The following is a 60,948-nucleotide window of genomic DNA, read 5'->3' on the forward strand; positions in this document are numbered from 1 at the left end:
AAGAAAATCAGGTTGAGGTGACGGTTAGGAGTACCTTGTAAGGGAGTCTGTTTTCTGGGGGGTTACGTGTCTCCAGCACTCTCCAGAGCTGGAGATTGCAAAGTCATCAGCAAACAGACATAAAATGATCAGTACTAAAGCTGAAGGTCCAATACTTTGACCATTTGATGCAAAGAACCAACTCATTGGAAAAGACCCTGATGCTGGGAAAGAATGAGGGCAGGAGGATAAGATGGTTAGATAGCATCACCAACTCAATGGACATGAGTTTGAGCAAACTCCAGGAGATAGTGAAGGACAGGGAAGCCTGAAGTGCTGCAGTCCATGGGGTCACAAAGAGTCAGACACAGCTGAGCAACTGAACAACAAAGAAAACAAAATGGCTGATAACATTTTTAATTGAAGACGTGGGAGGGGATAAGACCACCAAGGCAGTGTGAAAAGTGGGAAAGCGTGTGGCCCTGGACTGAGTCCTGAGGGGCACCAGTTTTTAGGGCAGAGGAAGAACTTGCCCGGGAGACTGATGAGTGGGCATAGATACACAATGGAAGCAAGAGGTGGGGTGTCACCGTGTGAAGCCAAGAGGGCTAGGCTTCAAGAAGCCAGTGATCAGTGACTCAGTATTTCAGAATGATGCAACAAGATGAAAAAGTGTCCACTGGATGCAGAGGGTAGCGATGGTTGGAACCTTAGTGAAAGCAGTGTCACGGGAGAGGAAGCCTCTCTGCGTAGATGGAGGAGGATGTGAGACGTGAGAAACTGGGGGAAGTGAACAAACCTTTCTCCACTGATTCTGCTCTCAGTCACTAAAGGCCTTCCTGGGACGTTAGGCCTCCTTCTCCTTGGATATCAGCAGTATTTGAAACGCTGTCTCCCTTAACATTGTTGGCACCACCCTTCCCTGGATTTCTTTCTCTCTCTTTGGCCAGTTAAGGATGCCTTTGTTCAGCTAATGGTTCGGGCCAGAAATTTGCCCATCATCCTTGACTCTTCCCACTCCCTCATCCTCTGCCTTCAAGCTGCCATCAAGCCCTGGCCATTCTACCTGGTAAACCTCCCACAGAGCTATCCACTTCTCCCCATGTTCATTGCTGACACTCATCCAAGTCTCCATCAGAGACATACCCTGGCCTGCTGTGTCCTGAGGCCTGTCCTAAGATAACTTCCCCATCTGTGTGATCCTGTGTTTACAAAGGGGCAGCAGTGGTGATTTTCACAAGATGTAAGTCATGTTGCAGTACCCTCTCTTAGAATCTTTCATGGCTTCCATTTGTCCTCAGCATAAAGTTCAAATCATCAGTATGGCCTCTGAGCCCCTGCCCCATTTCATACCCTCTGCCTCAGCACTCTACACCTCACACACACGCCCTACCTACCCCCAGACACTGTCAGCCCTTTCTTGACAGAAGACCCTAAGCCTCCCTCTCTGTTCCTTCTTCTGAGTCTTCTCTCATTTCTCTGTTCCCCTTCTCTGCCCACCGTTGTCTAGCTAACACCTATATTAAGTAGATCCTGACTTGAATGCTGTTTCCTCGGAGAAGCACTCGCTGACTCCTGACTGTGATCAGCCCCTCCTTGCTCTCACAGCTCTCTGCACCTCTCCCTCGAGGCCCACATCACACTGCTAATTACTTGTCCAGTTCCTGGACTGTTTTCTTTATTCACTGGTATGTCCTCAGTTTCTCTACATAGCAGGTACTCAATCTCTTGTTGAATAGAGTAGAGAGGGAAGTAGAACCAAAGGGGTGTGTGTGTGTGTGTGTATGGGGGAGAGGGAAAAGGAGACAGAGAGAGAGACTTCAACATATTTAAATGTTAATAGAAGACTGGCAGAGAGGAAAAGGTTGAGGTTCAGATGATATTGCCAAGCACATGGTTATTGAGGTATTAGTCCTGAATGAGAAGAAAAATGAGAAAGAACTGGCCACATGTTTAAGTCTAGAGATGGAAAGAAGGGAATCTGAAGGCATTCAGACCTGAACAATAGGAATAAAACAATCTGCTGGGGGATGGTGGGGGGCAGGAATCAGGATGGATAGGACCTGTCAGCTAAAGGCTGTGGTGGATCCTGAGGAGTTTCCTGGGCCCAAGATGGTACGAGGTAGCATGAGGGCCCTACAGGGAGCTGAACACACTTCAGTCCTGGTGTGGCCTGGACCCCAGCCTCCCTGGACTATTGATTCCTCCCCCATCATGACTTTTTTCCTTCTGATTTTCTCCCAGGTCAGAGAGTGTGAGCTGGAGCCAGGGTCCAAGTTGGGCCTGATCCAAAACCTGAGATCAAGCTGCTCCTGGAGCCTGGCCTGGAGCTGGATCCCAAGGCACAGCTGGACTGGCCCTGCCATGCGGAAGGAGCAGGGCACTGCACCTTCGTGCCCGGGCATGCAGATCCCCAGGCCCCTCCCCCTGCTGTCATTGCTGATGCTGCTGCTCCTGGGGGCGGGGGCGCCAGGTGCCTGGGGTCAGGCTGGGAGCTTGGACCTGCAGATTGATGAGGAGCAGCCAGCGGGCACGCTGATCGGGGACATCAGTGCAGGGCTTCCAGCGGGCACAGCAGCACCTCCCATGTACTTCATCTCTGCCCAGGAGGGCAGCGGGGTGGGCACGGACCTGGCCATCGATGAACACAGTGGGGTGGTCCGTACAGCCCGTGTCTTGGACCGCGAGCGGCGGGATCGCTACCGCTTCACTGCAGTCACTCCCGACGGCGCCACTGTGGAAGTTACTGTGCGAGTGGCTGACATCAATGACCACGCTCCGGCTTTCCCACAGGCTCGGGCTGTCCTGCAGATACCTGAGCATACAGCACTTGGCACCCGCTACCCACTGGAGCCTGCTCGTGATGCCGACGCTGGCCACCTGGGAACCCAGGGCTATGCCCTGTCTGGTGATGGGGCTGGAGAGACCTTCCGGCTGGAGACACGCCCTGGTCCGGATGGGGCCCCAGTGCCTGAGCTGGTAGTTACCGGAGAGCTGGACCGAGAGAACCGCTCACACTACATGCTGCAACTGGAGGCCTATGACGGTGGTTCACCCCCTCGGAGGGCCCAGGCCCTGCTGGACGTGACACTGCTAGACATCAATGACCATGCCCCAGCTTTCAATCAGAGCCGCTACCATGCTGCAGTGTCCGAGAGCCTGGCCCCCGGCAGTCCGGTCTTGCAGGTGTATGCCTCTGATGCCGATGCAGGTGCCAATGGGGCTGTAACTTATGAGATCAACCGGAGGCAGAGCGAGGGTGACGGACCCTTCTCCATTGATGCACACACGGGGCTGCTGCGGCTGGAGCGGCCGCTGGACTTTGAGCAACGTCGGGTCCACGAACTGGTGGTACAGGCTCGGGATGGAGGGGCTCACCCTGAGCTGGGCTCGGCCTTTGTGACCGTGCATGTGCGAGACGCCAATGACAATCAGCCCTCCATGACTGTCATCTTCCTGAGTGCAGATGGCTCCCCCCGTGTATCTGAGGCTGCCCCCCCAGGCCAGCTTGTTGCTCGAATCTCTGTGTCAGACCCAGATGACGGTGACTTTGCGCATGTCAATGTGTCCCTCGAGGGTGGAGAGGGCCACTTTGCTCTCAGCACCCAGGACAGCGTCATCTACCTGGTGTGTGTGGCTCGGCGGCTGGATCGGGAGGAGCGCGATGCCTACAACTTGAGAGTTACCGCCACGGACTCAGGCTCACCCCCACTGCGGGCCGAGGCTGCCTTTGTGCTACATGTCACTGATGTCAACGACAATGCGCCTGCCTTTGACCGCCAGCTCTACCGACCCGAGCCTCTGCCTGAAGTTGCCCTGCCTGGCAGCTTCGTGGTGCGGGTGATGGCCCGGGATCCTGACCAGGGCACCAACGGTCAGGTCACCTACAGCCTGGCCCCAGGCGCCCACACCCGCTGGTTCTCCATAGACCCCACCTCAGGCATTGTCACTACGGCTGCTTTGTTGGACTATGAGTTGGAACCTCAGCCACAGCTAATCGTGGTGGCCACGGATGGGGGCTTGCCCCCTCTCTCCTCCTCCGCCACAGTGAGCGTGGTCTTGCAAGATGTGAATGATAATGAGCCGCAGTTCCAGAGGACTTTCTACAACGCCTCGCTGCCTGAGGGCACTCAGCCGGGAACCTGCTTCCTGCAGGTGGGTAAGCCCCCCAACACACAGCGGAGTGGTGCTGTGGGCGGGACTGGATCAGAGGGTCACAGGGGACCTCAGAGCAGGAACCAAGCCTTGGAGGTGCTAGCTGTTGATGGTGACATTTGCCAGAGGGTTCAGTCTTATTCAGTGAGCTGCACAGTCTGTGCAGAGGGTGAGGGTTACTGAGAAGATGAGAAAGCAGGGTGCAGGAGCTGGGCCAGGCAATCTTGGGGTTGAGAGAATTAAGATTGGATACAGAGAAATGTGTCTTGTGGTGTGAGGAAGTGAGAGGGGACTCTTAAAAGTTTCAGAGCTATTCTGCAAGGGCAGAGATGGTGATTCCGCACACCCATGTGGCTCCTGTTCCCCAGGGCAGATGCCAGCATTTACAGAGCCCTCCAATCCTAGTCCAGTGCTTGACTGTCCTGGCAGATACACCCATCCATGCCCTTGGAGTGAGCCCTAATGCGACTTGGGATCAGGCACAGGGATGAGAGATAACAGGAAGTATTCAGTGAGATCCCAATGTCCAGGAAGACCTCTCAGAGGACAAGGCAGGAACCCTGGACAGGCTGAGGGAGCCACAGACTTCCTGCAAGTCAGGCCTGGAAGAGATGGGTGGGGAGGCATGCAACTGGAAAGGCAGGCCAAAGCCAGATTGCAGAAGTCCTTGGACACCAAGCTGTGAGGAGTTAGGACTTTACCTGGAAGGCAGAGAGGGTCACTGAACTTCTTTGGTCCAGAAAAGGCAAGATCAGATGGTTTTTTCTTTGTTTAAGACTTTATGTTTGGGAGGCAGTTTTTGATTCATAGCACTATTAAGTGGAAGGTGTAGATTTTCCATATGCCCCTGCCCCGACTCACACTGTCAGCATCCCCCGCCAGAGTGATACATTTGCTGCAACAGGTGAATCTACATAACCATCATTATCACTCAAGTCCATAGCGTCCATTAGAGTTCACTCTTGGTGTTGTACCTTCTATGGGTTTGGATAAAAGTATATTGTATGTGTATAATGGACATATATAATGACATACAGTATAACACATAGAGAGTGGTTTCACTGCCCTAAAAATCCTGTTCCCCTCATCCTTCCCTCCTCACTATAGATTGTTTTTATTTTTTTTTACTTTACAATATTATATTGGTTTTGCCATACATCAACATGAATCCACCACAGGCGTACACGTGTTCCCAGTCCTGAACCCCTCTCCCACTTCCCTCCCCAAACCATCCCTCTGGGTCATCCCAGTGCACCAGCCCCAAGCATCCTGTATCCTGCATCGAACCTAGACTGGCAATTCATTTCTTATATGATATTACACATGTTTCAGTGCCATTCTCCCAAATCATCCCACCCTCTCCCTCTCCCACAGAGTCCAAAAGACTGTTCTATACATCTGTGTCTCTTTTGCTGTCTCACATACAGGGTTATCGTTACTATCTTTCTAAATTCCATATATATGTATAGTATACTGTATTGGTGTTTTTCTTTCTGGCTTACTTCACTCTGTATAATCAGCTCCAGTTTCATCCACCTCATTCGAACTGATTCAAATGTATTCTTTTTAATGGCTGAGTAATGCTCCATTGTGTATATGTACCACAGCTTTCTTATCCATTCATCTGCTGATGGACATATAGGTTGCTTCCATGTCCTAGCTATTATAAACAGTGCTGCGATGAACACTGGGGTACACGTGTCTCTTTCTATTCTGGTTTCCTCGGTGTGTAAGCCCAGCAGTGGGATTGCTGGGTCATAAGGCAGTTCTATTTCCAGTTTTTTAAGGAATCTCCATACTGTTGTCCATAGTGGCTGTACTAGTTTGCATGCCCACCAACAGTGTAAGAGGGTTCCCTTTTCTCCATACCCTCTCCAGCATTGTGTTTTTGTTTGGTTTTTTGTTTGTTTGTTTTTGTTGTTGTTGTTGGGTTTTATTTGGCTGTACCACGTGGCATGTGGGCTCTTAGTTCCCCAACCAGGGATTGAACCCATGTCCCATGCAGTGGAAGCATGGAATCTTAACCACTGACCCGCCAGGGAAATCCCATGTAACTTGCTTTAAGGGTGAAAATAGATTAGATCAATGGTAAGTAATACACTGAAAACTTAACTTAGCGCTGTAGGCCTGGCACTGTGCTGGGTCCTGAGAACAAAGAATTGTTCCCAGGCAGGTCACAGTCTAGGCAAGGAGATACACCAGTAGCTAGTGATGTATCAGGTGGCATATGAAGTGCTATGGAAGCCTAGAGGCAGACCTTTGCAAAAGCGGTGATACTTTGCCAAGGGGATAATATGGGGTGTATGGACAGGAACTCCAAGCCCACAGAAAAAGCTGCAGGGCACCATGATATGTGTTCAAGGGCAGCATTGTTCAGGTTGGCCTCAACTGTGCTGATGAGAGAGTTATGGGGAGACGAGAGTAGACAGGGGCCGGATCAGCAGCTTTGACTTTATTTTAAAAATCACAGGGAACCAACGAGAAGTTCTAGGTGAATCTGATATGTCTTCTGGAACGATTGCTTTGGCTCTCCCACAGAATTATGGATGCAGGAGAGGAGACTGGAGGCAGGGAGGTCTCTTAGGAGGACATGTTTGTGTCTCAGAAGACCCCTGATCATCTTCTAGGAGCTGCTGTTTGCCTAGACTTTCAGGCCAGTGCCTGGACCTGGCTGACCTCCCATTTGGCCAGACTCTGGGTGCTTGCCTGCCTACTGCTCTCCAGCTTCCACCCACTCTCCCATGTGTTTACTCTCCCTCTTGGCCGAAGACCAGTGGGCTGTGGCTTCTAGCTTCCCTCCTCACTAGTGCCTGAAGCAAGAGGGCATCTCTCCAGGTGGTTTCCTGGAGTTTTTACTAGTAGTAATCATAGGGAAGCAGGGGTGAAAATGACCACTGGGTGTTCATAACCTTTATAAGAAGGCTTAATATTTGACTCATTCAATATTCATTTGAATATCTGTCATTAGGGACACAGAATACAGTAATGATTGAGTAACTGCTACCTAATTCATGGAGTTTACAGTTTAGAGGGGAGATTCATATGCAAAGAAACAGTTTTACTGCGATAAAAGAAACTTCCATATGGAGATATATACGAGTTACAGATGGGCAGTGTGAATGCTTTCCCAAAGAAAAGGACTTTTGAGCTGAGACAAAGGATAAGCAGGAGCTGACGAGGGAACCAGATAAGGGCAGGGTTCCATACAGAGGTGACATGCTTGTTCAAGGGCCTACAAGTGGCTCAGCGTCTCTGGAGTGTAAGGTGTGAGATGGAAGAGTGGGAGATGAGACTGCAGGAGGCCAGACAGTAAGGAATGAAGCCAAGACAAGGACGGTGAGCATTTTTCTTTAAAGGACATTGAAGCTTTTTGAGTAGAGGAATAATTTGATCATATTTGTTCTCTCAAAAGGTGCTTTTGTTAGTGCAGAGCAGTGGTTCACAACAGCTGGGGATTTTGCCCTCTGGAGGGGACATTTGTCAACATCTAAAGACATTTTTGGTCATCACAACTGGCAAGATCGATCAGTACCTAGTGGATTGCGTGCGTGCGAGCTCAGTCGCTCAGTTGTGTCTGACTTTTTGTGACCCCATGGACTGCAACTTGCCAGGCTCCTTTGTCCATGGGATTTTCTAGGCAAGATTACTGGAGTGGGTTGCATTTCCTCCTCCAAGGGATCTTCCTGATTCAGGGATCGAACCCACGTCTCCTGCATCTCCTGCATTAACAGGCAGATTCTTTACCACTGAGCCAACTGGGAAGCCCATTTAGTAGATAGAGATGCTGCCAAGCATTCTAAAATGCACATGACAGCACCACAACAAAGAAATGTTTGGTCCAAAATGTCAGTCATGCAGAGGTTGAGAAGTCCTGGTGCAGAGGACAAGACTGGAGGGTTAGACACCTATCAAAACGGAACTATAGTAGCCCAGGGGAGAGACGACTCAGGCCTGAGTCAGAACAGCAGTAATGGTAATGGAGAGGAATAGACAAATAAGAACGATAATGAGGATTTACTTGGTCCCCAGTTGATTGATATGTCGGCAGAGGAAAAGGGAAGAACAGATTTCTGGCTCGAGCAGCTGCGTAGATGGAAGAATCATTAGAGAAAGGTTGGAATGATCATGAGTTTAGTTTAGGACAGGTTGGATTTAAGGTGCCTGTGGGACATCCAAGTGGAGATGTTGAGCAGGCATCTGGATGTACAGGTTAGGAGCACAGAGGAGTGGTCTGGGTCAAAGTACAGATCATCATCAGAGCCACAGCAGTGGAAGAGAAGGCACTCAGAGAATGTGTGGAAGAAGATGCCAAGGAAAGGTTCCAGGGAACAACAGTGTATAACAGACAGAGTAAGGCAAGGTGGAGGAAGGCTGGGCAGTGGGGAAGCAGTGGCAGGAGAAGCAGGAGAGACTCCTGGGAAGGAAGTCAGCATGGCGCAGAAGCAGTAAGTTTGTGGTCTAGAAGGAATTTTAGAGTTCACACATGAAGGTCTTTGTTTCCTCCTTGCATTATTGCATTTGATGAGAGCTGGGGGTGGGGGAGGGGGGCCGTGGAAACAAGAGGAGAGAGGTGAGGTTAGTTACAGCTTTCAGGCAGAGCTGGAGAGGGAGCTGACCAAGGTTGGACTGTGAAGAGGGGCTGAGAGCCTGCTGACAATGAAGGCTGTGCCTTTGTAGCAAAACCTCTGAGCAGAGGCTGCACAGGCCAGAAAACTCACTTCTGCCTTGGTCATTTCCAGTCACTGGCCCCTGTGCCTTTTGGGGTCACTTCCTGACAACCTCCTTGACCACTATTTATTGCTTTCTTCCTGCAGCGAGTCAGAGGGCAGAGGTCTTTAACAGCTTCTGGAGATGGTGCCGCAGCTGTGCTGCTGCCTACCAGATGGATGCGGGGGGAAGTTTGTCTCCTGGGATATCCGGGCCCACGGCCACAGTAAAGAGTTAGAGCAGGAGCTGTTTCCAGGGCTCAGCATGGCAAGGTCTTAGTGTCTCTCAGGAGGGTAAACAATGGCACAAATCACTTCTGTCAAAGGCCTGGGCAACAATCAGAAGTCCTTGGCTCGGCTTCTCTCTGAGCAACATTTTCTGGCTAAGAAAGGGGAACTCTCCAGCTTCCTTTCCATAGCATATCATGACCCTGAGGCCCTCATAGCCACAAAGAGTACTTTGTCACAGCTACAGCAGTCTGCACCAGCTAACCCACTGCTGAGGGCCTAATGTGCACCCAATTTATAAAACCTGCTTTGAAAGAAGTTTTTGTTGTAAGGCAGGGCAATCCAAATGTCTGTTTACTCAATGAACAAATTTACATAGAGTACCTACTGCGCACCTGGCCCTGTCTTAAGCTCTGAAGCTTTTGGAATGGCGTTTCCTGCTGATTTGACTCTGAAATGTTCAGAGGCTCCTGACTTTGGTGTCCAATCATAAACCTTACCTGAGCCAAACTGGGAGATGTCTGAGAAGACACCAAGAAAGGCTTTCCCTATTTCTTAGTTTGGGGGAGCCCCTGGAACTTAATGACCTGAATATTGTCCTATAGACCTGCAGTTCTCTGTCTCTCATTTCCAATGAGATTGGCTCGAGAGGTGAAGGGATGTGAAGGGTGCATAAGCCACATCCATAAATGCATAGAGCAGACCCTCATCAGCCCAGCGATCAATCAGATCCCACTTAATGACCAAACTCAATAAAGAGAAGGCCTATGACAGCAGTCTGAATAAGTCTGTAGGTCAGCCAGTTCTCTGCTTGGAGTGATTCTGAGACTTGGTGATGTTTATTAACTTGTTGTGACCCACCTGGAACTTGCTGTCACAGCCCTTAGCACTTTGCTTTCCTCATCCATTTGCAGATTCTGTATTTGTGAATTCGCCAACTGTCTAAAATTTCTCTGTAACCCCTGAATCCACACTCATGGAGTTTTCACTGTCATTCCCGGACATGTGCAGAAGGATGGAAAATTCAAGTCTCTCGATGAGCACATTCCGGCTGAGGTCGAACAAGGCAATGCCCTGCCTTCGTGTTTCAGCTCTTATGTTGTAAACAAGGGTCCTTTTCGTGGTCTATTTGGTGCCACATTTTTCACATTTTTGTGCTTTCTGTTTGGTGATTTTGCTGTTTAAAATGGTCCCCAACTGTAGTGCTGAAGTGCTGTCTGTGTTCTTAAAAGCAAGAGGGCTGTGCTGTGCCTTATAGAGAAAATACATGTCAGTTTCACTTAGATATGAATTGTGCCGTTAGCCCTGAGTTCAGTGTTAGTCAGCCAACAATATATATTAAATAAGGTGCCTTTAAACAGAAACACACATAAAACAAAGTTATATATCGATCAGTTGACAAAAATGTTGTGATCAGAGGCTCATAGGAAGCTAACGCAAGTGGTGAGATCTGAGCTGGGTTTAGAGTTTAGCCTGTAACCTACTAGTCCCTTCTGTGTATCCACCATCCAGAGACTCTGGGCACCAACTGGCCAAGGGTCTGCTCCTTCTAATTGCTACTTAACTATGGCTTTTCTGGCCAAAAAGATGGGGCATCACTCACCCCAGCCTCTCCCCAGGTGACAGCCACAGATGCGGACAGTGGCCCATTTGGCCTCCTCTCCTATTCCTTGGGTGCCGGACTTGGGACCTCAGGGTCTCCCCCATTCCGCATCGATGCCCACAGTGGCGACGTGTGCACGACCCGGACCCTGGACCGTGATCAGGGGCCCTCAAGCTTTGACTTCACAGTGACAGCTGTGGATGGGGTGAGTGGGCACACTGTGGGCAGCTTGTGGGGAGGGTACTCAGCAGGGCCAGTCAAGACCCACCTGACTTAATGGCTGCATGTCTCACTAGGGAGGCCTCAAGTCTATGGTATATGTGAAGGTGTTTGTGTCAGACGAGAATGACAACCCACCTCAGTTTTATCCACGGGAGTATGCTGCCAGTCTGAGCGCCCAGAGTGCACCAGGCACAGCTGTGCTGAGGGTACGTGCCCATGACCCTGATCAGGGACCCCATGGGCGACTCTCCTACCACATCCTGGCTGGCAACAGCCCCCCGCTCTTTGCCTTGGACGAGCACTCAGGTAAGGATCCTCCCATTCCCAGGGCCCTGCCTGCCCCCCACCCCAACCCTTCCAGTGATATTCTGTTTCCTTATGCATCTCCACTTCTGTCCCTCCTCCCAGGGCTATTGACGGTAGCCTGGCCCTTGGCCAGACGGGCCAGTTCCATGGTGCAGCTGGAGATCGGGGCTCGGGATGGAGGTGGCCTGCAGGCAGAGCCCAGTGCCCGAGTCAACATCAGCATTGTGCCTGGAACTCCTGTACCACCAGTATTTGAGCAGCTTCAGTATGTCTTTTCTGTGCCAGAGGATGTGGCACCAGGCACCAGTGTGGGCATAGTCCAGGCACACAATCCACCAGGTATCCCTTATCATTATATCCACGTGGTGCCATACCCAGACACCCCAATGTAACCCTCGGGTATCACACCACTGACAGTCCCAATACAAAACACTCTGGTTCTAGTCCCCGCCACCTCCTTGGGCATGGTGCAGGCACTCTGCTTCATCCCCAGGTACACGAATATCACCCTAGTGCCACCCAGCTTCTCTGCCAACACCTGCCTCTCCTCTAATACTTTGAAAGGCCCAGATGTGGACACTACCTAGCCCTTTTGGGGATCAGAGTCTGGGCTCCAACTTAGAAGGTGTCCCCATCTCTTTTCTGACTGCTCTCTTTTCCCTAGGTCGCTTGGGACCTGTGACCCTCGCCCTATCGGGGGGCGATCCCCGAGGACTCTTCTCCCTAGATGGAGCCACTGGGCTGTTACAGACACTTCGCCCTCTGGACCGGGAGCTGCTGGGACCAGTGCTGGAGCTGGAGGTGCGGGCAGGCAGTGGAGTGCCGCCGGCGTTCGCTGTAGCTCGAGTGCGCGTGCTGCTGGACGATGTGAACGACAACTCCCCTGCCTTCCCTGCGCCTGAAGACACAGTGCTGCTGCCATCGAGCACTGCCCCAGGGACCCTCATCTATACACTGCGGGCTCTGGACCCCGACTCAGGAGTTAACAGTCGAGTCATCTTTACCCTGCTTGCTGGCGGTGGTGGGGCCTTCACTGTGGACCCCACCACAGGCCACATACGGCTTATGGGACCTCTGGGGCCTCCAGGGGGGCCAGCCCATGAACTGGAGCTGGAAGCCCGGGATGGAGGCTCCCCACCTCGCACCAGCCACTTTCGACTACGGGTGGTGGTACAGGACTTGGGGACCCGTGGGCTGGCTCCCCACTTCGACAGCCCTACCTACCGTGTAGACCTGCCCTCAGGCACCACCCCTGGAACTCAAGTCCTACAAGTGCAGGCTCGAGCACCAGATGGGGGCCCTGTCACCTACCACCTTGCAGCAGATGGGCCAGGCAGCCCCTTTGGCCTGGAACCACAGAGTGGATGGCTGTGGGTGCGGGCAGCACTGGACCATGAGGCCCAGGAGTTGTACACACTGAAAGTAATGGCAGTGTCTGGATCCAAAGCTGAGTTGGGGCAGCAGACAGCCACGGCCACCGTGAGGGTCAGCATCCTCAACCAGAACGACCACAGTCCCCGCTTGTCTGAGGAGCCCACCTTCCTGGCTGTGGCCGAGAACCAGCCCCCAGGGACAAGCGTGGGTCGGGTCTTTGCCACTGACCGAGATTCAGGACTCAATGGACGTCTGACCTACAGCCTGCGACAGCTGTCAGAAGACAGCAAGGCCTTCCGCATCCACCCTCAGACTGGTGAGCACTGGGACCCAAAATCTGAGATCCCATAGCCTCATCCTCAGAATGGTGAACACCCAGACACAATCCCCGGAGCCTGGTCGTGGGGACCAGGACTGAGCCCGGAGTTTTCCCCGGGCATTCCTTTCCACACTCCCCCAACCCCAGCCTCTCACAGACCCCAGGCTCTTCATCTCTGGCTACCCCATACATGCTCTCTGTCTATCCTGCATTTGCAGGAGAGGTGACCACACTACAAACTCTGGACCGCGAGCGGCAAAGCAGCTACCAGCTTCTGGTGCAGGTTCAGGATGCAGGGAGCCCACCCCGCAGCACCACAGGCACCGTGCATATCGCAGTGCTTGACCTCAATGACAACAGCCCCACCTTTCTGCAGGCCTCAGGGGCTGCTGGTGGAGGCCTCCCCATACAGGTATGTGAAGCTGCAGGGCCCTGCCTCAAAGAAGGAAGAGAGAATGTGGGTGTCTGCTTAGAACTGTAGATAGAGGTAAAAGAAACTGCATCTTGGAACAGGTGTGAGAGTAGAAAGGGGGCTTTGTCTGCACAGAGGTTAGCGGAATGTATCCTGGGTTGTCTCAAGAACGGAGGGAGACAACTGTATATGAGTTGTATGTTCCCACAGGTACCAGATGGTGTGCCTCCAGGAACGTTGGTGACAACTCTGCAGGCCAAGGATCCAGATGAGGGGGAGAATGGAACCATCCTGTACATACTAACTGGTATATGGGGAGTGGAAAGAAGGGAGTTGGTGGTGGATAGCCTGTCCTCATAATATGCCCAGCTCTGGAATGGAAGCCCTCATCCTTGCTCCGCCTGTCCCCAGGTCCTGGCTCAGAGCTCTTCTCTCTGCACCCTCACTCGGGAGAGCTGCTCACGGCAGCACCCCTGATCCGAGCAGAGCGGCCACACTACGTGCTGACATTGAGCGCTCATGACCAAGGCAGCCCCCCTCGGAGCTCCAGCCTCCAGCTGCTAGTGCAGGTATGGCTGCCCTTCCTCCAGTCTATCCAGGTCTCCTTGCCACCAACGTGGGCACCCCCCGCCCCAGAGCGCCATCTTCCTAAGCCCTTGTGCCCTCTCCTGCAGATAGGCTACTCTGACTGCCCCTCCTGCTACTCAGTAGGCCAGCCCAGATTCCCTTTTACTTGGGTCCCCCTGATTCCGTCCTCCTTCCCGGGTCCACAACAGGTGCTTCCTTCCACTCGCTCGGCTGAGCCTCCGCCGGAACCCTCAGAGCCAGACCCGGTGGCGCCTGTGCCTGTCGTGCTGACCGTGTCAGCAGCCGAGGGGCTCCGGCCCGGCTCCCTGTTGGGCTCTGTGGCGCCGCCAGAGCAGGCAGGGGTGGGCGCCCTTACCTACACACTGGTGGGCGGCGCCGACCCAGAGGGCACCTTTGCGCTGGACGCGGCCACTGGGCGCTTGTACCTGGCGCGGCCCCTGGACTTTGAGGCGGGTCCGGCTTGGCGCGCGCTCACGGTGCGCGCCGAGGGGCCGGGAGGCGCGGGCGCGCGGCTGCTGCGAGTGCAGGTGCGCGTCCAGGACGAGAACGAGCACGCGCCGGCCTTCGCGCGCGACCCGCTGGCGCTGGCGCTCCCAGAGAACCCCGAGCCGGGCGCGACCTTGTACACTTTCCGCGCGTCCGACGCCGATGGCCCCGGCCCCAACAGCGATGTGCGCTACCGCCTGCTGCGCCAGGAGCCGCCTGTGCCCGCGCTTCGCCTGGACGCGCGCACCGGGGCGCTCAGCGCCCCGCGAGGCCTGGATCGGGAGACCACTCCCGCTCTGCTGCTGCTCGTGGAAGCCACTGACCGGCCCGCCAACGCCAGCCGCCGCCGCACAGCACGCGTTTCCGCGCGCGTCTTTGTCACGGATGAGAATGACAACGCTCCAGTCTTTGCCTCGCCCTCACGTGTGCGCCTCCCTGAGGATCAGCCGCCCGGGCCCACGGCGCTGCACGTGGTAGCCCGGGACCCCGACCTGGGCGAGGCCGCACGGGTGTCCTATCGCCTGGCAGCTGGCGCGGACGGCTGTTTCCGGCTACACCCCAGCACCGGTGAGTTGGACCGCTAGGAGGGATGGGGACGAGGAGGATGCTAATACAGAGCGAGTGTTTCCTTCCAACCTGCCCACCGCTCACCTAGGAGCGCTGTCCGTGGTGCGGTCTCTGGACCGCGAACAGCGAGCTGAGTACGTGCTGACTGTGGTGGCCTCTGACCACGGCTCCCCACCGCGCTCGGCCACGCAGCTTCTGACTGTCAGTGTCGCCGACGTCAACGACGAGGCACCCGCTTTCCAACAGCTGGAGTACAGCGTCCTCTTGCGGGAGAACAGCCCGCCTGGAACATCTCTGCTCACTCTGCAGGCAACCGACCCTGATCTGGGTAAGCGTAAGGAGGGGCTGAGTTGGAGGAGGGAGGGACTGGGTCAAGAAAGGGTATATTCACCCTGTGATCTTACCCCACGCTGGCTCTTCTCAGGGACCAACGGGCAAGTGACTTATGGAGGCATCTCTGGCGAAAATTTCTCCCTGGACCCAGACACTGGGGTCCTTACCACTCTTCGGGCCCTGGATCGGGAGGAGCAGGAGGAGATCAACCTGACAGGTATACACTGACAGGCTCCCCAAAGCCTGAGGTGGCATAAACACCAGTGTTACATGGGCAGGACCCCCAAAGTACCTTCAAGAAACTTCTACCTCTTACAGCACAGCTTGTATTTTTAATCCTTTGGGGGAGTTTGTCAGAGTACAAGATGAACTGACTTCTAGGCTGTCACCACTGTGATTATACTAACTCTCAAATACATAATGTCACAGCTGTGCCTTCTAGGATTCCCTCCGATTACACTGTAGCCATTTAACAGAGGCTGATATGGAGAAGGCAATGGCAACCCACTCTAGAACTCTTGCCTGGAAAATCCTATGGGCAGAGGAGCCTGGTAGGCTGCAGTCCATGGGGTCTCCAAGAGTGGGATACGGCTGAGTGACTTCACTTTCACTTTTCACTTGCATGCATTGGAGAAGGAAATGACGACCCACTCCATTGTTCTTGCCTGGGAAATCCCAGGGACGGGGGAGCCTGGTGGGCTGCCGTCTGTGGGGTTGCACAGAGTTGAACATGACTGAAGCGACTTAGCAGCAGCAGCAGCAGCATATGGATACTGAGTACCAAAGAGGTTAGCTCAGGCTAACACATCTTGGAAGTGGCAGAGCTGGGACTTGAACCCAGATCTCTTGTTATCTCATTTAGTGCCTTTCCTGTTATACCACCACATATATGTATGCGTGCCTGTGTGCTTGTGGGTGTGAAAAGGTGGACATATTCTGACTTTTGTGTGTACCTGGTGAACACATGTGGTGTGGATTCCTCCATGGGAGAGGGATAAATCTCATTGACTTTGCTTCCCAACAGTATATGCCCGGGACGGGGGCTCGCCTCCACTGTTGACCCATGTCACAGTGCGAGTGGCTGTGGAGGATGAGAATGACCATGCCCCAACATTTGGGAGTGCCCATCTCTCCCTGGAGGTGCCTGAGGGCCAGGACCCCCAGACCCTTACCACGCTGCGGGCCTCTGACCCAGATGTGGGAGCCAACGGGCAGCTGCAGTACCGCATCCTGGGTGAGAACCTTCCTGTACCTACTTGCCCAGGGCTACTTCTTGTTGGCCTGTGTCCCAGACCCAGTGTGGCTGGGTCGTTCTCTTTATGTTTCTGGGTCTCCAAGCATCTCTTTTTATGCCCCTCCAGTACTTGATCTCCCTCTTTGTCTCTTTTTATCTTCCTGTATCTTTTCTTTCTTGATTGTCTCTCCCTGTAGAGTAGTTGTTCTCAAACCTTTTCATCTCAGGAACCTTAACGTTATTTTTTTAAGCTTTTTATTTTATATTGGAGTACAGTTGATTAACTATAACAGTTGTGATAGTTTTAGGTGTACAGCAAAGTGATTCAGCTATCATATACATGTAATCTATTCTTTTTCAGATTCTTTTCCCGTTTAGGTTATTACATAATGTTGAGTAGAGCTCCTTGTGCTATACAGTTGGTCCTTGTTGGTTATCCATTTTAAATGCAGTAGCATATACATGTCAATTGCAAACTCCCTAACTATCCCTTCTCCCCACCCTTCCTCTTTAAGGTCTCTAAGTCTGTGAGTCTGTTTCTGTTTTGTAAATAAATTTGTATCATTTCTTTTTAGATTCCACATATAAGTGATATATATTTCTCTTCCCTGTCTGACTTTCTTCACTCAGTATGACAACCTCTGGATCCATCCATGTTGCTGCAAATGGCGTTATTTCATTTTTAATGGCTGAATAATATTCTATTGTATATATGCACCACATGTTCTTACCCATTCATCTGTGGATGGAAATTTAGGTTGCTTCCATGTCTTGGCTACTGTAAACAGTGCTTCAGTGAACATTGAGGGATGCGTGTATCCTTTTGGACCATATTTTTCTCCAGATATGTTCCCAGAAATAGGATTGAAGGATCATATGGTATCTCTAGTTTTTAAAGGAACCTCGATACTGTTCTCCATAGTGGCTATACCAGTTTATATTCCCACCAACAGTGTAGGATGGAGGAACCCTTATATCTTAATTTTTAAGAACTGTAAAGAACTTTGGCTTATATGATATCAGCATTTATTGATGTAATAAAATATGATATAATAATTGAACATATAAAATATATAATAAACACATACCATTATTTACCACATTTGGTATTAAAACTGAGAACATTTTTAAATATCACTGCAAAACAAGCCGATGAAGCGTACCACTTGCTGTATTTCTGGACAGGCCCAAGGAGATTTACTGTCCATTTTGTTGGACAATAATGAGGTTGCAAAGATTAAAGCAAGTATGATTGAACACAAGGTAACAAAAGCTGAGTGAATCTATGAAAACACATTTATGCTTTAAACTTTCTACCTAGAATATTCTGGAAATCACACCATTACATAAGCACACATTCCATTAACCATCCAAGTTATGACATCATCATATGTCATGTAGCATCTGGACTCCACTCTGCATTTGTGAGTTGATGAGAATGGAAAAGTCATATAATGTCTTAGTATTGCTATGAAAATAGTTCTGATCTTATGTACTCCCAAAAGGGTCTCAGGGGGATTCTTGGGGCCCCCAGACCACACTTTGAGAAAAACTACTTTGTAGTTTCTTCCTTTACCTTCTGTGTTTCTCTGCCTTTATTCCACTTTCCCTCTCCTGCCCTTCTCCCTCTCTCTCTCCCTCTCTCCCTTTCTTCTCCGTTGCCTGTAAATCACTCTCTCTCCCATGGGCTGCCACATGTATGTTTCTGTGTGCATGCCCTTCTCTGCAGATGGGGACCCCTCAGGAGCCTTTGTCCTGGACCTAGCTTCTGGGGAGTTTGGCACCATGAGGCCACTAGACCGGGAGGTGGAGCCAGCATTCCAGCTGCAGATAGAAGCCCGGGATGGAGGCCAGCCAGCTCTCAGCGCTACGCTGCTTGTGACGGTGACAGTGCTGGATGCCAATGACCATGCCCCAGCCTTCCCTGTGCCCTCCTACTCTGTGGAGGTGCCTGAGGACGCACCTGCAGGGACCCTGCTGCTGCAGCTGCAGGCTCATGATCCTGATGCTGGGGCCAATGGTCGTGTGACCTACTACCTGGGTACAGGTGCAGCAGGAGCCTTCCTGCTAGAGCCCAGCTCTGGGGAATTACGCACAGCCACCACCCTCGACAGAGAGCAGTGTCCCAGCTATGCCTTTACAGTGAATGCAGTGGACAGTGCAGCTGCTGGGCCCCTAAGCACCACAGTGCCCGTCACCATCACAGTGCGTGATGTCAATGACCATGCGCCCACCTTCCCCACCAGTCCCCTGAGGCTGCGCCTGCCCCGCCCAGGCCCTGTCCTCAGCACTCCAACTCTGCCTCTGGCCACTCTGCGAGCTGAAGACCGTGATGCTGGTGCCAATGCCTCCATCCTGTACCGGCTAGCAGGCACGCCACCTCCTGGCACCACCGTGGACTCTTACACTGGTGAAATCCGTGTGTCCCGCTCCCCTGTATCTCTGAGCCCCCGAGATCGTGTCCTCTTCATTGTGGCAACTGACCTTGGCCGTCCAGCTCGCTCTGCCACTGGTGTGGTCATTGTTGGGCTGCAAGGGGAGTCTGAGCATGGACCCCGCTTTCCCCGGACCAGTAGTGAAGCCATGCTCCGTGAGAATGCACCCCCAGGTAAGTCCCTAACCATGTCTCCCAGCTTTGTATCCCTGGATGGGCTGGGGTTGCTCACTGAAAATGCTCCCCAAACTCCCTCAGTGTAGTGCTCACACTTCAACCAAGGCCCTCCTCTCTTTAGGGACTCCCGTTGTCTCCCCCAAGGCTATCCATGCAGGGGGCTCAAGTGGACCCATCACATACAGCATTCTCAGTGGGAATGAGAAAGGGACATTCTCCATCCAGCCTAGTACAGGTAAGGGGCAGGAGCAGGGGGCTCTGGAGGACAGGTTCCTGGGGGCGCTCCTCTTTGGGCCCCAGGAGATTCGGTTGAGGAGGGGCTGTCCTGCAGTGGTAAGCCTCAGAGACAGAGGCGCTAGGGCAAGCAAGAGGTCTGTCAGTGATCCATTCTGTCTTCCCCCAGGAGCCATCACAGTCCGCTCAGCAGAGGGGCTGGATTTTGAGGCAAACCCACGGCTGCGACTGGTGCTGCAGGCGGAGAGTGGAGGAGCCTATGCCTTCTCTGTGCTTACCCTAACTCTGCAAGATGCCAATGACAATGCGCCCCGCTTCCTGCAGCCCCACTACGTGGCCTTCCTGCCAGAGTCCAGGCCCTTGGAGGGACCCCTGCTGCAGGTGTGGGGTGTGATAGGAAGATGGGGGCAGGGCTGGGCAGACTTTGTCTGCCACCAGGCCAGTGCCAGCAGCCTCCTACTCCCACCAGGTGGAAGCAGATGACCTGGACCAAGGCCCCAGTGGACAGATCTCCTACAGTCTGGCCGCATCCCAGCCAGCCCGGGGATTGTTCCATGTAGACCCAGCCACGGGCACTATCACCACCACAGCTATCCTGGACCGCGAGATATGGGCCGAAACACGGTGAAGCTTGGCTCTGTAGACCCTGAGACTCTTTCCTGGGTCCATGCAATTTCGACTCCTGCATTAAATCCCTTTCAATCCCTAGGCCACATCCTGAGTTCCCCCCTTCCCCTCTGCTACCTGTCCTGAGCCCTCCTGTCCCTGCCCAGGGTTCTTGCTTATCCCAGGCCCCACCCCCTGATTGTGCTCTGTGTTCAGGCTGGTGCTGATGGCCACAGACAGAGGAAGCCCAGCCCTGGTGGGCTCAGCTACCCTGACGGTGATGGTCATCGACACCAATGACAATCGCCCCACCATCCCCCAGCCCTGGGAGCTCCGAGTGTCAGAAGGTGAGGACTGGGTCAAGTGAGGGGTATAATGGGTGGTAGGGAAGCATTATTGCCCACCATGGGGCTCCAGGACTGTCTGCAACTGTAACAAACACACTTGTGCCATGCATTGCAGATGCACTGTTGGGCTCGGAGATCGCACAGGTAACGGGGAATGATGTGGACTCAGGACCAGTGCTGTGGTATGTTCTGAGCCCTTCTGGGCCCCAGGATCCCTTCAGTGTCGGCCGCTATGGAGGCCGCCTCTCCCTCACGGGCCCCTTGGATTTTGAGCAGCGTGACCGCTACCACCTACAGCTCCTGGCACATGACGGGCCTCACGAGGGCCGGGCCAACCTCACGGTGCTCGTGGAGGATGTCAATGACAACGCCCCTGCCTTCTCACAGACTCTCTACCAGGTGCCAGTGCCCACCCCCGCCCCGGGCCCAGGGCTGCTCATGATGGAGGGAAGTGACAATGCTAGAAGGAGCTGCGGTGGGCTGTATGTTGGAACTGACTTGGGGACAGAGCTTGGGGGATATAAAGGTCCCATCTCAAACCAGCCTTCTCAGTCCTAAGAAGTGTGTCCAGGTTCTGCATTCAGGGCCCAGAAATGGGGGAAGGGCGGCAATTTGAATATTAAGGGGTGTAAGGGCTCCAAGCTGGAACGGGTGCCGTGCAGAGCTCATGGGACCAAGCTGCAGAACAGAGGCTGAGTGAGCAGCAAGGCAGCTGAGAGGCTCAGCCGTAAACTTCTGTCTTACACCTCAGGTGATGCTGCTTGAGCACACACCCCCGGGCAGTGCCATTCTCTCCGTCTCGGCCACTGACCGGGACTCGGGCGCCAACGGTCACGTCTCCTACCACCTGGCTTCCCCTGCTGAGGGCTTCAGCATTGACCCTAACAACGGTGTGTCCTTCCTGGCATCTACCCCTTATCTTTGACTGTGCTGGGGCATATTTTGACCTCATCCCTAGAATTTCTTGCCTGAACTCCTGACACCTAGATCTCTGACCTAGGGAGGACATTTCCCCGCTTTTGTATCTTTTTTTTTTTTTTTAATTTTTGGCCGTGCTGCATCTTCACTGTTGCTCGCAGGCTTTGTGTAGTGGCAGTGGGCAGGGGCTACTTTTCATTGCAGTGCATGGGCTTCTCATTGTGGTGGCTTCCTTCATTGTGGAGCATGGGCTCCAGGCACTCAGGCTTCAGTAGTTGCATCATGCAGGATCAGTAGCTGTGGCACACAGGCTTTGGTTGCCCGCGGCATGTGGGATCTTCTTGGACCAAGGATCAAACCCTTCTGTGTCCCCTGCATTGGCAGGTGGATTCTTATCCACTGGGCCACCAGGGAAGTCCCCCTTTGTCTCTGTTTTAAGCACTGTCCTGACTGCATGTCTGGAAGCCATTCTCTGAATCCTGGAGCCGCTTCCATAATCTCCCAGCACACAGGCCACTCCCTGGAATCTGACTTCCAAGGCTAATTCCCTATCCCCGGAGGGTCATTCTGCTCACCCATGGTCTCTGCTGATGGCATATTTCTCTTCATTCTGTTTTCATCTCAGGGACCCTGTTCACAACAGTGGGGACAGTGGCCTTGGGCCATGAAGGGCCAGGCATGGTGGACGTGGTGCTGGAAGCCCGAGACCACGGAGTGCCAGGTCGGGCCGCCCGCGCCACAGTGCACGTGCAGCTGCAGGATCAGAACGACCATGCCCCGAGCTTCACGCTGCCACACTACCGCGTGGCTGTGACTGAGGATCTGCCGCCCGGCTCCACCCTGCTCACCCTGGAGGCCACAGACGCCGACGGGAGCCGCAGCCACGCCGCCGTGGACTACAGCATTGTCAGTGGCAACCGGGGCCGAGTCTTCCAGCTGGAACCCCGGCTGGCGGAGGCTGGGGAGAGTGATGGACTAGGCCCCCGGGCCCTGGGCTGCCTGGTGTTGCTTGAGCCTCTAGACTTTGAAAGCCTAACCCAGTACAACCTAACTGTGGCGGCAACTGACCGGGGGCAGCCACCTCGAAGTTCGGCTGTGCCAGTCACCGTCAGCGTGCTGGACGTCAACGACAACCCACCTGTCTTCACCCGAACGGCCTACCATGTGGCAGTGCCTGAGGACACGCCTGTGGGAGCTGAGCTGCTGCACGTGGAGGCCTCCGACGCTGATCCGGGCCCCCATGGCCTTGTGCGCTTCACCCTCAGCTCAGGCGACCCCCTGGGGCTCTTTGAGCTGGATGAGAGCTCCGGGGACTTGCGACTGGCCCGCCCCTTGGACTGTGAGACCCAGGCTCGACATCAGCTTGTAGTGCAGGCTGCCGACCCTGCCGGGGCACACTTTGCCCTGGCACCAGTGACCATTGAGGTCCAGGACGTGAATGACCACGGCCCCACCTTCCCTCTGAGCTTGCTCAGCACCAGCCTGGCTGAGAACCAGCCTCCAGGCACTCTCGTTACCACCCTGCACGCAATTGATGGGGATGCCGGGGCTTTCGGAAGGCTCCACTACAGCCTGCTGGAGGCTGGGCCGGGGCCTGAGGGCCGTGAGGCGTTTGCGCTGAATAGCTCAACTGGGGAGTTGCGGGCACGAGTGGCCTTTGACTACGAGCACACTGGCAGCTTCCAGCTGCTGGTGGGAGCTACAGATGCCGGGAACCTGTCCGCCTCAGTCACCGTGTCAGTGTTGGTGACCGGTGAGGATGAGTATGACCCAGTGTTCCTGGCTCCAGCTTTCCACTTTCAGGTGCCAGAAGGTGCACGGCGTGGCCACAGCCTGGGTCACGTGCAGGCCACAGACGAGGATGGAGGTGCTGACGGCCTGGTGCTGTACTCACTGGCTGCCTCATCCCCCTATTTTGGTATCAACCAGACTACAGGTGCCCTGTACCTGCGGGTGGACAGCCGGGCACCAGGCAGCGGAACAGGCACCTCCGGGGGTGGGGGCCGGACCCGACGTGAGGCGCCACGGGAGCTGAGGCTAGAGGTGGTGGCAAGGGGGCCTCTGCCCGGTTCTCGGAGTGCCACAGTGCCCGTGACTGTGGACATCACCCACACTGCGCTGGGCCTGGCACCTGACCTCAACCTGCTCTTGGTGGGAGCTGTGGCGGCCTCTCTGGGAGTCGTGGTGGTGCTTGCCCTGGCAGCCCTTGTCCTGGGACTGGTGCGGGCCCGGAGCCGCAAAGCTGAGGCGGCGCCTGGCCCGATGTCCCAGGCAGCACCCCTGGCTAGCGGCTCGCTGCAGAAACTGGGCCGAGAGCCACCCAGCCCGCCGCCCTCAGAGCACCTGTATCACCAGACTCTTCCCAGCTACGGTGGGCCAGGAGCTGGAGGACCCTACCCCCGCGGTGGCTCCCTGGACCCTTCACACTCAAGCGGCCGAGGCTCAGCAGAGGCTGCGGAAGATGACGAGATCCGCATGATCAACGAGTTCCCCCGAGTGGCCAGTGTGGCCTCCTCCCTGGCTGCCCGCGGCCCTGACTCCGGCATCCAGCAGGATGCAGATGGACTGAGTGACACCTCCTGTGAGCCACCTGCCCCCGACACCTGGTATAAGGGCCGTAAGGCAGGGCTGCTGCTGCCGGGTGCAGGAGCCACTCTGTACCGAGAAGACGGCCCCCCAGCCACCGCCACCACCTTCCTGGGGGGCTGTGGCCTAAGCCCCGCACCCACCGGGGACTACGGCTTTCCAGCAGATGGCAAGCCCTGTGTGGCGGGAGCGCTGACGGCCATCGTGGCCGGTGAGGAGGAGCTCCGTGGCAGCTACAACTGGGACTACCTGCTGAGCTGGTGCCCTCAGTTCCAGCCGCTGGCCAGTGTCTTCACAGAGATTGCCCGGCTCAAGGATGAAGCTCGGCCGTGTCCCCCGGCGCCCCGTATTGACCCACCGCCCCTCATCACTGCCGTGGCCCACCCAGGAGCCAAGTCCGTGCCCCCCAAACCAGCCAGCACGGCCGCAACCCGGGCCGTCTTCCCACCAGCCTCTCACCGCTCCCCCATCAGCCACGAAGGCTCCCTGTCCTCAGCGGCCATGTCCCCCAGCTTTTCACCTTCACTGTCTCCTCTGGCCGCTCGCTCACCTGTCGTCTCACCGTTCGGGGTGGCCCAGGGCCCCTCAGCCTCAGCTCTGAGTGCAGAGTCTGGCCTGGAGCCACCAGACGACACCGAGCTCCATATCTAGGTGTGGCCCGGGCCGGGCCCCGACCTGGGATGCGCACAGTGTCCCCAATGCAGGCCCCATCTGAGCCTGCCCGGGCAGCCTCGGACCATGATTGGCCACGGGGGAGGCCAGCTCCCCACCCCAGAGTCCTCCAGTAGGGGCAGGTCTCACGTCCTGCCCCAGCCCTGGCAGAGCCCCAGTACCACGAGGCCCAGTTGGGCACTGACCTATGGCCAGGTCCGACGCAGGGAGAGAGATGAGGAAGGAGGCAGCAGCCCCAGGGTTCCCCTCAGTGAGGGCCTCTTGCCCTGTGCCAGCACCCTGAGATGGAGCTGAGACTTTATTTATTGGGGGGTAGGGGAGTGGGGGCAGCCCCTGCAACTTTGTTCAGGCCCAGCTCCTTTGGGTTCCACTGACACCCCTGCCCCTGCCCAGAATCAAGTGCCAATTCTCACTCTGGAGCCTTAATAAACTGCAGTTTGTATCCAGTGTCCGGATCTGTTCTCTGGGCCCATAGGGACAGGGCAGTGATGGAAAGGCTCCTGACACCTTGTAGACACCTCAGGAGGCACAGAGTGGGATGGACATAGGGGTGTCCTAGGGTGGGGGAGTGGGGATGGCACTAGGAACCCAAGCCTACCCTGAGGCTGTCACATCACTCTGCAGTTGACCTTTCCCTCTAACATGGGCAGGAGGCCAGATGAAGGCAGACAGCAGGAGCTTGCTTGTGGCAGCAATCCAGAGAGGAATTGGCTGACTGGGGAGACCTTGGAGATGACCAGCTCTAGGCTTGAGGGTCTTCAAAGAGGTGGGGGTGGATACAAGAGCAGCCAAGTGGTTTATTTGTTTTTTTGTGGGGTCATTATATATACTATAATATATTCATATATAATAACAGCTCACATTTGTTGAGCTTCTGCCATGTGAGGCTCTCTGAGGGGTTTGTTTGCTTTATCTCTGTAAATTTTCAGTGCAATCCGCTGAGGCAGAGCACTTTTAACCTAACAGTCTCCATATTCTTCATGAAGAAACCAAGGCTGCGAGAAGCTGTGACTTTCCTGATATCATATATCTTGTAAGGACCTGGATCTCTGGGTCTATGGGCCTCCAGAGCCCCTTTCTTAAGCACCGCCTACACTGTGCTGAGCCTGGGCTCACCCAGTGTTTCACAGTCCACAGAGGGAGCATCTGAGTGGCCGCCCCACCGCTTCTTCAGCATTCAGGACCACCCATTTGAGGGCGGGGCCAGCACGTCACTAGTTCCTAGGCAGAGGTGGTTGTGGACTACAGGGTTCATGTGATCTGTCACATGACAGCAGACGAGAGGAAAGGCAGAATGGGACCTCGATCCTGGTGAGAAACGGGGGGGCTCCGGGAGAAGGGAATCACGCTGGAGGGAGTTTATGTTGGAGGGTGGGAACAGCAACAGTCCAGCTCCTGCTGAAACCCATGTGCTGTCCCTGCAGCCTCCTAGGGCTCTTTGCCCTCTTTGTCACTGGCAAGTGCAGTTACAGCCCGGAGCCTGACCAGCAGAGACGGTGAGTTGACTTAGCACTGACCGCCCCTTCCCCATGGCTTGTCCTGCACCTATTATCCTGGTTCCAGCCTCCCTCACTGGCTTACCAGCTCCTGGTAGCCCCCTCCATAGTTCCCAGGCTCAGTCTGATCATCCATCTTCTGTGATTCAAATCTGCTTCTGAATCTTTCTCCAAATCTAGGTCTAATACTGAACCTTCCCATCCCCACTTTAATAATGAAGGCTGTGTGACCCTTGACCCTGCAGGCTGCCCCCTGGCTGGGTGTCCCTGGGCCGTGCGGACCCTGAGGAAGAGCTGAGTCTTACATTTGCCCTGAGACAGCAGAACGTGAAGAGACTGTACGAGCTGGTGCAGGCTGTGTCGGATCCTGGCTCTCCTCACTACGGTGCTTGGCGGGACCGCGGGGCAGGATGTGGGATGCAGTGGAGGGACACGGGGCTGGGCTGAGCATGGGACAGTGCAGGTCATGTCAAGGGCATGCTCTTAGGGCCTGTGGAGGGGGTGATATAGGACAGATGAATGGCAGTGACCTTCACTGAAGAGTTTCTGAATAAAAAAGTGAATGGGAAGTACTGTCCAAAACTAATTCACATTCTTCCCTCCAAAACTTTCCACCTGTGTTCATCAGGCTGAAAAACAAAGTGGGTATGGTTAAGAGCACAGGCTTGGTGATCAAACCTGAATTTAAATTATGACTCTACTGCTTGCCAGCTGCCAGACAAGTGGGGAAGTGGCATCCAGTAGATGTAAATTTAGCTCACTACCTCAGATTTCACCTCCAACCCCTGCTAAATTCACTCTCATTTTCTCCTCCACTCAAACCCTAAAGCTGTCAGTTCCAGCTTTGAAACAGTCCACTCTCTCTTCGTTCCTTGTTGCCACCAACTCAGCTGATTACTCTCTCACCTGGACTGCTGCCCACCCCACCTCGCTGGTCTGCCGTCTCTTCCCCTCCAATCCACTCCCTTTAAACTTCACAGTCTCCTCCAAGAGTCGGTGCTTTGCTCCAACGGTCAAGCTGGACCGTGTGCTTCCTCCGAGGAAGCCCCTTGTGGTGGGGAAGGAGTGGGAGTGGTAAGCGTGTGAGGGGGCAATCTAAGGTTCACCCAGGAGGTGTGTGCATGATCCATGCAGAACAGTGACTCACCATGTTCAGCTTAAAATCAGTAAGTATGAAGATCTGAGCTAAATTAGATATCATCTTATAACTGGTCGTGAAAGTTTTGAAAACTTTTATTGGAAATAAACTTAAAATGAACATTTTTTAAAAAAATTCCACTGGCAGTCCAGGGGTTAGGACTCAGTGCTTTCACTGCTGTGGCCTGGATTCTATCACTGGTTGGGGAACTAAGATCCCACAAGCTGTGTGGCACGCCCCCCAACCCCCAAAAGAACATTTTAATCTATTAATCTCATTTGTTTTTCATGATCATGCGGTATTTGCAACCTACTCTCCTTTAGGATAAATCCATATTCCCCCAAGTTGAGCCTACACCTGTATGGCCTGCCTTTTTACTAGAAGCTTCCCACCCATCCCTCAAGCCCCTACTCCAGTTTCCCTAGGATGTCCCAGTGCCTCCTGGTTGAAGTCCAAAATGAGCAATTTGGAAAAGCAATGAATGAAGGCAATTCTACTGAACCCCTGCAGGCAAGTACCTGACCCTAGAGGATGTGGCTGAACTGGTCCGGCCATCACCACTGACCCTCCACACGGTCCAGAAATGGCTTTTGGCAGCTGGGGCCCGGAACTGCCACTCAGTGACCACACAGGACTTTCTGACTTGCTGGCTGAGTGTCCGGTGAGAGGAGATAATTGCCTCACAGAGGGTATTGATCACCCCATCAGGGAGATTTGTCTCCCTACCAGGGGGAGGGAGCTGAGAGTTTGCAGGTGCTGCGGGTGAAAATGCGTGGGAAGATAACAACTAACTACCCAGTGATGCTCAGGCAGCCTCTTCTGCTCTGCTTCATGCTTTCTGACCTGTGTTTTCTGAACTCTTTACCTCCAGACAGGCAGAGCTGCTGCTCCCTGGAGCTGAGTTTCATCACTATGTGGGAGGACCTGCGGAGACCCATGCTGTGAGGTCGCCACATCCCTACCGGCTCCCAAAGGCCTTGGCCCCACATGTGGACTTTGGTAACACCCCGTGGGGCTGGTGGAGGTTGGAAGGGCAGAGCCAGGGATGGGAGAAGTTTAGGTGCCACAGGGGGTGTGAGTGTGGGTGGGATCACAGTGGTAAAATGAGGGTTGGAGTCTAAAAGATCTCTTCCTCAAGCCTGACTCCTCCCCACAGTTGGGGGGCTGCATCGTTTTCCCCCTACATCAACTCTGAGGCAACGCCCTGAGCCACAGGTGCCGGGGACTGTTGGCCTCCACCTGGGAGTGACACCATCCGTGATCCGTAAGCGTTACAACTTGACGGCACAAGATGTGGGCTCTGGCACAACCAACAACAGTCAAGCCTGTGCTCAGGTGAGCCATGCAGGGAGCCTCAGCATCCTCGCAGCCTCTTCAAGGTGCCTGACCAGCCTGGGGCTGACTTTCCGACTCTAATCCTGTGATCTGGAACAGCATCCCCCGACCTGACCCTTGGGGCTGTGTTTTCTGACTCATGAATCTCCTCTGACTCCCTCTGTAGTTCCTGGAGCAGTATTTCCACGATTCAGACCTGGCTGAGTTCATGCGCCTCTTCGGTGGGGACTTTGCACACCAGGCATCGGTAGCCCGTGTGGTCGGACAACAGGGCCGAGGCCGGGCCGGGATTGAGGCCAGCCTAGATGTGGAGTACCTCATGAGTGCTGGTGCCAACATCTCTACCTGGGTCTACAGTAGCCCTGGTACTGCCTAGGGGACTGACTGGTGGGGACAGAATTGCAGGGGAGTAGTGATCTTTGCACCTTCAAGGGAATTCCATGAGATAGAAGGAGATCCTGATAACTTCCCAAATGATTGCCCTTGCGCCCTCTTCTCCAAAAAATATCCAGGCCGGCATGAGTCACAGGAGCCTTTCCTGCAGTGGCTTCTGCTGCTCAGTAACGAGTCAGCTCTGCCATACGTGCACACTGTGAGCTACGGCGATGACGAGGACTCCCTCAGCAGCACCTACATCCAGCGGGTCAACACTGAGCTCATGAAGGCGGCGGCTCGGGGTCTTACCCTGCTCTTTGCCTCAGGTGACCTCCTACTCTAAACTTGGACCCCACCACCACCCATGCCCACTCAAGATGAGAACTTTGACCCCACAGTAGCTCCTGGACCTGATCTCTAACTCATAATCTGAACTCAACCTAGACCACTTACCTGACCTCAACTCTGACCTCTTGCAGTAATAACATGTGAATTTCCTCTCTGACATCTGAACCTACATTCCAAGCTCTGACCAATGAAACTGAATGCTAAACCTGGTCTCTCTCCCAGGTGACAGTGGGGCCGGGTGTTGGTCTGTCTCTGGCAGACACCAGTTCCGTCCCAGCTTCCCTGCCTCCAGGTAAACACCCAAGCCCACCACTTACTTGTGATTTCATGGTCTAGAACCTTTGCCTTGACCCCACCAGGTGCTCCTGTGGGTCAGCACTCAGTCGTACCTGCTCTGATTGTGATCATGCAGTATTTTCAGTCTCTCCTCTGGTTCCTGCACACCGCCCCCCTTCTTCCCAAAGGTCCCAGGCCCCGAATCTCCTGAGTAGGACGGAGATCCCAGTATTCTGCTTCCTCGGTCCCCAGGCATTTTAGTGGGAGATTTGGTGGATGTTTTGTAGGGAGAAGTGTGCACAGTCACCTCAGACCATGCCTTGAGGGCCACAAACCTCTCAGTCTTCCCCGTGTACATACTTCACCAGAGTGCTTTCCCAGTCCCTCCAGCAAGACCCAGGCCACACTCACCCAGCCCTGTGCATTTTGGAGGTATCTTAGAACTGCTACATTCTGAGTGCTGTCTTCTTCCCTCAGTCCCTATGTCACCACGGTGGGAGGAACATCCTTCCAAAACCCTTTCCGAATCACAGATGAGGTTGTTGACTACATCAGTGGTGGCGGCTTCAGCAATGTGTTCCCACGGCCTTCGTACCAGGTATGTGTGTGTTTGTGTTGGTGGAGGAGAGATGGATGGAATCCTCAGTTCAGCAGATGGTACTTACTCAAGAGTGTCTTTCAGGAGGAAGCTGTAACCCGGTACCTGAGCTCCAGTCCCCACTTGCCACCATCCAGTTACTTCAATGCCAGTGGCCGCGCCTACCCAGACGTGGCTGCACTCTCTGATGGCTACTGGGTGGTCAGCAATCATGTGCCCATTCCATGGGTGTCTGGTACCTCGGTGAGAATCAGTCTGGCTCCAGACCTCCACCCAGCGAATACTCCTACCTTCCAACCCCAAGACCTTGCACCCAGAACCCCTGACTCCTCAGAGACCTCCTACCCATCCCTCCCAAAAAATCCAACCACTATGAATCCCTAACCTCTACTTGCACGCTCACCCTTGCAGGCCTCTACTCCAGTGTTTGGGGGACTCCTATCCCTGATAAATGAACACAGAATCCTCAGAGGGCTACCCCCTCTAGGTTTTCTCAACCCAAGGCTCTACCAGCAGCGTGGGGCAGGACTCTTTGATGTGAGTATGGAAGGAAGGGTTGTGGCCATTTTCATATGAAATAACAACATTCATACTCGTAAGAGTATGTTGAGTGCTGAGATGAACTTGAGGGCAATTCTGATGGGGTGGGATAGCCTCTGGAATGTGAATACAGGGTAAGGGGCTATAGTCTGTTAATATCAGCAGGTCCAGATCTGATGCCCACCCTCTCCCTAGGTAACCCGTGGCTGCCATGAGTCCTGTCTGAATGAAGAGGTGGAGGGTCAAGGTTTCTGCTCTGGCCCTGGCTGGGATCCTGTGACAGGCTGGGGAACACCCAACTTCCCAGCTCTGCTGAAGACACTAATGAACCCTTGACCCTCTCCTGCTAGAAGTGTGGGCCTGTCCTCTGCCCCACAGCAGGTGGCTGGGTCCCTTATTCTGCAGTGTTGGAGGCCCTGCTGAACCCTCAACCATTGACTGCCACAGACAGCTTATCTCCCTAACCCAGAAATGCTGTGAGCTTGACTTGACTCCCAACCCTACCTGTTCCATCATACTCAGGTCCCCCTGCCCCAGGTTCCTCAACAGGTGCCATAACCAGCACTATTTGGGAGGATCCCCTGCATACAACCACTCTCACCCCCACCCCCCAGGGCCCCCTGCTCCGTTTCTTTTCTTTTCAACCAGGCTTTTCCAACGTGTTTTCTACACTGTCTGTGTACACTATTTCACTGCGTCCTCATTCCTCAATTCATTGCCATGAGGCCTCTACGCTTACTGTTTTACTCTTTCCTTCTCCCTAAGAAATACTCCCAACCTTTGCTTTGTGAGCTCTCTGTCATAGAAGCCTACTGCCTCTTCTTTCTTAGCTTCCAGGGCTTAACTTCTTCTCTGACCACTCCCTCTTCCTCCTTCATTCCCTTTTCCCTCCTTCTCTTTCTCTGCTTCCTCATTAAACGTTGTTGTATTTTGTTGCTCTATCCTTTTGTAAAATTTTATAACTCTTGGTTTTTATTTTATCAAAGTATATGGGCACATTGTCAAATACTTCTTTAAGTCTTACTGCAAAAAAATAGCCACGCCTTGTATATCTACCCCCATTTCCTGCTACTTGAGGCAATCATTTCAACTGTTTCTGATGATTCTTTAGTGTGTGCTAAGTCGCTTCAGTCGTGTCCGACTCTTTGTGACCCCATGGACTGTAGCCTGCCAGGCTCCTTTGTCTTTGGGGTTCTCCAGGCAAGAATTCTGGAGTGGGTTGCCAGGCCCTCCTCCAGGGGATCTCCCTGACCCAGGGATGGAACCTGCATCTCTTAAATCTCCTGCATTGGCAGGCATGTTCTCCACCACTAGTTTATCTCTAAATAACATGCTTATATTGCTGTTTATTGATTTCCCCCTGCCCAGTTATAGCCATTACTGACTTCCTATTAGCTTGTGATCATTCTTCTGCCTTGTCCCAATCACTCAAAATCCACACCACCCATTCTTTTGTCCTCTGGATACAATCCTGTTTTTGTCTGAGCTGCATACAGGATTTGCATTGGTACAACTGTGTAAATGCTAATCATACCTAATCCATGTAGTATCATTGCTCTATCCTTTGTCTTTTGCTCTTCTCATTTGACTCATTATCCACTGGAACAAATCAATGACTGGCATCCACAGCCATCACCATCTCACTAAATCGGACCTTCCATCCTACAGGGATTGATACCTCAAAAGCAAGATGTGTAATTCTCAATAGTTCATCTCCGTTCTTCCCAATCCCAAACTGTTCTCTTTTGTTTCTTATTTATAAATGACACTATGCTTGACACTTCCAACTGAGCCAGAAACCTAAAGTATAATCCAAGTTTCCCATTTCCTTCACCTCCTCCCATCATCTCCTTGTCAACAAGTCCTACTGACTCTATCTCTTAAATACATCTTTATCAACCCAAAAGTTCTTCCAATTATATTTCCAAAGTGTATCTTGAATTCATCTACTTCTCTCCAGCTCCACTGCTACTACATGAGCTGTGAGCCATATTCCTGCTCCTCTGAATTGAGGCCCTTGCAAGAAGTGCCCTTACATCCTGCCTTTCCCTAAACCATCTACCAGTTGTTTATTCACTAAGTTGTGTCTGACTCTTTTGCAACCCCATGGACTATAACCCACCAGGCTCCTCTGTCCATGGGACTTCCCAGGCAAGAATACAGAGTGGATTGCCACTTCCTTCTCCAGGGTTCTTCCTGACCCAGGGATGGAACATGGGTATCTTGCATTGGCAGACATGTTCTTTACCACTGAGCCACAAGGGAAGCCCCAAAACCAACTATCAGAGCAAATCTCATGAGGTCATCTACTTAATTAAGAGCCTTCAAAGATTACTGGATATAGGTCAAGCTTTTTATCATGATTTACAAACCTATCTCACTTGCTATTTGTTTCCAAGTAACAAATTGTTTACCCTTCCCTGTCTCCCCACACTCCCCTCCATGCACTTTGATTCACTGTTGCTCAAGATATTCTTTGCCCTAACATTACCCCTGGCTTCCTGTGCCTGGCTGAGGTCCAGAATTCTTTCAAGACTCAGCTCACCTTCTCTTGTGAATCTTTTGGCTCCCTGAAGCTAGTTGATGTGGGTATGACAGAAAAATCCTAGATTCTTGGTTCTGATATAGACTAGAGAGAGCCTGGGGGAAGTAAGTTCAACTCTCGGAGACTTTTCCCTCATCTGTTAAGTGAGGATATTGATACCTGCCTCTAATATTCAGGAAATCATTAAGTGGAATAAACTTAATGGAATGCCTAACACACAGATGTAGGCAGCAACTATTAGTTCCCTTCCTCCCTTGCACTGCACACCCTATGTCTACCTCCAGTATTTTAACTCCCATATATTGGTGAAATGGCAAGTTTAACTGTTAATGCCTCCCTTTGCAAGACCACTGGTGCCCGGAGGAGAACCTTCTCCTACTTAACTCTGTATTTGCAGACCCTAGCTCAGGACTGACAAAAATAAATTTTTGCTGTGTTGAAAACCCCACTCTTTCACTAGCCGTGATTTTACATAAATTGTTTATTAAGACTGAAAGACAGCCATCCCTCTGTATCCTCGGGTTCTCCATCCACAGATTCACCCAACCGTGAACTGAAGATATATTTTTTTTTAAATTCCAATTATAAAAGACGAAACTTGAGTTTACCATGCACCACTAAACTATTTACATCGCATTGGATATTATAAGCAATCTACAGATTATATAGAGTATATGCAGTGCAAATACTATGCCATTTCATATAACGGACTTGAGCATCCACGGATTTTGGTATACATGGGTTGGGGACGGGAGTGGGGGGAGTCCCGGAACCAATCCTACCAACACTTCACCACCTATACGGACGGTGGACTGTACCTCTCTCCCCATCTGCAGCAGCACTGTGTCAGCTGTCCGGTTACCTTCACTTTGGGCAGCTGGCGGGGAAAGAGGCTATTCAACTCCACTACAAACCCTTAAAAGGCTGGATAAAGGAACTTGGAAAAGATGCAGACAGGCAGGCGACGAACAGTAGAGAGGTGTCGGGGCGATGAGCCTCAAAGCAAGGATTTTAGGCGTCAGGCTGGATGAGGGGGCCTCAAGCCCACAGAAGAGAATCCTCGACTTTGAGGGGTTCCCATCCCAGCGGATCCATACTGGAGAACCGCGGGTCCGGACGCGAAATGTCCGCGCCAGCGCAGTTCCGCAACACTTGGTCTCCGCCCTCCGGCCTTTGTCATGTAGCGGCTGGATGGGCGGGGAATAAAGGAAGGAGGCCTAAGGGAGGAGCGAACGTGGCGTGGGAGGAACGAGTCGTGGGGCGCGTGACGTCACCCCTGGTGTGTGCGTAAGGTGAACGGAAGCGGAAGCGGCTCTGTTCGCCGCCTCTCCCACCGGCCCGATGAGCTGCAGCGGCTCCGGCGCGGACCCCGAGGCGGCGCCGGCCTCCGCCGCCTCGGCCCCGGGCCCGGCGCCCGCGGTCTCGGCCCCCGCCGCGCTGCCCGCCGGCACCGCCGCGGAGAACAAGGCCAGCCCCGCGGGGACGTCAGGGGGGCCTGGGGCTGGAGCCGCGGCAGGGGGCACTGGAGCCGTGGCGGCGCGGGCCGGGGAGCCTGCCGAGCGGCGCGGGGCGGGTGAGGGCCGGGATGGGTGAGGGCGAGGGCCGCGCTTTGGGCTGGGCCCAGCGGCGGGTGAGGGCAGAGGGTAAGACACACCTAGCGGAACCCTCGAGCCTCCCACCTCCGTGTCTCAGTTTGCTGGTTTTCCTCCAGCTCCAGTGACGACGGGCGGCGCGGCGCCCCCGGAGGGGGCCATGTCTAACGGGGTTTACGTGCTGCCAAGCGCGGCCAACGGAGAGGTGAAGCCAGTGGTGTCCAGCACGCCTCTAGTGGACTTCCTGATGCAGCTGGAGGATTACACGCCTACGGTGGGCTTCCCGCCTGAACAAGGCTAATGACTCGCTGTCATGCCAACTTCTGCCACACCATCTGGATTTGCAGCATCCTCTTGTGTTTCTCTTCCTAGCTTTTGTGATTTTTCCCTTCTGCCCACCCAAACTGGGAGCTTCCTGATAGCCAGGCCTGCCCTCCATTTGCCTTACCCCGACTCTCAGCCCCGCTGTACACAGGGCTAACGCTTACAGTCGTCTAATTGATTTCTCAGATCCCTGATGCAGTGACTGGTTACTACCTGAACCGTGCTGGCTTTGAGGCCTCCGACCCACGCATGTGAGTAAACTCAGGGCAGGTTAGAGTGTTGGGTGTTTGTGTGGAGTTTGTTGTCTATGCTCTTCTCATACCATTTTTTTCTCTCCAGAATTCGGCTCATCTCCCTAGCTGCCCAGAAATTCATCTCAGATATTGCCAACGATGCCCTACAGCACTGCAAAATGAAGGGCACAGCCTCTGGCAGCTCCCGAAGCAAGAGCAAGGTGTGAGGGGAGGCTCATTGATTCAGTAATTACCTCCTACAGCAGCAGAGGCTTAAATTATCCTGAAACCCCTTTGAGGGAAATTAAGCCTTAGGGGAGGTGAAAGACCTACTCAGGGTCACCTGCCTGGGATTGAAATCTGGAATTCCTGTGTTCAGCTGGTGCTCTTCCCTCTTCCCTCAGGACCGCAAGTACACTCTAACCATGGAGGACTTGACCCCTGCCCTCAGCGAGTATGGCATCAATGTGAAGAAGCCGCACTACTTCACCTGAGCCACCCAGTCTAAATGTACTTGTCTGTTCTCTTGTCCCCACACCAGCCTGTTTTCATAATAAACTTTATTGTGACAGGCAGGGCTGATCCCTCCCGTGCTGGGAGACACCGTGTGGCAAGTGACAAAGCTTTGAGCCCATTCCCTTTTGGGGCCACAGTGGTAGGGATGGGGACAGGGGATGGGCCCCATGGCTGGGGTAGTACCATGACTAGTGGCAGGGGAGGCAACCAGAGGCCTACTGCTTTGGGGAGGTGCACTCCCCTAACCGTGTCCTGACACCTCTGGAGTTCAGATAAGGACTTTCCAGCTCTACTTGTCCTGCATCTTCTCCAGGATAGGCACGATCATGTCAAACTTGGGCCGCTTAGCAGGGTCTTCATTCATGCAGATCTTCATGAGTTTACAAACGTGGGGGGAAATGCCTGGTGGGATGGTAGGCCGAAGGCCTTCCAATGCCACCTGCAAACACAAGGAAAAACAAGGTGAGTCTCAGAACTTGAGTCTCATGTCGGGAGAGACGTCTAGCCCTCAGGACAGGATTCTGTATATTTGAATCAATGTGACAGGAGCCCAGCCCCACTACAATTATTGTCACTACCACCACAAGTATATCCAGTTATGCTCTCACCTTCATTCCAATTTCCATGTTGGAGAGGTCAGCAAAGGGTACCTCCCGTGTCACCAGTTCCCACAGAAGCACTGCAAAACTCCACATATCTGCTGAGCGTCTGTTTGTGTCTTCAGGCTTCTTTTGCAGAGCTGGAGGGATAGGACTTATCTGTTCCAGCTGCTTGTCCTGTCTGTGTTCCCTTCCATTACTACTGAGCTGCCCCTTCTCTGCCTGACATCATAATGCCATCACTCACCTTCAGGAGCCACCCAGGCAGGTGCATACATACGCCCGGGGCACTGGAAGGAGAACTTGACGTCGGCCATACTGATTCGAGCAGTCATGTCCTCATCAATCTGAGGAAGAGAAGATAGTTGTGTGGAAGGAGGTAAGTCCTATTCTAGGGAAAGGACCTCTGGGGCTTGGGCCGGGAGTGAAGTTGTGATCTCACCATTACACTACGGCTGTTGAGTGCATGTCGTGGGATGAGGGGCTCTAGTGTGTGTAGGAAGGCCATGCCCCTTGCCATGTCCAATGCAAACTTCACAGCCTGGCTCTGGTCCACAACGAAATCTAAGTGAGAAGGCAAGAGTTAAATCATTTGGAGAGGCTCACAGACTTTCCTTCCCCACACCCTGCTGCAGTGAGATTTGGCACTCCCTACTCACTGGTGCCTTCATGTAGCACATTGTACAGGGATCCGTATGGCATCCAGTGTGTGATGAGGGTCGGGTGAGGAGCAGGTGGAGACTGACAGGCACCAAGCACTGGGAGCACATTGGGATGTGAGAAAATCCTGGAAGAGGGAGAGAATGCCCCTGGCTGAGATCCAGCATAAAAGATCTCCCTCTAGGTGCTGACAGGGCTCCTTGAAATCAAGGCTTCCAGTTTAGGCCTTGCCCCACCTGAGCCGGGGACACTCCTCATTGAAGTCCCTGCTCTTCCTTGTACTCCAGTCTCGAACCTTTAGCATCTTCACGACAATGTCATTGCCCTGCCAGCGGCCCTTCCATAGCTGAGGGACAGATAAGGGTTAGAAGGCTTTAACTAAGGCCACTGTTTTCTTGCCCACTAACTGGAGGAGAAACTTAAAACAGGTGCACAACAGGTAATATGGTGGGGTGGGGAGTTACCTCTCCAGAGTGATTCTCGTTGAGCTTCGCCAGGAAGTTGAGCTGTTTGAAGTCAATGCCGGAGTGTTTGTTCAGAGTCCCATTTCCTGAGAGTGTGGGCAGGTCAGGTACCCAGCTTCCCTCTTTCCCAGCCCCAGGAGTCCAGGACTATTCTCTCACCACCCCTCCCCTCACAGCTGACTCACGGGGCCGAGTGCGGGTAGTCCCCTTCCAGAATGTGTCCTTGTATGGAATACGGTTCAGATTCTGGCCCATCTTCTCTGCCCGCTCTGGGGAAGAAAGACAAAGTCTTGACCTCAGCTGTTGTGTGGAAAGAGACAGGCTAGGACAAGACGAGGACACAGCGGTGGGTGGGGACAGACCTCGAAGCAGCTCTCTCAGGGGTGCCTTGGCTTTGTCCACAGGCATCTCTCCATACTTGTTACAGATGCTGACAAGGGCCCCATTCGCCACAAGGTCCTGGAATTAAGAGATGGCTGTGATGAGGGCATTCCCAACTAAGCGTGAGTGCAGATGCAGTACAAACCTTGTGACTGTTGTACACAGGATGGGTTGAGGGTTCCAGAGTCTCCCACTCAAGCTCAAACTTCTTCCCACCCATCCCAGAGTTCAGGGCCTGAGTACTCACCTCTGCCACCTGATCTTGGCCCCAGAAACAGGCATAGTGCAGGGGCACATTCCCATGCTCATTCACCGCATTGATGTCAGCTTTGTACTGTAGCAGCTGGTGCCCATAGCCAAATAGAAAGAGGTAGAAGGTACAGTCAGTCCCAAATGAGAGAAGTGTACTAAGGCATGCAAGGAAGGAGGGAGATGAGTACATATACTTTGTACGTTATGTTATAATGCCTGTGTCTTACTTCCAGGCATGTGCATCAAGGGGTTCATACATACCTTCTGTACAATATCACGGTGCCCATGACTGGCTGCCAGGTGCAGAGGGGTATCATCCCCACGGTTCATCACATTGATTCGTGCCCCCCGCATGATCAGCATCTCAACCACAGCAGATCGGCCTTCTCGGCAGGCCCAGTGCAAGGGGGAGAAGCCATGATCATCCCTATGAGGAAGGTGCAAGGGTCATTGATTTGGAAGTGGGATGGGGGCAAAGGCTTTGACACAGGAAAAACTTTAATATTCTCTCTGCATACTCTTCCCTGGGAAGCCTTACCTCTAGAACTTTGATTCTCATTCATGCCAGCAACTCCCAAAGCTGTCCAGTCCAGACCTTCCTGAGTTTCAAACCCAACCAACCACTACCTGAAATCCCAACAATTCCATATGATTCACTGTTTTCATCTCCCTCTAGCCTTTCTTCCCAGGCACCTTCTATCATTAAATGGTAACATTCTTCATCTGGTTTCCTCTGCACCCCTTTGGCAACATCTGTTGGTTCTTTTCTGTTTTCACCATATCTTGTACACTGCCTTACTACATAGGTACTTGTCACACTGGGTTGTAAAAATCTGTTAAATGGGCTGTCTTGTCTATTAGACTAAGCTTTTTGAGAATTGACAGCAGCTGTTCAGTGCATGTTAATAGGAAGGAAAGGAAGCTTTGAGAAGAAAAGCCACAGTTTATGGAAGAGGAAGCAAGTTTACTGATTGGTTTTGGTTCTGATACTGAAATTAGAATCTAAAAAGGGAATGGAATTAAAATGATGGTTTGGAGGGGTTTATAATGAAAAGGAGAAATGCTTTGGGTAAGTCATTCATGAGGCAGATACCGCCACATAAGACAGGATTCTTAAGCAATCCTAGGTACAGAAAACAAGAAAAAGGGAATGACTTAATTAGAAAGCTGTACCTAACTTTTTTCTTTTCCCAAGAACTTCTCTATTTTATAAAGTTAAATGTATAAAAAACAACAACAACAAAACCACAATTGGGTGGAAACTAGGCCTGCCTGACAGCCTGGGGCCATAAAAGGAAATTCCCTCCAGTCCTGGGCTGCAGATCCAAGGGGCGGAGCTAAGGGGGCGGTCCGTGGTCTGGGCCGTCAGCCTCCGGATGCCTTAGTGCTGCGGTCACTTCCCGTGTGGGGGCTCTAGGCGGGGCCTGGAGCTGGTCAGGGGTATGGTCACCCCAGGCAATCCAGATGTCCTCAAAGCCAAAATGGGTGGTGGGTGTGACCTTTAACTTACTGATTTCCCTCTACAGCTGCCCTCATCTGTTCACAAAGATAGCCAAAAGCTTTTCTGGGAGGTATTCCCTCCCTCTTCCTAAAGCAATCACCACCCCTTACTTATCAGTCAGTTTTGCATCCCAGCTCTTTTAATTTGTGCCCCAGTTTATCAGCCTCTGGCGGTCTGTGGCCCCAGAGAAGGCCAGAGCCTGACAGCAAAAGTATGGGCACAAGGGTTCTGCCCACTGCCATGCTCCGGTCACCTCAGAGCCTGAACTTTAATCCCAAAGAGACCAGCAGGAAATTGACCCTTACTTCATATCCACCATATACCCAGTTGGGGCCCTGAAGCCTTTCCACTCATACCTGCACCACTTTCACTAATACCACTCTTTGATGCCAGCTTCATTGGAAAAAGTTACCTACCCTTTATGATGCCACCAACAAAATAGTAGCTGTGTTCTCTGTCTTTATCAGAGCACCGTTTGAAAAATTATATGAAAAATGGAACGAGTGTGAATTATAGAGAAATAGCGTAGAGTCTAATGGGGACCCATAAAGCCTGGATGAAAGTGACAGGTGATCCTTAACTCTCAAACCTAAAATCTATTTTCTCCTCACTTTAAAAAAAATTCCACGATCCTGAATCAGCATCACTACTGCTTTTCTTGCCTTCCTGTCTCAGCCAACCTTAAAGAACTTGTCTACATTCACTTTCTCTACTTCACATTCAACCTGCCCGGGAGACCACTGCCTTGAGGACAAGCATTATGCCTGATTCTGGACTTCTAGCACCCAGTGCGTGTTCAGTATAGTTCCTTAAATGAAGGAACCAAGTATAGTCTGGTTTTTTTCACTTGTTTTCCTCTGAAACAGCTCTCACAGAGATCATTAAATACATAAATAATTGTAAATTCAATGGTTACACTTTAGTGCTCAAGTTCTTTGACCTCTTAGCAATCTAGAGTACCACTGACCACTCCTTTCATTGAAACATTCACTTCTTTAAGCCTACTCCAGTACTCTTGCCTGGAAAGTCCCATGGATGGAGGAGCCTGGTGGGCTGCAGTCCATGGGGTCGCTAAGAGTCGGACACGACTGAGCGACTTCACTTTCACTTTTCACTTTTCATGCGTTGGAGAAGGAAATGGCAACCCACTCCAGTGTTCTTGCCTGGAGAATCCCAGGGACGGGGGAGCCCAGTGAGCTGGTGTCTATGGGGTCGCACAGAGTCGGACACTACTGAAGCGACTTAGCAGCAGCAGCATATTTTCCTGTTTGGTCTTCTAGGTTCTCATCCCCTGTTTCATATCCACCTCTTCAGGTGCCATCTACATGCTGTGTGTGTGTGTGTCTGTGTGTGCGTGTGTGTACATGCTTAGTCGTGTCTGACTTTGCAACCCCCTGGACCAGCCTTCCAGGCTCCTCTGTCCATGGGATTTCTCAGGCAAGAATACTGGAGTGGGTTGCCATTTCCTACTCCAGAGGATCTTCCAGACCCAGGGGTTGAACCCGCATCTCCTGCCGGCTCCTGCCCTGGCAAGTAGATTCTTTACTGCTGAGCCACCTGGGAAGCCCATCTTCATGCTGCTGCTGCTGCTGCTGCTAAGTCGCTTCAGTCATGTCCGACTCTGTGCGACCCCATAGACACCAGCTCACCAGGCTTCCCCGTCCCTGGGATTCTCCAGGCAAGAACACTGGAGTGGGTTGCCATTTCCTTCTCCAATGCACGAAAGTGAAAAGTGAAAAGTGAAAGTGAAGTCGCTCAGTCCTGTCCAACTCTTAGCGACCCCATGGACTGCAGCCCACCAGGCTCCTCCGTCCATGGGATTTTCCAGGCAAGAGTACTGGAGTGGGGTGCCATTGCCTTCTCCAGTCATGCTAATATCGCCCAAATCTTTGTCTCCAAGTCAGATCTCTCCTGAAATCCAGCAGCCTACTCCACATCCACTTTATTGTCACTTAAATGTGTGCAGAGTGGAACTCACCACCCTTCAGCCTTGTCCTTCTCAATAAAAGGAACCACTATCTACCCAAGCCAGAACCCTGATCATCATCTTTGACCTCACTTTCCACACCAAGTCTCACCAATTCTTTATCCGAAAGATTTCAGGAATTTGATCACTTTTTTCTTTTTTGCCTGTCCCAATTCTAGTATAAGCCATCACCACTTGAGATGGACTAGGCAGTTAGTTGCCTCTCTTCACATCACCACTTGCTCTTCATAAAGCATCCAAGATGACACTTAACAAATGGACAATCTCATCGTACCATTACATGGCTCTAAACCCTTGCCCTTGCAATAAAAAATTATTATAGGCTAAATACTCTTGCATGATCTGACTGACCCTTGCAGACCTTTCCAGTCTTAACTTCTGTCATTCTACACTTGTGCTTAGAGCTTTAGCCCACAGAAGCCCAGCGGTTTTCTCTCCTCTAGCCATATGGATCTCCGGACAGTTTCTGGCACTCTCTGCTCCGTGTCTTGCCCCCTAGCTTTTGCCCATGAGGTTCAGTGAAGTTAGAATACTCTGCAGACTCTGCCTGTAAATTCTTATTCAGTCAAGATTCAGCTCAAACAACAGCTTCCGGTGTGGAGACCCTCTGCCCCGCTGACAGGCTGTGCTTAACCCTCATCACACTGAATAGGAAAGTAAGCCGCCCGCACCAGAAGTGAGCACCCCACAGAGCGGAGAGGAGCATGTCTTTGCCCTTCCTCTCGCCCCCCAGCCACCCCAGCTCACCCCTGGTTGAGGTCGTTCTCCGTGTTGTCCAGCCACAGGCGGACCGCAACCGCGTTGCCCTCCCGGCACTGAGTGAAAATGTCGTCCATAGCAGCGTCCCGGCAGAGTCCCCTAGACTGGGAAAGTGTGGGAACTGTAGAAGGATCTTGGGGGGGCGGGTGAGCCCCAGGCTTTGTCCCCTACAGGAGAGAAGTGTGGTGTTGGGCTGGGGGTCTGGGCTCTGCGTCCCCAGCTACTGGATGTCTGAAAGGAGTTAGGGAGGCAGCGGAATGGTCCTGGACTGTGTCCCTTGAGCGCGAGGGAAAGGCGGATCGGGCGAAGTAGGCGTTGATTAAGAGGTAGTGTCTTCCGAAGGGATGTCACGAGAGCAAGCACAGAGACCCTACCCGCGAACAGAGCTGGGGGGGTGGGGGTGGGGAGTTTAGGCGCCGTATACCCTGGAGGAGGCGATCGGAGGTCCTTGCCGGGGATGGCCCTCGTTCCCCACTCGGAACCGAGTAGGTGGAGGGAGGGGTGACCGCCTGGTAGAGCTCGAGCCTTGGGGAGGGGGCACGGGTGCCCCCACACTCACCGGGACTCGGGCTAGAGGAGCCTTCTCCGGGGAACTCCCGTCCGGCCGCGCCCGCCGCCCGGCCCCGCCCCTGGCCCTCTCAGGCCGGCGCGGGCCTCCTCCTCCCAGCCCCTCCCTCCCGCCTTCCTTGCCCTTCTAGCCCACCAGTGTCTAAACTCGATGGTTTTCGGCACTGCGCCGGCTGCTCTAGCCACTTCAGCTCTCACTCTTTGGTTTCCTGCCCTGTTCCGGCGTCTCTGAGCGGTCTGATTCTTAGAGACGTGGTCTGCACGTGGAGAAGCGCGTGGATTCCGCAACCTTGCGCTCCCCAGCCCCATGTTCGAGGAGCCGGAGTGGGCCGAGGAGGCCCCTGTAGTCGCGGACCTCGGGTCTGTAGCCTTAGGGCTTCGGCCCACGGCAACCTCTCAAATCAAGGTGAGTGGCCCTGCAGGAGTACTCAGAACAGACTCTGCTGGATTCCGGAGCTGGGGCGCGCCGCGTGTGTAATTAGGGGGAGGGGGGCCGCTTGCAGCCACCCCAAATCCGGAACTTCCAAAAGAAAGTGACGTTGGAACTGAGAGAGAATTGGTGAGTAGAAGTTAGTGAAGCAAAGAGTGTTTCTTGGAAGGAAAGGCATGTGGAGAGACCCGGGTCCAGGGAGCATGACACAGAATGAGAGGCAGTGTGGTAGAAATTGGAGGGCTACGTTAGAATATTTGCACGTTAAAGATAGAAGCCAATGGAGTGTTTTAGCAGGGGAATGATTTCTTCAGATTTGCGTTTTGAAAATGTCACTGGTTGCCGTGTGGAGATTGAAAAGAGCAAAACTGAATGGCAATGAGGGCTGTCAGTGCCACTGTTCAAAGGGAGCTGGTGCTGAGGGAGTACTGAGAGTCTCCAGGATGAGTGACCCGTCCAGTAGGACTTCAGTCCAGAACGGTCTCCCAGACAGTAGTCCTCCTTTAAGCCTCTGCCGATGTGAGGGCTGCTGCACTTGCTCAGGCTCTTTCTGTCCTTCAGTCAGCCTGTGACATGAAATCTGCCTGCTTTATTCCCTCCTCTTCAACCCCTCGACCCACTGCTGTAATCCCCGCCACTGGCCTCTGTCTGCAGCTTGTCTCTTTCAGTGTTTTTTTTTCCTTTCGGTTCTTTACACTACAACTGGAGGCATCTTTAATACACACATGTGTGATCATGTCACTCTTATTTTCAAAAATCTTCCTACTTTTTATAAAAAGGTATTAGCTAGAGGTAGAAACCTGAGATTGAGGGTTGGGACTCCCGGTCACTAGCCTCGGTCCTGTAGCTCGTGGCCTTACAGTGTTTCTCTGGGAACCCCATCACCTCATCTGTCCAATGAAGAAAGTGAGGTGGGTGGTTTCTCTGCTCTCCAGCCTCCCAAAGGTTGGGATGGCAGTTTCGAAAGTTCTTCAGGCCCTGACAGTCTTCGTGATAAGCTAGGTAAGTTGATTGAGAATAGTCCAGATGCCTCGTTACAGCATCTGAGTGAGGTCCCCATCTCTCTTCTTATTCCCTAGGCCCCATCCATTCTCCTCACCCCTGCATTCATCCCTTGTTTTCCCCCAGGGTGCCAACCGCCGCCAGCTCTTGGCCACATTACGGGCCCTGGAGGTAGCGTCTGTTCCCCAGCAGCCCCCTAGCCTGCCTGGCAGTGACTCTGAGGAGGAGGAGAAGGTAGTGGAAACAAAGAAGAAACGCACGAAAAAGGGCTTGTTTGCTGGTGCGTCTAGTGAAGTAGAGGAGAAAAGGAAGAAGAAACGTCACAAACAGGGCCCACCTAGCAGTGACTCCAAGGAAGAGGAAGTGGAAAGGAAGAAGTGCCACAAAGGCGTTCTTCTTGGCAGTGACCTGGCTGAAGAAGAGGAAAAAAAGAGGAAATGCCAGAAACAGATCCCTTCAAATCTTGCCCAGCCCCTGGACAGTGTTGACCAAACAGGTAGTATTTGTGGGACGATGAGGGCTGGGGGTGTGGGGATCAGCTGACCCTGCATATAACAGAGTTCCTCTGCCACCAGTAGGTATGGAGTTAGGGAATAAGAGGTACTTTCCCATAGACCACAGTTTCTGTCTTAGGGACAGGGGTATGGCCAGGGTGACGTGCTAAGCCTCTGAATTCAGGGTATCTTGCTCCCCAGTATGCCTTTCTATCTCTCTTTCTTCAGATTCCAAAGCTTGGAATTCTAGTGCTACAAGTGATCTCACCAAGCCAACCTGTGAGACCCCTTCCTCTAATCCTCCCCATACGTTGAGTCGCAAGCAATGGCGGAACCGGCAGAAGAACAAGCGTAGACAGAAGAACAAGTTTCGGCCATCTCAGCCACCAGAGCAGGCCCCAACCCCAGCCTCTGCAGAGGAGGCAGAGGTGCCTTCTGCCCCCAGTCCAGACAGCCATGGAGCCCGGGCAGAGGCTCTTCGAGCCCGCATGGCCCAGCGTCTGGATGGTGCCCGGTTCCGCTACCTCAATGAACAGCTGTACTCAGGGCCCAGCAGTGCTGCGCAGCACCTCTTCCAGGAAGACCCTGAGGCCTTTCTCCTCTACCACCGTGGCTTCCAGAACCAAGTCAAGAAGTGGCCACTGCAGCCGGTAGACCGCATCGCCAGGGATCTTCGCCAGCGGTTAGTGAAAATCGGGCGCTGTGAAAAGCTAGGCGTGTCAGTCCCAGGCTCAGACCAGACCAGTGAGCTCTTCCTCCCTTCCATTCCCAGGCCTGCGTCCCTGGTGGTAGCTGACTTTGGCTGTGGGGACTGCCGCCTGGCTTCAAGTATCCGGAACCGTGTACACTGCTTTGACTTGGCCTCTCTGGACCCCCGGGTCACTGTGTGTGACATGGCCCAGGTAAGCCCCTCTCTCCTTCCATGAAATGCGCTCTGCCCACCCTGCATCCTTGTGTCTACTAGCGTTCAGTGCTGGCTTTCTCCTTCCTATAATGTGTGCTTAGTACAACCTTCTCACTCTCCACAGGTGCCTCTGGAGGATGAATCTATAGATGTGGCTGTGTTCTGCCTTTCACTGATGGGAACCAACATCAGAGACTTCCTGGAGGAGGCAAATCGAGTGCTGAAGCCAGGGTAGGTGCTCCCAGGACACAGCTGCATGACTGTGTGCACATGCGCGTGTCGGTGTACTTACCCAGAACTTTCCGTCCTTCTCAGGGGTCTCCTGAAAGTGGCTGAGGTCAGCAGCCGCTTTGAAGATGTTCGGACTTTTCTGGGGGCCGTCACCAAACTGGGCTTCAAGGTCATCTCCAAGGTGAGGGCCCCAGGAAGTCTGTCCTATTTTTGTCATATGGGTGGCCCTTCAGGCTAATAATGGTGTTCAGGAAGGAGGTCATTGTCAGACAGAGATGTTTGCTCCTTGAAGGCTTGAGTAGTGGGAGAGAGCTGGGAAGCTTTCTGAGCAGGGGTGGGGCCTAGACGGAGGTGATCTGAAGAGCTGGGGTGAGGACTTAGAGCTCACTGGGTCTTTTCTGTCCCTAGGATCTGACCAACAGCCACTTCTTCTTGTTTGACTTTGAAAAGACCGGGCCCCCTCGGGTAGGGCCCAAGACTCAGCTCTCAGGCCTGAAGCTTCAGCCTTGTCTCTACAAGCGCAGGTGACCTTTGGAGCCCTTCTTGAACGGGGAGGCAAATCTTAAACTCCAGACTCAGGACTCTGAAGACTGTATCCAGCCAGACTGTGACCCAGGGCCTGGTACCACCCTTACTCCATCTCAAGAACAAAATGTAATGAAACTCGGCTCAACCCTGCTCTGATGAAGGCTTCTTGGTTCTAGAAAGCATAAAGTCGTTAGGGCTAGCTAAAGAGTAAGGAGTTCATTGTGAGAACACAGGAGTATGTGGGAATTACGGATCCCCTCAGTGTCATGGAAACTACATGGTTTGGAATTCAAGGCGTCTCTGGGTTTGGTGTCTGTTTCCATCTCTCAAGAACCATATAAGCTTTCTGTCCTAGCAGCTCCACTCTGTTCTGATTTTCCTGTCTGCACACCGGATCCCTCTGCTCACTCAAAGCTTTTACAGCTTTGGTCTGCCCAGGCCTTTAAGGCCACAGATCCTTAAGGCCCAAAGCCTTCTTGGCTCTAGGGCAGCTTGGCTCTAGAGCAAGTGCAGCAGCCCTCGCATCAGCAGAGGCACCTTGGCTGTAGTCCACCAACATCATCTGGACGTCTCGGTCAAGATGGTTTGATTGTCCCTGTACTGAGTACTTTTTTCCCCTGATTGTCACCTCCATCTTTGGGGCTGAATGGCCCTAACCCTCCTAGCATCTGTTGTTCTGTCGGGCCCTGGTGTTTGTCTGGCTGAGAGCACAGATATTGGAATCAGGTAGGCCTGCCATTGACTGCCGAGAGCCTTTTACTCTTTGAATGTCTTGCTACTCGTTTGGTAAATGATAGAATTACTGACTCATAGGATTGCTGTATGGGTTAATGAGGAAATCTGTAGCCAAGGCTGGGCACATAGGAGGTGCTCAGTAACTGTTGCTGTGGCTGTTGTGTGTTGCAAGCCTTTACTGTTTCTAAAGACCTTCCCTAAGCAGGATTAGGGGTTGAAGAGTAAAGGATGAATTTATTGATTAAGGAAGACTCTGGGAGAGCTCAAGATAGGCCTTTCAACAGCTTTATTTTATAAGATTTTTAGAGATTCTTAATAGATTTTGAGCAGTTCTTTGAGTGAGGTGATGTGGGAGCTGGGTCTCCATAAATCACAACTGATTGATGCCATTTGGAGTGGGGATTGGCAGAAGACTGTGTCTGTTGTTTCTGGCCTTGCAGTGGGCCCAGATCAGCACATACTAGGCCAAACTATGGGCAGAGAAGACTAGTTCTGGGAGAAGATGACTGGGATGACAAGTCCTTGGCCTCTTCCAAAAGGCATCTGCCATGGGCCCAGGTATAAAGATACAGTCTGTTCTACCTATTTCTAAGGGCTCCCCTGCTGGCTCAGACGGTAAAGACTTATTTCCAAGAACAAGACCTTAGAGGAACCACTGGCACACAGGTTCCAGGACTCTGCACCAGTTGAGTACCTCCAGTAAGGGGGTGTTTTGAGACAGGTTGTACAGGCCAGAGGGCATGTTTGGAGGCTGGGCTGTGAACCATCCAGCAGACACTGTTCAGTACCTCTGCACGCGCTTCTTGCTGCCGAATCCTCATCTGACTAGCAGAGTCTTACTCATCCTTCCAGACAGCCTAGTTGTTTCCTACTCCATTACTCCCAAAGCAGAACTACTTTCTTCGTCTGCATTCTCAAAGCACTACAGGAAGAGATCAACTGCCACATTTAAATACTGTGTGACGATTGTTTTGTGCATTAGGCTGCAGTCTTCTCAGCTCATATTTATCTTTGTGTTTCCAGAGCTGGTCACTTGAGATCCATCCAAGGAGGTGATAAAGATGACAGGGTTTGTGGACCAGTGAGAAGCAGGGGTGTTGCAGGAACCCAGGTTTGGCCAGATGATGAGGTCACTAGTGACAGTGCAAGGAGTGGGCAGGTGGGAGAACTTTGGCTGGGAGGACTGGTGGGACATTGAGGCTTGGTGAGAGAAAGGAATTCTGAGGCAGATGTTGGGTTTCTGGCTTAAGCAACTAGTTGCGCTGGTGACACCATTCAAAATGTTGGGATTTTGGTACCTAGATGATCATTTGGAAGCGGGACATAAACTCAGCAGCCAGGGGAGGTAATTCAAATCATCGTAATAGATAAGATAACCAGAGTAAGATAACCAGAAGAGAAAATGGCTTGGAAGAGAACTCTGAGGAGCATTTAATGGATAGAAAAAGGCAAATGAACCAGTAAAGGTGACAAGAGAAGGTGGGGCCAGAGATGGAGTAAAACCAGGAGAGTGGATTTCTTAATGTGGAAGGAATGGGAAGGTTTTAGGCTGTTGGATGCTCTTGAAAGGTCTGTTAAAATGAGAGAAAGGTCAGATTTTGGCAGGGAGAGGATTTCTGCTTAATGTTGAGGGGTGTGAATTTATAGTGGTATTGTTCATGAATGTATAGTTACACCAGTCGGCCCAATGGTGTGGTTATCTCTGCCTGCTCAGGAATCTAGGTGTAACTGTAGGAAAAATGAGTACTAAGGGATCATCCAGAGTTGAAACCTTACCACACAATTGAAATGAAATCAAGCAAAGGAGTTTCAGACCATTCACAAGTTAGTGATGTCTATGCTGGGCCATGGAACTTTGTAGAACAACTGAGTAGAGTGAAGACAGGAGTAGGTAGTTTCACTGGGGGTAATTAAAAAAGTGCCCTGGGAAGATGGGAGGCTGCGGTCAGAAACTGGAATGTCTGAATAGTTCATACTGGAAGCACAGCAGACGCAGGCAGTGGCCAAGTTTAAGAGTTATAGGAGTGAGTCGTAGTTAGAGGAGTGAGTGCCTGAGAGGAGTGCACGGGAGGTTGCGTGGAGATTGATTATTGCATGGAGGGCTCAGGTATTGGGAGTGGGTCTGCATGGACTTTGAAGTGCTCCAAGAAGATGATAGAAGTTAGCATGGAACAGTGCCAATGTCTTGAAGAAGGGGCAGATTCAGGAAATCTGCAGACAGAGTAGGAGAGGCCGGATAGCACAAATTCAGAAGGACAGAGGGTCACACAGCCGACTAGAGAGACTTCCATTAATGATGTGAGGCTGGTGAGTGCCAGGCAGCCAAGACAATACCCTGACAGTCGTCTCCAACTTACCAGAATTCTCTGGGGATTACAGGGGAAACAACTGTTGCAGCAGCTTCATGGGGTGGGAACCTCTTGGGATCATGGGGAGGCAAGCTGTAAAGTCTAAGGACATCTGCCTCATTATAGAACATACATCAACTTTTTACAGTGTCATATCCCTGTTTCCTCCCAGGTGTTATGTATATTCCTAGATCTTGATTAGTTTTTCCTGTTTGTTATCATGCTCAACAGGACAGCTGGGGTCTGCCTTCCTCCCTCTTTTGCTTTCCTTCCCTTACTTAAAATTTGGATTCTTTCTTTGCCTGTTCTGGCTCCAGCCACCTGAATAAACATCTTTCTGGGTCTGACTCAGGCCCCCAACTCCCCCTATCTCAGGCCAGCCTCCACCTGCTTTTCCATCAATTCTGAAAGCAGGACTTCTGAGTGTGGGTCATCACTGCTCCATTATCAGCTTCAGGACCATCTCTCGTTCAAGCCCGGGCTTCAGTGTCTGATATTGAGAGCCTAGACTGAAGAAAGAACAGTGTATACTCCCTTAAGAAAAAGCAGCATACCAGCAGTTTAAGGAACAATGAGATCAGTTTAAGGTACAATTTGAGAATAGGATGAAGGAGTGGCAGTTATAGTAAGAGGTAAATGGGAGTGGGAAAGAGTCTTAACTGGAGCCTCCACTGGGAGCATTCAGGAAGCTTGAGGTGTTTATTCCTAAAGCCAGGAAATGATACACCTGGAGTCTGACTCCTGCCCTGGAAATGCAGAGGGCGAGCAGAGGCTCACTTTCCGTGGTGGACCCCGGGGTGTGCTGCTGCTTTTGCATTGGTCTGTGTTCTAGAATTTGCTGAAGTGAACCATGCAGGAGGGTATCCTGTGCACCTTGTAGCAGGGAAAGCATCCGGTGGTCTAGAGTGCTGTCCAGCAGGACCATTGAAGAGGTAAGGAAGCACAGAGAGGTTAGGAGTGTGCCATCTGGACTAAGGAGGGAACTGTAGGATACTACCCAGAATAAAGCTGCACCCACCAGGGTAAAGGGGACTGCAGAAAAAGGACAGCAAGATGCCCCCTTTCAATCTGTGAGGCCCATGGGACCCAGAAATATCCAACTGGGCAAAAGCTGTCTTATCCCCTTCCTTCTCTGCAGTTGGGCCCAGAGCAGTCAGCAGCTATTAGGTGCAGAGGAGGTGAAAAGAGCAGAGAGCCTAGAGATCATCCCCCATCTTCTCCAGTGCAGGCTTCTTGACTTTAGTGGGATAGAGCTGAGAGGTGAAAACAGCTAAAGCCAGAAGAGGTGCAGATTATTTATTGTTACATAGGATTAGATGTTGTAATCACTTGAGATTGGGTTTGTATCTTATACTGATCCTAAGAATCTGTGAACTGAGAATGAGCCGTAAGTCACAGGCTTGCCACAGCTTTTCTCTGAATGAAAAAAGGTCAGAGGGGTGGTGAGAGACAAGAATAAAGTTGGATTTGGATAGCAGTCTGTGCTCATGCTTCCTCAGCATCCGTTTTAGAGGTTGACTACCCCTGCAGTCACCGGTGTGCTCCAGCTTTTGTTCTTGTAACACAGTCCTAAGGGAACACAGTCCCCAAAGAAACAACATGATCTTGGCGGAGACACAGCTCAGCTCTAGTCACTCAACCACTTACATAATTGCACAAAGCCCTTCACAGATTTTCACAGAGATCTCTAGGTTGTCCTCCATCCCCGGTGACTTCCCAGGCTGGCCACCTGGTTCTGACTACTATAGTCACCACATTACCCGTCCAGCTGCTTCCACTCCTGTTCCCAGAGCAATTCATTTGCCGCACAGCCAAGTTGAGCCTTCTTAGAATGTAAGTCAGATATGTCACTTCTCTGCTTACTCTGAGAACGAAAGGCAGACTCCTTTCCAGGGCCTAGGTGATCTTGCCCAGGCCTCCCTCTCCAACTGCATCTTAATCCACTCCTTCCGCATGAAAAACTCTAGCTGCACGGGCTTTCTTTTTATTCTTCAAGCGTTCCAAGCCATTTCTACTTCTGGGTCTTTATAATTGCCACTTCGTCTTCCCAGGGCACTTTTCCCTGGTGAGTTCATTTTCATCTTCCAGATCTTCACATTAGCATCATGTATTCTGTAAAAAACAGGCTAGATCTCACCAGGATGTCCTTTTCCTGGACGCATAGTTAAATTACATTTCCCAGCTCCTTGCCTCAAGGTGAGGCTGTGTGCATAGTCCTTCCCAGTGGAAAGTAAGTAGAAGTGATGTTTCGCTACCAGACAGGGCAGTTAAAGAGTGGATGAACCTTCTCTGTATTCTCCACCCCTTCATCTGCCTTTCAAGGTAACCTTGAAGCAGGTGTTTTGAAGATGGAGTCAGAGAATAGACCTCTGGATGATTGAGCCCCGGCTTAGAGGAAAATGGCTTGACCAAGAACATCCACATTGGTTTTTACAAAGAATAACCTCTTTTGCATTAATTTAGTGAGTTTGGGGACTGTTACAGTCATTAGCATTATATACCCTGGCTAATATATCTTCTCGGGACATCCCGTCCACCTTAGTCTTGATCACAAAACAAGGAAACCTGTGTTTCCTTCAGGGTACTTCAGACATTTAATTATTTTACCAGATGCCAGTTTACACTATCCCTTGTCCTATCAATTGAACTCCTAATTGGGGAAAAAATGCTCACATGAGGAAATGGAGAGAATGATTTTATCAGTTACATTTTGATTGTGAGCACCCCCCCCCCCCCCCGCCAAAAAAAAAATCTTCCTAAAGAATATCTCAAGTTAGGTTTTTCATCTCATAAAACTAGAAACCTGGTGGTTGTTGGCACTGGCTCAGGAATTCAAGGATCTTAGCAGTTAGGTCTGTGTGGTTCTCTTGGTCTCTTGATTCTCATGGTCACAAAGAGACACCTTGTGATTAATCAGAAACACCCTACTTAGCCTTCTCAGGAGCCTCACAGATTGCCATAGCCCCTGTCTTTTTGGTTTTACTTCAAGGGTCCTTCTACATTGTTAATACTCTGGTGTAAATATGTTCCATTATTCCCTAGAACATGACTGAGATCAGTCTGAAATACTAACATTTTAAATACATTTGTCTTCCCCACCCCTTCCCACATCTCAGTGACTTGTCAGCAACTCCTCCAGTTCAAAGCTATTCTCCCTCCAGCTCAGTTGGGGTGGGGAAACTGTCAGGGTTCTGTGTATTTCACTCATTTTTTACCTCCTCTGTCACTTCTAGAATTGGGATGGGGAAGGGTATATTAGAGGCAGAAAGGCTAAACTTTTGGTTTAGTTTGGCTTCATCAGTGCGTTCTACTAAGACAGGCATTTAAATGTTGGTTCAGTGTGTGAGGTGTTGGGGTTCTTTGGAGCCACCCCCTGCCCCTTGGGGACTTTTGCACTAACTGGCCCTGGTTCCCTCCTCAAGATACTCATCCCACACCCCTCAGCTTCTGACCCTGGCAGTGTATCCATAGCCTCCTAGTGCTAAAGAACCTCACCCTGGCCGGCAGCCCTCCTGAGAGAGGTCTCAGCCAACATCTTAAGAGTGGTTATCTTTCTGGGAGCCCCAGGAAGCCCCTGCTTGTTTGTCCTGCCAAAGGACAGAAGTGCAGCCCGACTAGCAGCTGGCTCCTCTCCCCTCGCCCTGCCCCAGCTAGCCTGACTCTGACCTCTCCATTCTCTCTGGCTCCAGACCCCTACAAGTGTCTTGGGTTACTTTCTCCCAACAAGCCTCCACCCCAGTGGCCTTGTTGAACTGAGGCTGTAAGTTTCTGAGTGCAGCAAGCCTCCCACTAGAGAATGTAATGCTGAATGAATATAAGGTCTCTCCCTGCCATGAGAATACAAAACGACTGCAAGTGGTCCTCTGAGAGCCCTCCTCACGTGATTGAGGAGAGAGGGAACAGCACTGCTTCTTTGCCTTTCAGGGGGACGTTCGCTCTGTTCCTCCAAATTCCCGTCAATGAAGCTGGTGTTTCTAACTGCATGTGCGGTAGGAGGGTTAGTGAGCTCTGGATCAGCTTTATTATCTAAGAGTAAATCCTGGGTTGGGCTTCCCCAGTGGCTCTTCATTAAAGGGTCCACCTGCAATGCAGGAGATGTGGCAGGAGCTGCACGTTTGATTCCTGGGTCAGGATCCCCTGGAGAAGGAAATGGCAACCCACTCTAGTAGTCTTGCTTGGAAAATCTCATGGACAGAGGAGCCGGGCGGGCTACAGTCCATGGGGTCGCAAAGAGTCGGACATGACTTAGTGACTGAACAACATATCCTATATAGATATATCTAGGGCCTTTATTTAATATCCTCTTAACTGTGCAAGTATTTTTTAAAAATACTTATTTATTTGATTGCCTCGGGTCTTAGTTTTGGCGTAGGGATCTTTCGTTCCGGCTTCTCTCTAGCTGTGGCTTGTGAGCTTAGTTGCCCTGCAGCATGTAGGATCTTAGTTCCCCCACCAGCATTGAACCTGTGTTCCTTGCATTGGAAGGCAGATTCTTAACCACTGGACCACCAGGGAAACCCTTGCACAAGCATTTTTATAAAATGTGAATTGTTCTTGTGTGTGTGCTTAACGTACAGAGTACTGTGAACAAATTTTGTCTTATTTCTTACTTTTTTCCTTCACTCAACTATATTTTTAATATCCATCTGTGTATCTCAGTCAGGAAAATAGAAACCACACTAAATTTTTCAAATAGAGGACATTTAATGCAGAGAATTGATTCCTAGTGACAAAAGCCAGTCAAAAGAAAATGCTTGATGTAATTAAAAATTGAGAACTGGAGAAATCAGATACTGTCCAAAGGCCTGGGAAAACCAAGCGGAAGAAGCGATGTCATTATCAGAAACCAGGAGCTCAGAGAAGTGGCCCCTTTTGACTGGTCAATACTCAGACTTTTGTGGGGGAGGCTCCCTCCACATAACCTGGCCTTGAGGGTGGGGCGCACAGTCTGACTCTTCCCTGGCTGTCACGCCGGAAACTGATCTGCTGCTGGTATCTCAGAAGTGTAGCGAAGCTGCTGTGGAGTGCAGAAGAAGCCAGTAGCCAGAGCCAACTGTCTGCAGCTGCAGTACTGTAACAGCAGCTGGAAAACAGGAATGAAGACCCTCCCCACTGTGTTTCACTTTCAGTTTCCCTTTATGGCCTCTCTTTGGCAGAACCTAATGGAACCACCTGGCAGTGGATTCTGGGAAATACAGTTTGCAGAGTCACAGCTGCAGCAGCACAACTCCAGAGTGTGTATGTGGGGGTTGAGAGGGAGGTGTGTTGCAGAGGGAGATACAGAGAGTGCAGGAGCCAAAAGAAAACAGATAAATAACCAGAGCATTCCGTGTATTAATAGCTGCTCATACATCTAGATGTTGTTTCTGTGAGCTCTGAAGTATTTCCTGATAAGCATCCACCATAGTGAGCTTATCCATCCTCCTGGTTGCCTCAAACTCTTTGCCATCTGGATAAATTAAAACCCTTGCCGTTTAGGGTTCTGAGTACAAAGTAAGTTCCCCCAGTTATATGCACTCTGAGACTTGGGAGGTCAGTGTCATGTTCCTGCTGCTTGGCTGTTGCCAGAGGCAGGTTTACATGTTGAGCTTTCTGCAGCAGCATTTGCATCGAAGCCAAGGACAAAAGGATGTGTACTGTAGTGGCTAAAGTTCAACATAGAACTGGAGGTTCAATAGGTAAAATAAATCTACTTTGTACAAGTTTGGCTTTGATGGTTAAGAGGAAAAATTATTGGAAGGATATCAATACGTTACTCAGAGAACTAATGGAAAGTCCAGGGAGTGAGGCTTAGAGAACAGACAGGAGCCAGGGGAGGATGAACAGCTGCAAAAACTAAGGTCAACTTTAGAGGCATCGTGGTTAGGATGGCACTGCTGGCACCATTGCTACTTGACTTTTAGCCTCACTCTTGTGGGTACATAGAGTGATGCTGAGAATTGAGTTTCCCTCTAAGTTCATGGCACTGTTAGGATTGGTTCATGAAAGGCCCCTCCTATTCTTTGTTATTTTGTTTGTTTCCTTTACTCCCGATTCATACTTCAGTTTCTCTTATAGTTTCACAACATATTTGTTGTGTTTGCCTGGACACCTGTGTATCCTTGGCAAAATAGATGGTGGTTTTGGTATATGTGTGTTTTGCAGAGACTGCCAGCTGATCCTCACACCCATTTTTTCTTTGTGGGAAATCAGCTGGACTCTTTCCCAGCTTCCCTTATTCTTAAGTGTGATCAAATGGATGATAGTAGAACTAAGGTGTGCTACTCCTACGACCTCGCTCCTTAAATTTTCCTATGCACGGTCCCCCATGCTATTTCCAATTTGGCCTTGGAGCATATGACCTTGAAAGCTACATCTTGAAAGAACCAGAAGATGGAAGGAGCCTGAACACCACTTAGAGGAGAGCCACCCACCAATTAGGAGCATCTGTTTTGGATGTCTCGTGAGTGAGAAATAAATTTCCGTCTTTTTCAGCCAGTGACTAGTGATCTTTCTTTAAAATCCCTTTTACTCAAACACATCAGAAAAGTAAACAAAACAGGGCCCTAAAGAAAAGTAAACAAAAATGTTAAGCCTAACAATTTATCACAAGGCCAGTGCCCAGGTAGGCACCACTGGACTGAGAAACGAAGTGCTGACGACACCCAGAAGCCTCTTTTATGTCACCTCCCAAACGGGAGCAGCTTTCTTCTCTCAGCATTACAGAATTGCCACCATCCTGACTTGCATAACATTGATTTCCTTGCTTTTGTTTATAGTCTTATAGTTGAGCTGTTTACTTGCTCAGTCGTGTCCAACTCTTTGTATCCCCATGGACTGCGCACCAGGCTCCTCTGTCCATGGGATTCTTCAGGCAAGAATACTGGAGTGGGTTGCTGTTTCCTTCTCCAGGGGATCTTCCTGACCCAAGGATCAAACCCACATCTCTTACATCTCCTGCACTGGCAGGAGTGCTCTTTACCACTAGTGCCACCTGGCTGAAATACAACCAGTGTTTGTATGTTGACCATGGAGCAGCACCCTTGCAAAGTAACCTCACTTACTCTAGTAATTTATCTGTATTCTTTTATTTTCTACACATATTATCCTCATAATATGTGATTATCATATTGGTTTATTTCATGCTTTCTAATTCTGTATCATTTATTCTTATTTATGATGTACTCCAGGAGGTCCATCACTATGTTCAAGTGATGTTGGTAGAAATCTCTGAATCATTCTCAGACTTGAAGGAAGAACTTTCAGTGTTTCATCACTGGGTGTGATATTTGAACTGATATTCTGATTAATGGTTGTCAGATTGATAATATGCTCTACTTGATATTATTTGTGTTATGAATCGAATTTAGAATTTTGTCAAGTGCTGCTTCTGAATTGAGATGATCATATATTTTTTAAAATTCTGTCAGTGTAGCAAGTAAAAGATTTATTCATTTATTTTATATGTGAAATCAACCTTAAGTTTTTGGAATAAAATCAGCTTAGTTGATTACACCCGTTTTACATATTGATGAAATCAGTTTGATAATATTTTGTATAGGACTTTTTAGTCTGTGCTCATGAGTGAACATACATGATACCTTCCTATAAATCTTCCTTTTCCCACACAATGCAGTGTTTTTAAGTTCTTTTCATGTTGCTCTCCATACTATAACTCACTTTTAACACCATCTTCAAATGTTCTAATGACTTCCCATCTTATAGCTCAGAGTTCTTACTATAGCTAAAACGGCCCTGTCTTGTTTGGATTCCAAATATCTCTTGAACACTCACCCCCTTTACACACACCCTTCCAGCCATACTGTCCATTTTGCTACTTTTTGAATATTCTGGGTATGCCCCTGCTGTTCCACTATTTCATCTATCTGGAATATTATTTCCACAGATACCTTTATAGCCCACTTCCACACTGTATTCAGGTCTCTGTTCAAATGTCAGTCTATCAGATTATCCCTGTAGCCAATACTTCTTATTTTTCCTCCCAGAACTTTCTACTGCCTTAACCCTGCTTAGTGTTTCTTCACATTTTAGATTACATATTTATTTGTTTATATAGTTAACTGTGTATTTCCCTGCACTTCCAAGAAAGCAGGGACTTCTCTTATTTAATACTGTTTCCCTGATAGTACATACTTGCATCCAACATCTGTTTAGTGTTCCAGTGTGTATCTGTTTAGAACATTTAGCATAGCCATTCCTCTAAAGCCTTTAGATTATCCAAGTCCTTGTGACTACAAACATTTTGGGGAAGGATTTTCTTTTAAATGTAATATGAGTCTTTGTTCCAGATTTCAAGTTAATTGGTCAGGCCAGTTATCCCACAAGTAACAACTCTAAAATCTGAACAAAATACAAACAAAAACCAACTATTTGAAGGCCCTGGAAAGTGAACAAAAGCAGGCAGAAAGCAGAGGAGAATTTACTCATGAAAGACTTCAGCTGCAATGGGTAAGAATTGTGATCTTTGTGGTCTTTCTGTCTGAAGGTTTTCCTTCCCCACCCCATTTTCCAGCCCCACCCTATCCCCCAGTTCCAAAAGCAGAAAACCACAGCCTTACTTGCTCAGAATAGCAGAGGACCGAGTTCAGGGCTGGTAAAATGGCTGGAAATATAAGAGCAGAAATCTGGAAGAGAGAGTGGTATAAGGGGTGAAACCAAAATATGGACATAAACTCAGCCCAAATCCTTGGATGACCACTAAATTACACGTACATAGTGGAGACTCAAGGGGACCTAGCAAAAATAGCTGGCAGAATCCAGTGAGGAGTCTACCTTTGAATGATAGAAATGCACTGGGGAAAAGTTTGCAAATTTGCTGCTTTTTTGCCTGAGTGCATTCCTCAATCCATGTCCAACTTGGGATGGCAGCTAACGTGTCAGAAGACAGGCTTTGGCAATGGAGAAAAGCTGGAAATTTAAAAGGAAAGTCCCAAAAGCAAAAGAACTATAGAGGAGATGTGCCCTTAAATCTGTCCAAATCTTTGACAAATGACTAAATTGTGTAAATGCAGGTGAGATGCTCTGAGGCTAGGCTGAAAAAGCAGCTGCTGGAAGCCAAAAAAAGTAAGCAGGTATATCAACTATTGCATACATATTACAGGAAATATGAAATTTGCATTTTGAGCCCACCCCCCCAACTCAAAAGTTCTATAACAACACCAACAACAAATTGTCAGAACATAACAGAATGTGAAGTTCCATTTGGTTCTTGTAGTTTCTATGTTTCTACAGCATATTATCTATAATATCCAGTTTTCTCCCCAAATTACAAGATATGCAAATAGGAAATTATAGCCCAATTATAATTATAAAAATATGAAATTATAAGCAGTAACTTATACTCCAGGTAAAAGAAACTCAATAGAAACTGACTCTAGTGGGCTCTCATACTGGATTTAGCTGTCACAGAGTTCAAAGTAGCTGTTACTAATGTGTCCAAATAATGAAATGAAAATATGTCTAAGAAATTTAAGGAAATTAAGTCCTCAGTGAATGCACAGATGGGGAACCTTACCAGAAACATAGAAACTACAAGAAAGAACCAAATGAAAAACATCAGTAAAATTACAAACTTCTAGAAGACTCTTGAGAGTCCCTAGGACTGCAAGGAGATCCAACCAGTCCATTCTGAAGGAGATCAGCCCTGGGGTTTCTTTGGAGGGAATGATGCTGAAGCTGAAACTCCAGTACTTTGGCCACCTCATGCGAAGAATTGACTCATTGGAAAAGACTCTGATGCTGGTAGGGATTGGTGGCAGGAGGAGAAGGGGACTACAGAGGATGAGATGGCTGGATGGCATTACTGACTCGATGGATGTGAGTTTTAGTGAACTCTGGGAGTTGGTGATGGACAGGGAGGCCTGGCGTGCTGCAATTCATGAGGTCGCAAAGAGTCGGACACGACTGAGCGACTGAACTGAACTGAACAGGACTAACAGAGAAAAGACACAAATTATCAATATCAGGAATGAAGCAGCAAATACCACTACAGACTGTGTAGACAGATACATAAAGGAATGCTGCGAACAACTCTCTGGAGGTTTATTTAACAACTTAGTTGAAATGGAACAATTCTCCTCCCCCTAAGGACACCAGAATACAATTCATACAGTATAAAATAAATAGCCCTGTAACGATTAATGAAATTAAGTTTGTAATTCTAAAACTCCCACGAAAAAAATCTCCAGGCCTTGATTGTCTCACTGGGGAATTCGACCAAATGTTTCAAGAGGAAATAACGCTGATTCTTCATAATCTTTTTTAGAAAATAGAAGGGAACACTTCCCAATTCATTTTAAGAAGCTATTGCTCTGATACAAAAACCAGAAAGAATGTAAACACAGACCAAAATCCTGATTAATATAAATGTAAAAATTCTTAACAAAATGTTAGCAAATAGAATCCAGCAATATATAAAAATATATACAGCAATATAAAAATCCAGCAGAGTTTATTTCAGGAATGCAAGGGCTGGTTCAATAGTAGAAAATCAGTCAATGTAACCCACCATATTTAAAGGCTAAAGAAAAATTACAAGATTATATCAACTGATGATAAACAAGGATTTGACAAAATTCAACAACCATTCATAATCTCAGAAAACTACAAATAGAAGGAAACTTGTTCAACTTCATAAAGAGCATCTGAAAAATCTGCTAACATACTTAATGGGTTAAAAAAAAAAAAACTTAATGTTTCTCCCCTAAAACTGAAAAAAATGCAAGGATCTCCACTTTTACCGTTCTTATTCATAGACAATCCCAAGGACTCTACAAAAAATTCCTAGAATAAGTGAGTTGAGCATCATAACAAAAGGTAGACCACAAAAGTGAACTGCATATCTATGCCATTTCCTGGTGGCTTAGACAATAAAGAATCTACCTGCAATGCAGGAGACTGGGGTTTGATCCCTGGGTGGGGAAGATCCCCTGGAGCAGGAAATGGCAACCTACTTCAGTATTCTTGCCTGGAGAATTCCATGGACAGAAGAGCCTGGCAGGCTGTAGTCCATGGGGTCACAGACTCGGACATAACTGAGTGATTAACACACAAAAATTAATTGCATTTCTATACACTAGAAACACACATGTAGACACTAAAATTTAAAATACCATTTACATTTGCTTGAAAAGAAATTAAATACTTAACTATAAATAATACATTTGTAGGATTTCTATGCTAAAAACTGTACTGTGGTGATGAAAGAGATCAAAGATCTAAAAAAATGGGCTTTCAGGTGGCACTAGTGGTAAAGAACCTGCCTGCCAGTGCAAGAGACATAAGAGATGCTGGCTTGATCCTTGA

The 60,948-nt window shown here is 50.9% G+C and overlaps 5 protein-coding genes across 9 annotated transcripts; 4 read left to right on the forward strand and 1 right to left on the reverse strand.

The window, feature by feature from the left end:
• The first annotated feature begins 2,343 nt into the window (after window positions 1-2,343).
• Window positions 2,344-24,917, forward strand: DCHS1 (dachsous cadherin-related 1). Its single transcript, XM_052652442.1, has 20 exons — window positions 2,344-4,134; window positions 10,688-10,876; window positions 10,968-11,199; window positions 11,302-11,538; window positions 11,864-12,889; window positions 13,111-13,304; window positions 13,515-13,611; window positions 13,716-13,873; window positions 14,081-14,945; window positions 15,034-15,273; window positions 15,370-15,495; window positions 16,303-16,512; window positions 18,242-19,120; window positions 19,245-19,358; window positions 19,527-19,738; window positions 19,827-19,981; window positions 20,180-20,310; window positions 20,426-20,709; window positions 21,062-21,200; window positions 21,854-24,917. The coding sequence occupies exons 1-20, from the start codon at window positions 2,344-2,346 to the stop codon at window positions 24,463-24,465; spliced, it is 9,891 nt and encodes a 3,296-aa protein (XP_052508402.1). The 3' UTR covers window positions 24,466-24,917.
• An 818-nt stretch (window positions 24,918-25,735) lies between these two features.
• On the forward strand, window positions 25,736-33,578 carry TPP1 (tripeptidyl peptidase 1). 2 transcript variants are annotated; one of them, XM_052652788.1, is made up of 13 exons: window positions 25,736-25,797; window positions 25,911-25,982; window positions 26,228-26,367; window positions 27,631-27,781; window positions 27,992-28,119; window positions 28,277-28,455; window positions 28,622-28,820; window positions 28,968-29,156; window positions 29,401-29,470; window positions 29,932-30,052; window positions 30,137-30,295; window positions 30,464-30,589; window positions 30,788-33,578. In XM_052652788.1, exons 1-13 carry the CDS (start codon window positions 25,754-25,756, stop codon window positions 30,926-30,928), a joined length of 1,719 nt encoding a protein of 572 aa, XP_052508748.1. In that variant the 5' UTR covers window positions 25,736-25,753; the 3' UTR covers window positions 30,929-33,578. The 2 variants fall into 2 exon arrangements, with proteins under 2 accessions (XP_052508748.1, XP_052508749.1); XM_052652789.1 differs by lacking the exon at window positions 30,137-30,295.
• A 900-nt stretch (window positions 33,579-34,478) lies between these two features.
• TAF10 (TATA-box binding protein associated factor 10) lies at window positions 34,479-35,861 on the forward strand. Its single transcript, XM_052653399.1, has 5 exons — window positions 34,479-34,710; window positions 34,849-35,003; window positions 35,240-35,304; window positions 35,393-35,507; window positions 35,691-35,861. The coding sequence occupies exons 1-5, from the start codon at window positions 34,479-34,481 to the stop codon at window positions 35,778-35,780; spliced, it is 657 nt and encodes a 218-aa protein (XP_052509359.1). The 3' UTR covers window positions 35,781-35,861.
• ILK (integrin linked kinase) lies at window positions 35,830-43,060 on the reverse strand. Of its 4 annotated transcripts, none has more exons than XM_052653395.1 (13): window positions 42,965-43,060; window positions 42,394-42,509; window positions 38,420-38,585; window positions 38,154-38,249; window positions 37,888-37,984; window positions 37,711-37,794; window positions 37,526-37,611; window positions 37,298-37,407; window positions 37,061-37,188; window positions 36,844-36,965; window positions 36,649-36,748; window positions 36,411-36,541; window positions 35,830-36,241 (listed from the first exon to the last, which is right to left on the reverse strand). In XM_052653395.1, exons 2-13 carry the CDS (start codon window positions 42,480-42,482, stop codon window positions 36,092-36,094), a joined length of 1,359 nt encoding a protein of 452 aa, XP_052509355.1. In that variant the 5' UTR covers window positions 42,483-42,509; window positions 42,965-43,060; the 3' UTR covers window positions 35,830-36,091. The 4 variants fall into 4 exon arrangements, with proteins under 4 accessions (XP_052509355.1, XP_052509357.1, XP_052509356.1 ...); XM_052653397.1 differs by having other exon boundaries at window positions 42,394-42,504; window positions 42,965-43,045; XM_052653396.1 differs by having other exon boundaries at window positions 42,394-42,572; window positions 42,965-43,029.
• Window positions 43,061-43,279: 219 nt separating this feature from the next.
• On the forward strand, window positions 43,280-46,829 carry RRP8 (ribosomal RNA processing 8). Its single transcript, XM_052653132.1, has 7 exons — window positions 43,280-43,378; window positions 44,531-44,900; window positions 45,127-45,580; window positions 45,671-45,800; window positions 45,927-46,033; window positions 46,118-46,214; window positions 46,442-46,829. Exons 1-7 carry the CDS (start codon window positions 43,280-43,282, stop codon window positions 46,559-46,561), a joined length of 1,377 nt encoding a protein of 458 aa, XP_052509092.1. The 3' UTR covers window positions 46,562-46,829.
• The last annotated feature ends 14,119 nt before the right edge of the window (window positions 46,830-60,948 follow it).

This window comes from Budorcas taxicolor, chromosome 15 (assembly GCF_023091745.1).
Source record: "Budorcas taxicolor isolate Tak-1 chromosome 15, Takin1.1, whole genome shotgun sequence".
In the NCBI taxonomy this organism is placed as follows: domain Eukaryota; kingdom Metazoa; phylum Chordata; class Mammalia; order Artiodactyla; family Bovidae; genus Budorcas; species Budorcas taxicolor.

What these genes read in the sequence shown, in the direction of transcription:
- RRP8 (XM_052653132.1), top strand. Translation starts at nt 43,280, where the DNA reads ATGTTCGAGGAGCCGGAGTGGGCCGAGGAGGCCCCTGTAGTCGCGGAC. An exon ending in CGGCAACCTCTCAAATCAAG is followed by an intron (nt 43,379 to 44,530) that starts GTGAGTGGCCCT and finishes GTTTTCCCCCAG; the next exon opens with GGTGCCAACCGCCGCCAGCT. An exon ending in GCCAGGGATCTTCGCCAGCG is followed by an intron (nt 45,581 to 45,670) that starts GTTAGTGAAAAT and finishes TTCCATTCCCAG; the next exon opens with GCCTGCGTCCCTGGTGGTAG.
- TPP1 (XM_052652788.1), top strand. Translation starts at nt 25,754, where the DNA reads ATGACAGCAGACGAGAGGAAAGGCAGAATGGGACCTCGATCCTG. An exon ending in ACTTGCTGGCTGAGTGTCCG is followed by an intron (nt 27,782 to 27,991) that starts GTGAGAGGAGAT and finishes CTTTACCTCCAG; the next exon opens with ACAGGCAGAGCTGCTGCTCC. An exon ending in CCCAGCTTCCCTGCCTCCAG is followed by an intron (nt 29,471 to 29,931) that starts GTAAACACCCAA and finishes TTCTTCCCTCAG; the next exon opens with TCCCTATGTCACCACGGTGG.
- TAF10 (XM_052653399.1), top strand. Translation starts at nt 34,479, where the DNA reads ATGAGCTGCAGCGGCTCCGGCGCGGACCCCGAGGCGGCGCCGGCCTCC. An exon ending in TGGAGGATTACACGCCTACG is followed by an intron (nt 35,004 to 35,239) that starts GTGGGCTTCCCG and finishes TTGATTTCTCAG; the next exon opens with ATCCCTGATGCAGTGACTGG. An exon ending in GCTCCCGAAGCAAGAGCAAG is followed by an intron (nt 35,508 to 35,690) that starts GTGTGAGGGGAG and finishes CTCTTCCCTCAG; the next exon opens with GACCGCAAGTACACTCTAAC.
- ILK (XM_052653395.1), bottom strand. Translation starts at nt 42,482, where the DNA reads ATGGACGACATTTTCACTCAGTGCCGGGAGGGCAACGCGGTTGCGGTC. An exon ending in ACGAGAATCACTCTGGAGAG is followed by an intron (nt 37,408 to 37,525) that starts GTAACTCCCCAC and finishes TCTGTCCCTCAG; the next exon opens with CTATGGAAGGGCCGCTGGCA. An exon ending in TGTGCTACATGAAGGCACCA is followed by an intron (nt 36,966 to 37,060) that starts GTGAGTAGGGAG and finishes CTTCTCACTTAG; the next exon opens with ATTTCGTTGTGGACCAGAGC.
- DCHS1 (XM_052652442.1), top strand. Translation starts at nt 2,344, where the DNA reads ATGCGGAAGGAGCAGGGCACTGCACCTTCGTGCCCGGGCATGCAGATC. An exon ending in TGGAGGGACCCCTGCTGCAG is followed by an intron (nt 19,739 to 19,826) that starts GTGTGGGGTGTG and finishes TACTCCCACCAG; the next exon opens with GTGGAAGCAGATGACCTGGA. An exon ending in TCTCACAGACTCTCTACCAG is followed by an intron (nt 20,710 to 21,061) that starts GTGCCAGTGCCC and finishes CTTACACCTCAG; the next exon opens with GTGATGCTGCTTGAGCACAC.